The 72089-nt window shown below is 38.5% G+C and overlaps 4 protein-coding genes across 6 annotated transcripts; all 4 read left to right on the forward strand.

The window, feature by feature from the left end:
- The first annotated feature begins 6708 nt into the window (after window positions 1–6708).
- Window positions 6709–9670, forward strand: LOC122749933 (gamma-crystallin B). Its single transcript, XM_043996532.1, has 3 exons — window positions 6709–6810; window positions 6908–7150; window positions 9395–9670. Exons 1-3 carry the CDS (start codon window positions 6802–6804, stop codon window positions 9668–9670), a joined length of 528 nt encoding a protein of 175 aa, XP_043852467.1. The 5' UTR covers window positions 6709–6801.
- Window positions 9671–20061: 10391 nt separating this feature from the next.
- On the forward strand, window positions 20062–21870 carry LOC122749932 (gamma-crystallin D-like). 2 transcript variants are annotated; one of them, XM_043996530.1, is made up of 3 exons: window positions 20062–20085; window positions 20194–20436; window positions 21598–21870. In XM_043996530.1, the coding sequence occupies exons 1-3, from the start codon at window positions 20077–20079 to the stop codon at window positions 21868–21870; spliced, it is 525 nt and encodes a 174-aa protein (XP_043852465.1). In that variant the 5' UTR covers window positions 20062–20076. The 2 variants fall into 2 exon arrangements, with proteins under 2 accessions (XP_043852465.1, XP_043852466.1); XM_043996531.1 differs by having other exon boundaries at window positions 20077–20085; window positions 21595–21870.
- A 12972-nt stretch (window positions 21871–34842) lies between these two features.
- On the forward strand, window positions 34843–36749 carry LOC122749934 (gamma-crystallin D). Of its 2 annotated transcripts, none has more exons than XM_043996534.1 (3): window positions 34843–34851; window positions 34953–35195; window positions 36474–36749. In XM_043996534.1, exons 1-3 carry the CDS (start codon window positions 34843–34845, stop codon window positions 36747–36749), a joined length of 528 nt encoding a protein of 175 aa, XP_043852469.1. The 2 variants fall into 2 exon arrangements, with proteins under 2 accessions (XP_043852469.1, XP_043852470.1); XM_043996535.1 differs by having other exon boundaries at window positions 36477–36749.
- Window positions 36750–48878: 12129 nt separating this feature from the next.
- Window positions 48879–51502, forward strand: LOC122749935 (gamma-crystallin E-like). Its single transcript, XM_043996536.1, has 3 exons — window positions 48879–48887; window positions 48989–49231; window positions 51230–51502. Exons 1-3 carry the CDS (start codon window positions 48879–48881, stop codon window positions 51500–51502), a joined length of 525 nt encoding a protein of 174 aa, XP_043852471.1.
- The last annotated feature ends 20587 nt before the right edge of the window (window positions 51503–72089 follow it).

A 72089-nucleotide genomic window follows, 5' to 3' on the forward strand; every position in this document is an offset into this window, starting at 1 on the left:
TATTCATAGCAGCAATTTTTTGTGAAAATTGGAAACAAAGTAGATGCCAATCAATTGTGAACTGGCTATACAGATAGTGATGTATGAAAGGAATGGTATGTTACTACATCATGAGAAAAAGAAAATATGATGAATCGAAGAAATGAGAAGAATTAGACACACTGATGCAGGATAAAGAAAACAGAACCAGAGAAAGAATATACATAAGTATTGCAACAATGTAAACAGAAAGAACAACAACAAAAGAAAGAAAATGAATCCTGTGCAATTATAATGATTCTTAAGATAAGAATTCCTATACTACTACTAGGTCTATATCCCAAAGAGATTATAAAAAAGGGAAAAGGACCCACATGTACAAAAATATAGCTGCTCTTTTTGTGGTGGCAAAGAATTGGAAATTGAATGGATGCCCATCGATTGGGGAATGGTTAAATAAGTTGTGGCATATGAATGTAATGGAATGCTATTATTCTGTAAGAAATGATGAGCAGGCAGATTTCCAAAAAACCTGGAAAGACTTAAGTTGGACTGATGCTGAGTGAAATGATCAGAACCAAGAGAACATTGTACACAGTATCAACAACACTGTGTAAACAACTGTGACAGACTTAACTCTTCTCAGCAATACAATGATCCAAGACGATGCAAAAGACTTACAGTGGAAAATGTTCTCTACATTTGGAAAAAGAACTATGGAGTATGAATGACGATTGAAGCATACTATTTCCACTTTTGTTGTTGTTTATTCTATCTTGCATTTTTATCCTTTTGTTCTGATTCTTCTCTTACAATATGACTAATGTGGAAATATGTTTAACATGATTGTAATTTATAACCTATACCATGATTGCTTGCTGGCTTCAGGAGGGGGGAAGGAAGAAAGGGTGGGATAAAAATTTGGAACTCAAAAAATATCTTTATATGTAATTGGAATTTTTAAAAAATCAAATCAAATTAAATTTTTTAAAAAGATAAGAATTCCTTTCTTTGTAGAAGTGTGGGGGGGGGGAGTGGGGAGGATCATAAGTCATTTACTCTGTGTCAGACACAGTTTATGCCTCAGTTGTGCTGAACTGCATGCTTCATTTTCTTTCTTTTTAACCTTTATTATAAAGGATGGCTTCCTACAAAGGTGGGTGAAAATATCAATATATTGAGGAATGAAGGTGGGGCAAAACCAAGAGATATCAATAAAAATGACATAATTTTTATAATAACAAAATGTTTATTTATAATTTAGTTTGCACTCCTTAAGTTAGAGTCAAAAGTCCTTCCTGAAAACATGCATAGCTTTGGGCTTCAGGCCATCTGAACATCAGGAATACTTGCAGGTTCTTGTAGCTCTGGCCCTGGAATCACCTTATAGAATGATTCCTGTGATTACTGTCCTCTACAGCCTGCTACTGAACTAATTACCCCCCCCTCCCCCCCCATTTTAGCTGCCATCTATTTCAGAGCCACTCTTTTAGCACTTTTCTTGGTGCAAAAATTCAGAGAGAAAGAGAATACAGTTGGATAGCATTTATGTAAAACCACAGGAAGACTTATGACTGTCCAAAAGAGCCTCAGGATCCCCTAACCTCTGGTGGCAAGAATCCTACCAGCACTTGCACTGATACAGGAACAATCTTCTGGGGAGGAAGGAGTTCAGAAAGTGTTCTCAAAGACATAATGTTTTCTGACTCTAGGGCTAGATGCTATAATTCCCCAAAGGCATATTTAAATGTTGGGTATTGGGGGCAGCTAGGTGGCCCTGGATTCATGAGTACCCGAGTTCAAATCCGGCCTCAGACACTTGACACTTACTAGCTGTGTGACCCTGGGCAAGTTGCTTAACCCCCATTGCCCTCGCAAAAAAAAAAAAAAAATGTTGGGTATTGTTGGAGACAGTTAGGTGGTTCAGTAGATAGAGCACTGGGTCTGCAGACAGGAAGATCTGAGTTTCATTCCAGCCGAAGACCCTTACCAGCTATGGGACCTTGGGCAAGTCAATTAACCTTCATTACCTTAATCCTCTGAAGAAGGAAATGGCAAACCAGTCTAGTATCTTTGCCAAGAAAAACCTATGGCCTCTGACACTTGACACTTACTAGCTGTGTGACCCTGGGCAAGTCACTTAACCCCAATTGCCTCACCAAAAAAAAGAAAGAAAACCCTATGGATAATATGGTCCATGGGGTCATGAAGAGTCAGACACAACTAAAGAACTGAATAACGCAAAAAGCAATGAAATAATTGGAAATTATAAACACATCCACATGGAATGTTCTTTTTTTTTTTTAGTGAGGCAATTGGGGTTAAGTGACTTGCCCAGGGTCACACAGCTAGTAAGTGTTAAGTGTCTGAGACCGGATTTGAACTCAGGTCCTCACTGCGTCACCTAGCTGCCCCCCACAAGGAATATTCTGAGGAATACTAATCACCCTAGTCTTCATCTGTGCTGTCTAAACATGCCCCTAAGTCTCACCTGGCCATTTATATAGTGCTTCAGGTTAGTAAAGTGATTTTTTTCACAACTGGGTGAAGAACACTATTGTGGGGCAGCTAGCTGGCACAGTGGCCCTTGGATTCAGGAGGACCTGAGTTCAAATCCGACCTCAGACACTTGACACTTACTAGCTATGTGACCCTGGGCAAGTCACTTAATCCTCATTGCCCCACAAAAAAAGAAAGAAAGAAAGAAAGTGTCCATTTTACAGATGGGAGAAAAAATTCATAGAGATAAAGTGACCCACTGGTGGTCATATAGCCAGTAACTTGTTTTTTTTTTTTTTTAAACTTGCTAAGCTCTTCATACCCCTTCATATGATGATCCCACACCTAAGTACCCTACAGAAGGGGTGTCAAAGACAGGAAGAAAAGAAACAAACATTTACACAGCACTTACTATTGTGTCAGATACTGTGGTAAGCAGTTTACAAATATCTCATTTGATCCTCACCACAACCTTGGGAGGTAGGTGACATAGGGGCAAAGTGTCATATATCTAACTTAACGAATCCAAAACAAAACTCAGAAACTTCTCTTTTCCCAGCAAAGCTACCCATTTTCCAAATGTCCCTATGTCTGTCAAAGGCACCAGGATCCTCCCACTCTCCCAGATTTGTAACCTTAGCATTATCCTTGACTCCCTATTCTCCCTTACCACACATATCTAATCAGCTGCCAAATCTTGCTATTTCTCCCTCCAAAGATGTGGATGCCAAGAACATACCCCCTGGTCCTTAATGTCAACTCTAATCATGTCTTCCAGATGCTTTGATCATAACCTTGAGAAGATACTCTTTCCTATTTGAATCAAAAGCTCCCTATTGTCACTTCCAGGACTGGATGATTTTTTTAACCCTGAGATAAACTGAGCTGCCTTGGAGCTAAAATATATCCATAACACTGAAAGTTCCCTTTACTAATTCCCTTTGACTCCTCTGACCCTTGACAAATTTGGGGGCTTGAATCATAGTATTTGACTAGGAAATGCTTGTTTTGATTAATGGTTTTTCCCCTTACCTCCTTAATTATGGATTTCTAGCAATCTAAACCCTTCTCTATGCTGACCCAGTTGCCACATTAATTCAGATCCACAATACCTCTTAACTAGATAAGTTAGTTACCTCCAAACTAGTCCCCCTTCCTTAAAGCCTCTCCCCCACCCATTCTATCCTCCACAGTGCTGCCAAAATGACTTTCAAAAGCACAGAACTAACCATATCACTCCCCTACTCAATAAACTTGTTTTACTCTATTTCCTCTAAGATAAAAATATAAATTCCTCTGCTAGCCTTTTAAAGCCCTTCACAACCTGACCCTAGCCTATCAGAAAGATAAGAGGGGGCAGCTAGGTGTGCAGTGAATAAAGCACCAGACCTGGATTCAGGAGGACCTGAGTTCAAATCTGACCTCAGACACTTGAAACTTATTAGCTGTGTGACCCTGGGCAAGTCACTTAACCCTCATTTCCCCGAAGGGGAAAAAAAAGAAAAATAAGAAAGGGCTTATTATACATTACTTTTCTTTCAGATTTCTGTGTTCCATCCTAAATGGCCTTCTCTCTGTGATCCAACCCGACTGACCTTCTTTCCATTCCTCACATGACACTCCATTTCCTATCTCCATACTTTTGCATTGGCTGTCCCCCATGTCTGTGTAACGCCTTTGGTCAATAAATCTCTGTAACCAGAGGGAGTCTACCAGGGCTCAACTGCATTGGCATCCTGGGCAATGTAGTTCAATTTCTCAGAGACAATACGGTCTTACCAACTCAGGAAGAGATGGGCTCTAACATGCACTTTGGACCAGAATAAGTAGGATTATTCTGAACTGGGCAATCAGAAACAATGAGTGAAAAATCAATAGAAGGGAGTGGTCACAGAATACAGCAATGAAAGATGTTGTAAGAGTTGAGCTGGGGAAGTCTTCTTTGCTCCCTGTTTCACTAATCTTAAGAATTTGTCTGGAAAATAACTGTGCCTACCCCAAGACACCCCCCTGCTGGGGACCTGGTGAAGTCACTTTCTGTTTTCCTTCTGCTTTCTTACTTTATGGTCTTAAGTGTTTTCTATCCTTTTAAACTGCTAACTTGCTGTTTTGATAGTGGGTTTTTTGTTTTTGTTTTTGGTGAGGCAATTGGGGTTAAATGACTTGCCCAGGGTCACACAGCTAGTAAGTGTTAAGTGTCTGAGGCCGGATTTGAACTCAAGTCCTTATGAATCCAGGGCCAGTTCTCTATCCACTGCACCACCTAGTTGCCCCAGATAGTGTTTTAAAACATTTTTTTGCTCTAGATAAAGGTAAGATCAAACCTTAACTACACTCTCAATGTGTGTCATCCATAGAAAGCACGGAAGGAGGATGGGGGAACCAGTGACTATTTGAATACCAGAATTTAACAGGTGAGAGACTACATCTGTCCTGGCATCCAGAGGTCACTGCTTTGAGGGCTCTTAACTCTTATGATTTTTACTATTAATCTATATTTTTGCTTTCTAACTTCAGGGTAAAGAATCCATTTAGGTTTGGGTAAAAATTGACCCCTGGGTTTAAAAAGGAAATTACTATTTTTATTTGCAGCAGTCTGGGTCACATTTACTCTGGGCTAGAGCCATTTCAGAGAAGGGAGAGGGGTGGAATGAAAAAGAAGCAGGGATCAAAGGGAAAGCTTTGCCCAAAATTTACCCTGAACAAGGAGATAGGTATAGACTGGCATAGTCTGCTCCCTCAGACAATCTCTCCCTCCACAGTGACACCTGGTGTTTACACCTGGACTACATTAATTTCTCACTTCTGCCTAATAGAATTCCTTTCTTGCTTCAAGATGCAGCTTGCCAACCACTTTCTACATGAATCCTCTCCTGATCCCCACAACCACTGGTGCCCCCTTCTTGTATTTATCTCTATTATCTTTATTTTCTCTTTCTTTCTTTGTTTTTTTTTTTTTAATAAGGGCAACAGGGTTAAGTGACTTGCCCAGGGTCACACAGCTAGTAAGTGTCAAGTGTCTGAGGCCGGATTTGAACTCAGGTACTCCTGAATCCAGGGCCAGTGCTTTATCCACTGCGCCACCTAGCCGCCCCCTATTTATTTTCTTTATAATTATTCCATCAATCATTTGCACCACAGTGTGGATTGTTAGAATGTTTTCATCATCATCAATTTATATATTTGATTACAATAACATTACAATGGGTATTATTATACCCATTTTTCAGATGCAGAAACCGAATCTCACATAGGTGAAGTGACTTGCCAAGGGTCATCCAGTTAAATCATAGAATTATTGATCTGATGCTGAATGAGACTTTAGGCATCATCTAGTCCGACAGAATCATTCTATTGATGGAGAAACTGAGGCCCAGAGATGATTTGTCCAAATTCACATAGAGAATAAGTAGCAGAGCTATGGCTCAAAGCCAGGTCCTTTGATTCTAAATCTAGTAGTCTTTCCCCTATGCCACGCTGCCTTTCAGTGCCTTAGCTGGTTCTAATATCTAGCTAACAGCATCATCAAATTGGAAATTTCATTGTGAAAAATGCAAAGAAGAAGGAGAGAGAAAGAATTTTGTAGCACAGTTTCTTTCACTTTAAGTAAGGTATGAACAGAATTCCAAAAAGGTTTCGGGCTGTCAAAGGGCAGTATGGAACTAGGTGGAAGTCAGAAAGTGAGAGGCAGATGCAGAAAAAAGGGTTTCGAAAGAATCTAAAGATAAACCTCACCAACTTGACAAATTTTCTTAAATGAGTTCTGATAGTAAACATCATTGTCATAGCAACAATAATAACAATAATTTGAATTTATAGAATCTCAGATTGTTCAAACCCAGGATCTTATTCGATCCCTCTCCTACAGGATGCTATTTTTGTGCCTATTTAAAGATTATGATTTTTTAAAACTCCGTACTACAGGGAAAATAATCTGCTTAGTTCAGTCACAGTTAGAAACTCAGCCCGACAGAATATTCCATAGAGGGAGGTCATGAGGACAGAACTATCTCATTCTTTCTCTTCTCCTAAATATAATTATTCTGAGAGAGTGGAAACCCTCCTAGCTTCAAAAGCAACAACAGTGTGAGCGAATTAGGACAATTCGAACTCGCCAGAAAGAGTGAAAGGGAAACATTCAATGATTCCCCCTGACCACGATCATAGAAAAGAAAAGAAAGAACACGGAAAATCCCCTTACTCACCAAAATGGGCTCCGTCTGTGTTATTCCTGCGGTGGCAGCAGGCAGGGCTGCTATATATACAGTGGCTTCCACCACAGCGGCAAACAGCACTGAGTGAACGTCTCCATCTCTTTCCAAAATGGGCAAGGTAAGACCACAGGAAAGCGTCACTGAGACAGGGCAAATAGAGGGTATGTATACAGTAGGGTGGCTCCCTCAACCTTTCCCAATATTTCACTCTCCAGATCATCTTCTACGAGGACCGGGGCTTCCAGGGCCGATCCTATGAATGCAACAGCGACTACCCCAACCTGCAGGCCTACTTCAACCGCTGCAACTCCATCCGGGTAGAAAGTGGCTGCTGGATGGTTTATGAGCGCCCCAATTACTTGGGTCATCAGTATTACCTACGGAGGGGCGAGTATCCAGACTACCAGCAGTGGATGGGGTTCAATGACTCTATCAGGTCCTGCCGCATCATTCCCCAAGTGAGTATGGTTCTGTTTGAAGCCTTTTGGTAAAGTCAAGGGCTTTAAAATGCTCTTCTCTCTCTCTCTCTCTCTCTCTCTCTCTCTCTCTCTCTCTCTCTCTCTCTCTCTGGTAAGGCAATTGGGGTTAAGTGACTTGCCCAGGGTCACACAGCTAGTTAAGAGTTAAGTGTCTGAGGATGGAGTTGAACTCAGGTCCTCTTGACTCCAGGGCCAGTGCTCTATCCACTGCGCCACCTAGCTGCCCAAAATGCTCTTTTCTCAAACCAAATCTAGCTAGCTAGTGAATGGTTGCAGCCTAGCCTCAAGAAAACAAGATGTCTCTCTTAAGAGTCTGATGATGGCTGGTGAAATCTCTCAAGCTATCAATTTTTCATTGGTCCATTTCTATTGCCTCTTAACTATGAGGATCCAGGGCCCAGATTTTAAATGGAATAAAGGAATTAAGAAGGCTCAAATATTCTTGAGCTAATGACCAACCTGGAGTCAGAGGAATTATAAACTTCGAAGCCTTATCAAAGAATAGCTGCTCTGGTTTATGTTAAAATAATAGAGTCAGTATATTAAACGTTCATAAATATAATCTGGAAATTCTGATTGTATTAAAACATTTTGTGTTTGTTTGATCAATTTGCTTTCCCACTATTCAATCACTTATTCCATTGATTTAATACCACTTAGCCCTGATAGAATGAAGAAAAAAATGGGTAGTAGTGGGAGGTATGGTGGTATGGTAGGACACTGAAGGTCATATTCAGAAAGTTGCTTGGTATATTCTGTGACTGTGTGAAAATCATTTGGGAGTCATTGAATATTTATGGAAAGATACTGTGATTAGAATAATGCTTAAAGAATATCCCTCAGGGCAGCTAGGTGGCACAGTGGATAGAGCACCGGGGCTGGAGTCAGGAGGACCTGAGCTCAAATCTGGCCCCAGACACTTGACACTTACTAGCTGTGTGACCCTGGGCAAATCACTTAACCCCAATTGCCTCCAAAAAAACCCCACAACACAAAGAATATCCATTGCTGTTGAGGATGGAATAAAATGGAGGTGAGCAGAGCCTAGAGACAAAGTCCAGTTGGTGTAGTCGATGGGTTTGGAGTCAGAGGGCCCAAATTCAAATCATAACTCTTTTATTTACTATCAATGTGACCTTGCACAAATTATGTCCTCTCTCTGGGCCTCAGTTTTCTCATCTGTGAATTGTACAAGTTGAATGAGATGATCTCTAACTCCCTTTCCAGATGAAATCATAGAATTTTAGAAATGGGACCAATAGAACAGCTTGGGTTCAAGGTAGTTTGGGTCTGAACAAGGCCATGAAAATGGAGAGAAAAGGGCATATCTTAAAAGCCTTGTGTGTGTAAAGGATTAAGGATTCCAGGATTGGTGGTATTTATAAAAACTAGCCTTAGAGGAAATAATTTAAAGATGATTCCTCTTCAAATGAAAATGTATCATGTTTAGCTTTCCAGTTCATACTTTCCCTCATCAGTATTTATGTAGCATTTTTTTTTTTAGAATTATGACTGCTTTTATTTTATTTATTTATTTATTTGGTGAGGCAATTGGGGTTGTGACTTGCCCAGGGTCACACAGCTAGTAAGTGTTAAATATCTGAGGCCGGATTTGAACTCAGGTCCTCCTGAATCCAGGGCCAGTGCTCTATCCACTGCGCCACCTAGCTGCCCCCTTTATGTAGCATTTTAAGGTTTGCAAAGCACTTTACATACGTTAACTCATTTATAGGAATTTCCTTTACTAAGAAAGATGAAAACGATATGGCAAATCTTACTTTAAGAAAGCTATTTCATAAAGACAAAGTGATGAAGAATACCCTGGGTTGCTGGGCTCTATTCCTAGCCATGCCTAGGAATCATTATGCAAATGGAAATTTATTCTTATTGTTCAGTCATTTTTTTCAGTCATGTCTGACTCTTGGTGACCCCATTGGGATTTTTTTGGCAAAGATACTGGAGTGGTTTACCACTTCCTTCTCCAGAACATTTTACAGATGAGAAAACTGAGGAAAACAAGGTTAAGTGACTTAGACAGCTAGTAAGTGTCTGTGGCTAGATTCGAACTCAGGTCTTCCTTATTCCAAGCCCAGAAAGTTGGGCATACAAATTAACTCTCCACATGTTCATAATAACAGTAAAATTGGAATCAAGAAGATTTTTGGTAGGAAAATTTTGATGACTCTCTGTTTCATCACTGATTTCTTATTTCCATTATCACAGCATTCTGGCTCCTACAGATTGAGATTCTATGACAGAGATGACTTCAAAGGCCAAATGATGGAACTCATGGATGATTGTCACTCTATTCAAGACCGCTTCCATATGAATGAAATACGCTCTCTCAATGTGCTCGAGGGCTCCTGGATCCTGTATGAGATGCCCAGCTATAGAGGAAGACAGTACCTTCTGAGACCTGGGGAGTACAGGAGATACCTGGATTGGGGGGCCATGAATGCTAAAGTTGGTTCTTTTAGACGGGTCATGGATTTTTACTGAGATATGGTTACTCTCAGTTTTTTTCATTTTAAAATCTAATAAAATATTTAGCTTGTGTTTCCAGCACTAAATGGTTCCTGTCTTTTCTTCCAATCTTATTAAGCATTCATTTGTAATAATAACATCTGTTTAAACATAAAAATATGCACTCATAATAGGAATGAATATTTGAGTAGGAAGAATGGTATAGGGGACAAAGTTTCCAGCACTGTTTTAATAACTAAAACATATCCAACCAAAGAAATGTTTAATTTAAGTTTAGTTACTGAGGCCATATAATTGTTTTCCTATATTTTAAAAAATCTTTCTCTTCATCCCAACCCTGGCCCTAATATTTGGGGATTTCAATAAATATACTAACATCCCACTTGAATACCTTGACCTCCCAATACTTCAACATCCTAATTTCTTTGACCTCTATCTCAACCACACACAGTCACAGTCATGTACTTGCCCTGATGATCCCCTATAAATGTTCTACCTCTATGCTCCAGAGCTCTGATGTTCCTTTCTCTGACCACAACCTCATCTCCTTGTTTTTGTCTTCATGATGAGTTCTGGTCTGCCAGCTTGGTTCTCCTGGCCCTTTCTCAGACTTTGACTTCATTTCCCTCCCTTCACAGATTTGGATCTATTAGCGACTGACCAACCTAGTCAACTAGATACTATCAGTTATTCTTGAATTCCTTGTTTCTTTGTCCTATGGCTAATTATGCCTTGCCAGATCAAATTCTGGATTATCCCCACAATCCACCATCTCTACTATTATTTCTATGTTCCTCAATGCTGCTTGAGAAAATCAATGGCATCCCAATTAATTACCACAAGTTATTTTATTGAACTAGAAAAAAACAATAACAAAATTCATTTGGAAGAACAAAAAGTCAAGATTATAAAAGGAAATAATGAAAAATGTAAAGGATAGAGGTTCAGCAGTAGCAGATCTTAAACTATATTATAAAGCTATACATATCAAAACTATCTTACACTGGCTAAGAAACAGGAAATTAGATCAGTGAAATAGAGTAGACATATAATTCACAGCAGCAAATAAGTACAGTAACCATGTGTTTGCCAAGTATGAAGACAACTTTGGGGTATAAGAATTCATTATCTGGTAAAAAAAAATGTTGGGAAAACTGGAAAGCAGTCTGGCAGAAATTGAGCATAGACCAATATCTTACAACATTTCCAAGATAAGATCAAAATGATAAATGATCTAGCTATAAAGAGAGATATCACAAGAAAATCTGACGAATATGGAATATATTACCTCTCAGACTGATAGGTGAACAATTTATGAATAAACAAGAGATAGAGAGGAGTGTGAGGTGTAAAATGGATTAATTTCAATTTCATTAAATTAAAAAGGGGGTATACAAATATAACAAATGTAGCCGGGGGCAGCTAGATGGTACAGTGGATAGAGCACCGGCCCTGGAGTCAGGAGTACCTGAGTTCAAATGCGTCCTCAGACACTTAACACTTACTAGCTGTGTGACCCTGGGCAAGTCACTTAACCCCAATTGCCTTACTAAAAAAAAAACAAAAAACAAAAAAAAGCAAATGTAGCCAAGATCAGAAGGAAAGCAGAAAATTGGGGGGAGGGGAGAAATTTTATCAACAGATTATCAGAGAAAGGTCTCATATCTCAAATATATAAACAACTTTGTCAAATTTATAAGAATACAAGTTATTCCCCAATTGATAAATGGTCAAGGGATATGAAAGGCAGTTTTCTGATGAAGAAGTCAAAACAATTTATAATCATAAAAATGCTTTTAACCATTATTGATGAGAGAAATGCAAATTAAACCAACTTTGAAATACCATTTTATACCTATCAAATTGGCTAAAATAACTGAAGGGGAGAGCAACAAATGTTGGAGGGGGTGTGGAAAAATTGGGACACTAACTGTTGGTGGAACTGTGAACTGATTCAATGATTTTGGAGAGCAATATGGAATTATGCTCAAAGAATTTGTAAACTGCCTCTTCCCTTTGTCCCAGCAATACTAGTACTAGATCTGTTTCCCAAGATGATTAGGGAAGAAGGAAAAGAACCCACTTGTTCTAAAATATTTAGAGCAGCTCTCTTTGTGGTGGCAAAGAACTAGAAATTGCAGGAATGCCCATCAATTGGGGAATGGCTGAATAAGTTGTGGTATATAGTTGTGTTGGAATATTACTGTGTTATAAGAAATGATGATATTAGAGACATGGGTATTCCTCATTGAGAAATGGTCAAAGGATATGAACAGGCAGTCTTTCAATGAAGAAATTAAAGCTATCTACAGCCATATGAAAAAATGCTCTCAATCATTACTGATTAGAGAAACGCAAATTAAAACAACTGTGAGGTACAACCTCATACCTATTCAATTGGCTAATATGACAAAAAAAAAAAAGGAAAATGATAAATGTTGGAGTGTCGGAGAAGATGTGGGGAAATTGGAACATTAATCCATTGTTGGTGGAGTTGTGAACTGATTCAGCCATTCTGGAGAGCAATTTAGAACCATGCCCAAAAGACTATAAAACTGAGCGTACCCTTTGACCCAGCAATACCAATACTAGGTCTATATCCCAAAGAGATCATAAAAAGGGAAAAGGACCCACATGTACATGCACACACATATACATATACATATACATATATATGTTCTTTTTGTAGTGGCAATGAATTGGAAACTGAGGGGATGCCCATCAATTGTGGAATGGTTGAACAAATTCTGGTATGAATGTAATGGAATAATATTGTGCTGTAAGAAATGATGAGCAGGAGGATTTCAGAAAAACCTGGAAATACTAACATGAACTGATGCTGAGTAAAATGAGCAGAACCAAGAGAACACTGTATGCAGTATCAACAACATTGTGTGATGATCAACTGTGATAGACTTAGCTCTTCTCAGCAATACAATGATCCATGACAATGCCAAAAGACTCATGATGGAAAATGCTTTCCACATCCAGAAAAAGAACTATGGAGTCTGAATTGCAGCATACTATTGAAGCATCCTATTTTCACTTTTGTTGTTGTTTTTTGTTGTTTCTTCTTTCTTGTGTTTTATTCCTCTTGTTCTGATTCTTCTCTCACAACATGACTAATGTGGAAATATGTTTAACATGATTGTAATGTATAACCTATATCAGATTGCTTTCTGGATTTGAGAGGGGGGAAAGAAGGGAGAGAAGGAGAAAAATTTGGAACTCACAATCTAACAAAAAAGAATGTTGAGAACTATCTTTATATATCATTGGAAAAATAAAATACTATTAAATAGGAAAAAATAAACATTGATAGACTTACACGAAATAATGAAGAGTGAAATGAGCAGATCCAAGAGAACATTGTATATAGTAACAACAATATTGTGGGGGGTTTGGGGGGTTTTTGGGTTTTTTGGGCAGCACAATGAGGGTTAAGTGACTTGCCCAGGGTCACACAGCCAGTAAGTATCAAGAGTCTGAGGCCAGATTTGAACTCAGGTCCTCCTGAATCCAGGGCCAATGTTTTATCCACTGTGCCACCTAGCTGCCCCCAACAATATTGTTTTAAGAACAACTTTGAGTGACTCAGTAATTTTTTTTTTGCAGGGCAATGAGGGTTAAGTGACTTGCCCAGGGTCACACGGCTAGTAAGTGTCAAGTGTCTGAGGCTGGATTTGAATTCAGGTCTTCCTGACTCCAGGGCCAGTGCTCTATCCACTGTGCCACCTAGCTTCCCCGACTCAGTAATTTTGACTATTATAAATACCCAAATTAACTGCAAAGGACTTATGAAGACAGGTGCTATCTGCATTCAGAGAAAGAACTGATAAAGAGAAGTATGTATAGAATACACACACATGTATTTGTAGATGTGTCTAGGGTATGGGGTGGGGAGAAAAAGTAAAAAAGAGAAAAAGTTACATGATAACTTTATTATATATTTAAAAGGCATAGCAAGTTATATATAATAGATTTGCAGTTTCATGTAGAATCATCTTTTTTCTATTTTATTATGTTATGGAAATGCTTGTTGTATTTCTTAAATTCAGAATAAAATTAAGTCATATAGTTTTGCCAACTGGCTCACTACAAATTTATTTTATTTAATCTCAGTTGAGCCCCCACTGCTGCATAATAATCTCTTTATTCTGTCTTCCCTTATTGACTCTCTATCAAACTCTCCATAGCAGTTATTCCAATCTTTCTCTTTGCTCAAACTTCTACACCATATCATCTTCTTTCCTTCCTTCTCATTCAAGAATATTAGCTACTACTTTACAGAGGAAAAAATGGAGGTCATCCATCACAAATTCTCTTCTCTCTTACTCCACATTTCAAAATCCCTCAACGTCATTCCCCATTTTTCTTCATTGCCCAAATTTCTGATGAAGTGGTCCTATTTCTTGCCCAAACCAAGGTCTCTTCCTGAGCTCTAAATTCCCTCCCCTCATGTTCCATCCAGGAACTCTTCCCTTCCATTAAAACCTTTCTTGGGGGGTGGGGGTGGTAGAAAATCAAGATGTGGAGTGAGAGTCAGCATTTTCATTTATCTCTCACAACACACTTCCTCCATGATGACCCAGAAAATGTTCTAGATCAAAATCATTAGGATAGCTAAGAAAAAGTCATAATGAGCCATTTTCATGTCTAGTGCAGCTTGGGAAGACTTTTAGAGAGATCTGCAGACACTAGGGTAGAGGCTGACCAGGAAGAGCACAGTCCAATGCTAGCTCAGCAGCAGTTAGAGGAGGAACACACCAGTGCCCAAGGGCAGAAAGGGAATTAAAATAAAGCACCAGGGCAGAAAGGGATCTGAGAGGTCTCCTGAACTAATGCTGGGAGTGGAAATGTTTGGGTACCATCTGGCAGCTCTGTCACCCATTTACCCAATTCTGGGTCACTGATCCAAGGCATAGAGGAGTGACTATAACTTTTTTGCAATCTTTTTGGTAACCTTTTTTTCTTTGGGGGGGATGGGGGTGGAGCAGGGTGACTAGCTAAGTATAGGGCACAAAACAAATTCCAGAAACTGAGTTGTATGACTCTGAGCCCAAGAGCAGAGAAGTGACTCAGTTCTAATGTTAAGCCTAGCACGTAAGTATACAATGGAAAAACCAGTGAGGAAGACTGAGACTAAATGGGGATCAGCGGTTCGGTCTTTCAACATTCAGAATCTCCCAAAAAGCTAACAGTGATTAAATCCAACAGCATTCTACTGAAATTCAACTACACACAACCCAATAAACCCGAACCTGGATAAGTAATTTGTTGAGCTTAGACAAAGAGGTTTGTGAATAGACCTCTATCAGGGTAACACCATTTTGGAAACACTCAAGATTTTGAGGCCTCCAGACTGAACTGTGAAAGTGCCTTATGTTCAGGCCAAACATCTTTCCCAGAAGTTAGCAGAGGCCAAAATTAACATAAAATCCAAAGCCAATAAGTAGGCTAGAAGAATGAGCAAACCAAAAAAAGAGAACCCAACCATAAAGAGTTACTTTGGTGACAAGGAAGCTCAAGATACAAACACAGGAGAAAATGACTTGAAAATATCTATAAGCAACACCTCAAAGACAAATGAAGATTGGACATAAGTTCAACAAGAATTTCTAGAAGAATTAAAGCAAGAACTAAAGAAAGAGATAAAAGACAAAAATATGTGTGTATTATATATACATATATATATACATGTATATATAAATTCATATACCATTTAATTACTCCACTAAAAGAAGAAATAGAACTCTGATTTTCTTCACATAAACCAATCATTCTTCATGTTAAAGTTTTAGATGTTTTCTATTATGAGTTGAATAAAAAAAATTTTGGAAACTACATATATTTATATCAAATTGATATATATAAACAAAATATCATATTTTATTTATATAAAAGGTTATATGTAAAACATTAATTGTTAAGTTGTATCTCTTATCTTTGATTCCACTGCTAGAAAAATGTTTGGCCATGTCTGAATGCTAACTTATCTCTTTTGTAAGTAGTATATATTTAATAAATATGCACAAACACCCCTCTTTTCAAGGAAAGAACTTTTCAAGTGTGGGGTTTTAGATTTTTAAAATCTGCCAAGACTAAATACCCTAAACTCTAAAGATTTTTGGAACATGTATAAACAAAACGTTAAAAAGGTGGTGTCCTGAAGAAGGGCAGAACCTTGGTAGGAAGGTGACACCATTGTCTTTACTGTTACCAACCCTTGCAGCTCATTGCTGCTTGTCTTTTGCATCAGGGAACCCCAGAATCTGTGTCAGTGGCTCCCCTTTTGGTTCTGTAATGCTCTCATTTCTCCTTTACCTGAGTTTCCTAATACCCAGTTCATATTCAAGACCTCCAGACTGAACTGTGAAAGTGGCATGTTCAGGCCAGACATCTTGAATTTATATTTTATTCATAATCTTTGCCTTATATTATATTCATATTCCTTGCCTTTCCAACCTCCTTTCCTGTTGCTTCTCAAAGCAAGACACAACTCTCCCAGGTGCTTACAAAAAGATGTATTATGGAGTATGACAGGGAAACATAAATGGGGGCACTGAGAGTGATGAGAGGAAGGAGGGATACATGCACAAATAGAAAGAGGAAAAGTTTACAATTTACAAAGCTTTTTAATTTGGGTCCCTCACATCTACTAAAATGAATAATGTCTCACTTTTTTTGTACCTCCCTTTCTTTTCCTACTGAAAGGTCTCATGCTGGATGTAAAAAATAAAATAAAATTGACATCTTCAGAATCTGCCTCTCCAACCTGCTGCTGTTCTAGCTGTAGAGACCTAGAGTTTGAGCTAGACACCTCCATCCCATGTTTACTACTGTTATATCACCCTACCACCAGGGTCAGCATGTGTTCTCCTTGGGGCTGGGGGTGGGGCAGGAGAACCAGAGGAAGATCCCTTCTTGGAAATGAAAGGGTAAGATATGAATTAGCAGCCAAGCTAGAGCAAAACAAAAGGCTGGGCCAGTCAGGAGCCACAGTCTCTATGGAGTGCAGACAGAGTGTGTACATGAGGTTGAGGCAGAGCAAAATGCTGAGTACCCAAAGCAAGCATCGAAACTGAGAGGGAAGAATGCAATCAAGAGGCAGAATTTTCAGCAAGCTTCCCAAAATTTTAGTCCTTTCTCATTGTCACCTGGGTTTCCAGAGTATTATGTGTCAGGTTAGTTTTACAATACCTGCTTCTGACTCAGTCACTCTGCTGGATTACAGGGAACTCACAGCAGACATCTCCCTCACCTTGGGTTCCATAGCTAAGCTGTGGTTCAGTCGGCCATTCCCCAGAGAGGAGATTTCTATAGTAATGACTACCAGATGCTTATTTCCAGTCCTGGATCTCTCCCAAGCTCCAGTCCCACACCACCAATGGCCTACCTACTGAATGTCCTATAGCCATCTCAAAACAGAACTCATCTTTCCCCCAAATCCCATCCATTGTCTAGACTTTCCTATTACTCATGAGAATACCACCATTCTTCTAGTCACCAATGGTTGAAATCTTGGTGTCAACTTCAACTCCCAACTCTCCCAACTCTCCCTCACCCCATATAGCTATTCAATTGCCAAATCTATCTCCCCAATATTATTCTTATACATACCCTCCTCTCCACTCACATAATCACCACCCTATTTTAGGCTATAATCACCTCTAGCCTGGCCTAATAACCTCCTAGGTGGTCTCCTTGCCTCAAATCTCTCCCCACTCCAATTTATCTTCCACACAATGACCAAAGTAATTTTCCTAAAGCCCAGGTCTGTTCATGTCACCTCGCGCACTGCTTCAGTAAACTCCAAAGTTTTCTATTGTTTGAAGGATCAAATATAATCTCCTCTATTTGGTGTTTAAAACTATTCACAGAGGCAGCTAGGTGGCACAGTGGATAAAGCACTGGCCCTGGATTTAGGAGGACCTGAGTTCAAATCCAGACTCAGACATTTGACACTTACTAGCTGTGTGACCCTGGGCAAGTCACTTAACCCTCATTGTCCCGAGGAAAAAAAAACAGCAACAAACAACAAAAAACTATTCACAACATAGTCCTGTCTTACCTCTCCAGTTTTGTTTTGTTTTTAATGCATCACTTTCCTCCTTATATTCCTCAATCTAGTCATACTGTCTTACTCACTAGTCCGCATACAAAACACGCCATCTCCTATCTCCATGCCTTTGCATTAGCTATTCCCATGACTGGTACACACTCTCCCCTTGCTTGAACTCCCTATCATAATCACCTTTTAGTCATTTTTATATTATGTATTAATGTTATCACTCTAATTGGAATGTAAACTTCCTGAAGTCAGGGACTGTTTCATTTTTATCTTTTTGTTTATAACACCTAGTACAGTACATGGCACATAGCAAGTGCTCAGTAAATGTGTGTTAATTGATTAATCATTTGATTTCAGGTTTCATAAAAATAAAAAATGAAGTTAGATCCCACAATACATAGCACATAGCATACACATACTGTTCATCAGAACAGGTCATAATATCACAAAGGAGTTGTGGGCATATTTCAGATCCAATGGGGTAAGGGAAAAGCAAGAAACCTCTGGCAGCTAGGTGGAGAAATTGAGGGAACATAAGACCTCAAGTCAGGAAGACCCGAATTCAAATCCCACTTAGCTGTATGACTCTAAACAAGTTACTTAATCCCTCTCTTTTAGTATTCTTATCTGTAAAACAGAGCTAATAACAGCACCTCAGTGATATAGTAGGGTCACGTGAGACAATATACACAAAATGCTTTGTAAAACTTAAAATGATATAGAAATGCTAGCTATTGTAATTGTTATTACTTTCTCTGGGGATCTTGGCAGAAAGAAACTGGAAAATAGGGTGGTTGTAATGATAAAAGAAAAGGAGGATGGGATAAGCAGCTTGGCTCAAAGAAATGTGTCCAGTGGTTTCATACTATTTGTACCTCTCTCCCTCCCCCACTTGCCACCATAGAAGCTTATTAGCTAATTTTTTTAGGTACCTAGAACCTCATTCCCTTTAAAAGACTTAAAAGCAGAAATCAAAACCTGAAGTGAGCTCCAGTATTGAACTCATAGACTCACAGATTCAGAGCTGGAAGGAACTTCAGAGGTCATGTTATAGATGAAGGAACTGAGTTTCAAAGAAGGAAGGTAATAACGATAATAATAAATAGCCTTTTTTTTTTTTTACATTTGCAGTTGGAAGAACACAACCATTGGGGCAAAGACTTATTAACCAACTTTGATTTTGTTATCCTTCTTGTGTGTGTGTGAGTCAGTTGGGGTTAAGTGACTTGCCCAGGCTCACACAGCTAGTAAGTGTCAACTGTCTGAGGCTGGATTTGAACTCGGGTCCTCCTGAATCCAGGGCCAGTACTCTATCCACTGTGCCGCCTAGCTGCCCCCTGTTATCCTTCTTTTTACAGATGAGGAAACTGAAGCAAAGCATGAATTGCTAGTGAATCACACAGCTTTAACTGTCTGTGGTCAAATTCCAACTCAGCTCTTGCTGACTCCAGGTCCAGTGTTCAATATTTTGCCACCTAGAGTCCAAGGTCACAGAGATAGTAATAAGTGACTGACCTGGGATTTGAACAGAAGTTCTCTGATTCCAAACCCAACACTCTTTCCAATGTAACAGGCAGTAGGTATAGAGAATAACTCAGAGGATAGGGCAGCTATAATCATTTGGCAGCTGCCATCCTATGAAATACGGCCAACCTCTCTGGGAAGCTCTGTGATATTTTCACATAAGCTTAAAACAAAGTTTGTTTGCCTTTTGATCTAATGTAACAACAACAACAACTAGCATTTATATAGAATAAAACACTTTGCAAATATTATCTCATTTGATTCTCACAGCAATCCTGGAAAATAGGTCTTATTATCTTTGTTTCACAGATGGGGAAAATGAGGCAGAGATAGGTTAAGTGACTTGCCCCAGGTTACACAGCTAGGAGCCAGGATTTTAACTCAGGTCTTTGTGACTTCAAGTCCAACACTCAAACCATGTCCACTTTTCTGAGAAAACTTCCAGAAGACACATAGCACGTATTGTGTCTGAGCATAGAGGAAAAACAAGAAATGAGAATTTACTATCCTATGGGGCAGAACTGCGTGCTTCCGAACAAAGAAGAACCCAAACAAAGTCAGTTAACAATAAACTGTCTTTGTCCTAATGGTTATGTTCCTCCCCCAATAGCAAGTATAGAACGGGACTAGAATGTACCAGAGAGAAAACAGAGCAAAGCACACTCCTCACTGAAGGCAGAATAAAAAAGCAAACCACAAAATCCCCTTACGCACCACACTGGGCCCCTTTTTTGTTGTTCTTGCCAATGCAGCAGCAGAAATGCTCTATATATACGAGCGGCCGTTGCCGCTGTCACTAGGACACTGCATCCATCGCCAACCAGACATGGGAAAGGTGAGTAGCGCTATCTGGGATGGGGGAAGGGTCCCAAAGAGAAAGATGCCATTACTTTTGGGGCAGGATGAGAGGAAACAAGACCCTTGAATTCTTCTCCCTTTGCAGATCACCTTCTACGAGGACCGGGGCTTCCAGGGCCGCTGCTATGAATGTAGCAGTGACTACCCCAACCTGCAGGCCTACTTCAATCGCTGCAACTCCATTCGTGTGGACAGTGGCTGCTGGATGATTTACGAGCATCCTAATTACTCAGGACATCAGTATTACCTGAGAAGGGGAGAATATCCTGACTACCAGCAATGGATGGGCTTTAACGACACAATTCGATCCTGTTGTCTGATACCTCAAGTGAGTTCTGCCTGGTTGAAGTTATATTCATGGTGTATTCTCCACGAGCTAAAAACTAGGGGCTAGAAAGTTTTTTCAAGCAAAAAAAGAAAAGAAGACAAAGGTGTAGGGAGTTTCAAGTTGTGGTCCAAATACAGATAAATACATCAGAAATGCTCAAGAAGATGCTGAGAAATTCATTCTAGGGAGGAATTTATGACAATAGAAAATAATCAGTTGCTTTTGTTACATCTGCCACCATTATTTTGTGATCCAGAAATAATTTCAAAAGTCCATTTTTAGAAGTTGTTCAGAAATGAAAAGAAAAAAAATTATCCAGCAATATATAGGCTAATTGTGGCCCTATGATACAGAAATTCAGAAAGTAAAAAGTAGGCAAATTTTTCTACAGATCATTTGGAGATAGGGAGAAAGGGAAGGGAAGGAAATCAACATTTATACAGTGTGCCCACTATGTTTCACATGCAAATATTATCTCATTTGATCCTCACAACAAGCCCAAGAGATAGGCACTGTTATTATCTCCATTTCACAGATGAGGAAATTGAGCCAAAGGAGAGTTAAGTGACTTGCCTAGTATCTCACAGCTAGTAAGGTTTGTCTGAGGTCAGATTTTAATTCAGGTCCTCCTGACTCCATGCCCAGTGCTTTGTTGACTGTGCATTCTTATTGGAGTTAAGAATGACAACATTTAATAGCAATGTCAAGAAGGATGTATTCTTATCTGCTTCTGTATTATAGTATGACCAAAATCAAGCTTCTTTATCCCATACAATAAATAGAAGAAAGTCATAAGAAGGCATATTTAATTATTTGGCATCTATTGATTAAAGGAATATCAGAAATACATTTAGAATAATTTCAGAATTTCTATTTTTTTCAATCTTAATAGTATTTTATTTTTTCCAGTTACATGTAAAGATAGTTTTCAGCATTTGTTTTTTTAAGCATCAGCATTTGTTTTTATAAGATTTTCAGTTTCACATTTTTTTCCTTCCTTCCCTTCCCCCTCCCCAAAATGACAAGCAATAAGAATTTCTATTTTAACTTTCATCCAATGAAAATATATTAACATGCTAAACTATCAATGAGCTGAATTTTTAAATGGCTCAATTTGTTGGGTTTTTTTTTTCCCTCCCCTTCCATTTGTTACCCAAGCAGACTGGCTCCCATAGGATGAGGCTGTACGAGAGAGAAGAATACAAAGGTCTAATGTCCGAGCTCACCGATGACTGCCCTTGTATCCACGACCGTTTCCGACTGAATGAAATCCACTCCTTCAATGTCCTAGAAGGCTGCTGGGTCCTCTATGAGATGCCCAACTATAGAGGAAGGCAGTTCCTGCTGAGACCCGGCGAGTACAGGAGATACCTGGACTGGGGAGCCATGAACGCCAAGGCAGGCTCTTTAAGGCGGGTTATGGATTTATACTAAAACATGCCTATGCTACCATCTTCTCATTTTGGAACCTAATAAAGTACTTAGTTTGTATTATTGGCACTTAAGGTCTCCGGTGTTTATTTTACATTATAGTGAACAAATACAATTCTAAATGCTTTAGTATTAAAAGGCTATGGGAATTGCACATGATAACCTATATCTCATTGCTTACCACCTGAGGGAGCAGGGAGGGGTGGAATTTGGAACTCAAAACTTGAAATAAAAATGTTTATTATTATTACTTTTTATAAAAGAATAAAAAAGGTTAATAAAAGGCTATGGGGTGAATGAGGGTAACTTGCTTTCTGGAGAATTCATCAAGGAAGGTTTTAAAGAGAAGGTAAATCTTGGGCAAAGTTTAGAAGGAAGAAAGGATGGGGAGAGAAAAAGCTTCCCTGGACCTCAGGAGCAAAAAGCAGGTGGCTGAAATCATCGAACCTTGAGCATAAGATAGAAAGGAGGTTTGTCTTGCTAAGTCAAAAAGTAGGAATACAAATGAATTAGATGATGCTGAAAGAATGAGAAGCAGATGGGTAACCATGAAACATGTGCTGGGAAATTTAATTTTGATATTAGAAGTATTTGGGAGACAAGGTGCCCACCTTTTAATAAAATCCTGGTAATTTAGAATACAGGATGCAGAGAGAAGTTCAACATATAGATTATTTTACTGATAATAATAACAGTAATGATAATAATAAATAGCACTTTTGTAGTCACTTCAGGGTTTACTTTATAAATATTTTATCCTCACAACAACCCTGGGAGGTTGGTGCTACATTTTACATTTTACACATGAGAAAACTGAGTCAAATATAAACTAAGTGACTTGCCCAGCATTACAGAGCTGAACTTAGGTCTTTCTGACTCCGAGTCTAGTGCTGTATTTACAAGTATTGAGAATAGGGATTGAACCTATGATTTTATTTATGTGAGGAATACCCAATAAGGAAACTTCTACCAATGCAGATTAACATCTTCTCTACAATTTATGTTGTTGTTGAGTCATTTCAAGTCATCTCTGTGACCCTATTTGGGGTTTTCTTGGCAAAGATACTGAAGTGGTTTTCCATTTCTGTCTCCACCTCATTTTACCGATGAGGAAACTGAGACAGAGTGCAATGACTTGCCCAAGATCACACAGCTAGTAAGTTTCTGAGGGCACATTTGAACTCAGGAAGATGAGTCTCCCTGACTCTAGGCCCAGCATTCTATCCACTGTAGCACCTGACTGCAACTTCTAGTCTTAGAGAATTGCCATGAAAACTGAAAGTTTGAATAAGTTGCCCAGAGCCATAGAAAAAGTATATACATCAGAGACAGCTCAAATCCAGTTTGTCCTGACTTTGAGTCTGGCTCTCTATGCTCGACACCATGGCACCTCTCACTTTGAAGCACAGTATAATACAAACTATGTCAAAGATTTGGGATTTTCTAGGTATGCAGCCTCCCTCTAACACTGCAGAGTGCAACTCATCTCTAATTTATTAGATGCCCAATGACCTAACCCAATTCAATAAGCATTTGTGGTGTGTAAGGCACTTGGCCAAGCATCGAAGATGAGGGGGAAAAATGAAAAAGAGTTCCTGTAATTAAGGACCTTATAGGAGACGATCAGCAAACAGATCAATATAGATGTGATGAATGGAGAAAGTGATGACTGAGCTCTAACAACCAAAAGGATCAGAAAGGTTTCCTGTAGGAGATATCTTAGAGAGTAACCAGAAGCTTAGAGAAGTTAAATTAATCACTCATACGTGGGCAGTTAGTAAATGAATGGAAACTTCAAAATCAAATATAAGCTCCTTGAAGGCAGGGCTTGCTTTCATTTTTGCCTTGTGCACCTATCTGGCACACAGTAGGCTCTTAATAAATTCTTGTTGAAATAAATTGTGAACATGTGAGAGGCAGATTTGGAAACCCAGTCTTTCTGACTCCAAATCCAGGGCTCTATCTATTACATAATACTCTCCCACTTGATGTTAGAAAACATAAATAGGCAATAAAATGAGAAAAGTTCATGAAAAAGCTACAGTCCTCTGCATGACGTAGTGATACGTTATAGATACAGAAATGCCTTTACAAAGAAGAATGAAGGACGAGGCCTAAAACTAGAGACCTTTGTTGTTGTTGTAGTTGTTGTTGTTGTTGTTGTTGTTGTTGTTGTTTGTGGGGCAATGAGGGTTAATTGACTTGCCCAGGGTCAAGTGTCTGAGACTGGATTTGAACTCAAGTACTCCTGAATCCAGAGCCGGTGCTTTATCCACTGCACCACCTAGCTGTCCCTAAACTAGAGACCTTTGAAAAGAATCTTTCACTGTTCTTTAGTGCTTTTTGGAAAAGTGACTGGTTTTAGATTAGATTTTTCTCGTTCACAAGTAGTGTTCTGGAAAGCCAAAGAAGAATAAATCTATCAATTTGTATTTATTAAACATCTACTAAATGGTCAGATACCGTGCTACACATTGGGGATACAGGTACAAAGAATGGAGCAATCTATTTGTCAATGAGCTTATATTGTAAGAAGAAGAAACCAATATGAATGTTTTAGTTTAAAAGAATGCATACTGCATGTGAGGTATTGTAGAGTCAAAATTGGTGGTCTAAGAGTAAGACTTTATTAGAAGGGAGACTTTAGGACCAAAGGTAACTCTTTTTCACCAGGACCAGCTGACATTGTTGAAATAACAGTTGATCACAATCACTTAGAAAGACAAGCTAGATAGGTGCACAAAAGATCTTTTTAGATCACTTGAGTATCTTCTTCAAGGACCAACCCTTCTCTTGGTAGACAGGTGGGGATTATAAGAGCAGCCTGGTGCATACAATGCCAATGATTACTTTTATCAACTGTTTTTTCTTAACTTTTTTTCTTTATTTTAAGGGAAAATTCAATTTGTGGGAGAGGTGGTATATCCATAAACAGTTGTAATATAAGACAAAAGGTATCAATAAAACTTATTTTCATAAATCTAAAAAATGAGGAACTTGGACTAAATAGACTAAGCTATCTTCTAGCTCTGGGTCATATGATTGAAAGTATTGAAACTATTTACATTTATTGAGTACTTTGAAATTATAATTCTTAGTTGTGCCTTAGAGGAAGCTTGTATGAATCATATTGTTATCCTAATATTTATTTTGCAGACTTCCTCTGGCCTATGTTTTTTCCTCATTTTCCATTTTGAGAAGAAAAATTTTTACATATATTTCCCTAAATAATCATCTTCTCTCTCTCTCTCTCTCTCTCTCTCTCTCTCTCTCTCTCTCACACACACACACACACACACACACACACACACACACACACACACTCTAATTCTAGCCATCCTCTATTTAAAAATTATCCCCCTGTTAGGGAAGAGAAATATAGTTTATCCTCACCAAGGATTGTAGATTTAGAGTTGGAAGAAATCTTAAAAGTCATGGAATCCAATCTCTTCAATTTATTAATGAGGAAACTGAGGCATAGAGCATCCAGAGCCACCCAGTTAGCAAGTGTCTGAAGCAGGATGCAAACCCAGGTGGTCCTGACTTCACATCCAGCTCTCTGTCCACTACAGCATGCAAACAGTGGATGACGACCATCAACTGTCTCCTTGCCCTGAGCTGGAATTGAGGAAAATGAGAACTTATCACTTTTCCAAGATCATCACCCCATCGCCTTTCACCTTTCCTTGATCTTATCTATGTTCCTAAATTCAGCTTCTTCTTATCTTTCCTTCCCCCCTTTAATCCCCATCTTCTGCTGGACTCTCTACTATACCTCCAGCCCTGTGGAGTGATGGTCCATAGTTGTGGTTCCCTAGTTCTTCTTTCCCTAGACCAAAAATTGCATGCCTAGAACTCATAAGGAATTCTAAATATAAATGATGCCTTTCAAGCACTCTGCAAAGGACCCCTTTCTATTTCTCTCACAAACACAAAAACGGTATTTAAAACATAACTATCACTATTAGGAAAACACTTTACAATTTAGACTCCTACTGCTCATTTAATTGACTCCTCTGGGTAATACTAATGATGGGTCAAAGTCCTTTAGTCAATGGTGTTGGGAATTCTACACATCAATTAAAGTGGTTAAGTGTGGTGGGAGGACACAATGACTCAATTACCCTTCTATTTTAGGATGAAAATGATGAGTTAGAGATAACTGCAAGAGAGGGGATATCCAACAAGCAGATGGTGTGTGTTTGAGTTTTCAGAAACAGATTGGAGCTATATAGATATATTGGGAGTCATCTGCTTAGAGATAATACCTGAGTCTCCAGCCACTCTCTTGGAAAGTCATGAGAGAGAAGAGAGGGAAGTAATAGAAGAGAAGGGGGTTCTGGAAAGAGCCCTGAGAAATACCCAAGAAGGATGCAGGAGTTGGGGAATCTCCATATCCATCTCTATCAAAGGAGGAGTGGGTGTGGTCACACAAGTAGACCAATAACCTGAAGAGTATCACAGAAGGCCAGGGAGGAAAAAATGGGGGGGTTACCAGCAGCATCAAAATTTTCAGGAAGGACAAATATGGATAAAGACTAAGAAAGAGGCTAATATGACAAAAAAGGAAATGATAAATGTTAGAGAAGATATGGGAAAATTGGAACACTAATGCACTGTTGATGGAGTTGTGAACTGATCCAACCATTCTGGATGGCAATTTGGAACCATGCCCAAATGGCTATAAAACTGCATACCCTTTGACCCAGCAATACCACTACTAAATCTATATCCCAAAGAGATCATAAGAAGGGAGAAGGATCCACATGTACAAAAATATTTATAGCTGTTCCTTTTGTGGTGGCAAAGAATTAGAAATTGAGGGGATGCCCATTTATTGGGAATGGCTGAACAAGTTGTAGTATAGGAATGTAATGGAATACTATTGTACTGTAAGAAATGATGAGCAGATGGATTTCAGAAAAACCTGGAAAGACTTACATGAACTGATGCTGAATGAAATGAACAGAACCAAGAAAACATTGTACACAGTAATAACAACATTGTGTAATGATCAACTGTGATAGATTTAGCTCTTCTCAACAATACAATGATCCAAGACAATGCCAAAAGACTCATGATGAAAAATGCTCTCCACATCCAGAAAAAGGACTATGGAGTCTGAATGAAGATTGAAGCATGCTATTTTCACCTTTTTATTGTGTTTTTTTTGTTTCTTCTTTCTTGTGTTTTTTCCCCTTTTGTTCTGATTCTTTTCTTACAACACAACTAATGTGGAAATGTGTTTAACATGATTATAATGTATAACCTATATCAGATTGCTTGCTGGCTTCAGGAGGGGGGAGAAGGAAGAGAGGGAGTAAAATTTGGAACTCAAAATCTTACAAAAATGAATGTTGAAAACTATTTTACATGTAATTGGAAAAAATAAAATAAAATAGTATTTTTTAAAAGACTGAGAAAAAGCCATCAGATTTAGCAACTGAAAGATCATTTTCATGTGTTGCACATATATAACATATTAAATTGCTTGAGTTCTTGAGGAGAGGTAGGGAGGGAGGAAGAGAATTTGGAACACAAAGTTTTAAAAAATTGATGTGAAAATTTGTTTTTACATGTAACGGGGAAAATTCTAAACAAACTTATAAAAGGTTAAAAAAGATCATTTTCAAGCATGTGATGGGAAAGCAATATGGATTTCAAGAAGATGGAAGGTAAGAGGATGTGAAAACACCAACCTGGCAGCAGCAAAGGTAAATTCTTTTCAGAAGTTTGGCAAAGAAAGGGAAAGACACAAAACAATAGTTCAAAGGGATAGCTGGGTCAAGTGATGCTTGGTTTATGTTCATTTTTAAGTTTGGGAATACCTAAGTTTTTAGGCAGCAAGGGGAAAACCAGTAGATAAGGCAAGATAGAAGATGGCATACAGAGGAGATAATTAATGGAGCAAGTTCCTGGAAGAGTCAAGAAAATATGAGATTGAGGAAACAGGTAAAGGTTAGAGAGAGAGAGACCTTAGAGAGAGAAAAGAGACAACTCCTCTTCAAAGGCAAGTTATTGTTGGTTGCCCTTCTTTCTAATGGGGGACACTATCTGCATAGAAGAGTGATAGCCAAGGAGGGATATTTCCTTACAAGGATAGTAAGGTGGGCAGCCACAGAGGAGTAGATTGACATACTATAGAAATGTGAAAATGGGGGAAGGGAATAAACATTTATATAGCACCTACTATGAGCTAGGCACTGTGCTAAGTGCTTACAACAACACTATTGCAGATGACAAACATGAGATTAAGTGACTTGGCCAAGGTCACATGGCTATTAATGTCTGAAATCAAATTTGAACTCAAGTCTTCCTGACTGCAGGCCCAGTGTTCTTTCTACTGAGCCACCCTGCTGCCTAACTGAAGGTACACACATGGCATCAAGGCTGCTATTGAGGCTGGTGAGACAGCCCACAAGTGAAGTAAATATGACTGGGACCTATTTGAAATAGGAGGCCAGATGAGCAAGTCGCCAATCAAGACAGCAAGACCCCAGACAGAAGTTGTGGAGATGACAGGGTTAAAATTTTCAGGGTGTGGTTTGTGGCCCAGGTAGCATTTATCTTGTGTGAGGCTATTAACTCATTAGGGTCAGGGACTTTTTCTTTTGCCTTTCTTTGTATCGGCAGAGCTTAGCACTGTGTCTGGCAAATAGTAGGCACTTAATAAGTGCTGGTTGACTGACTGCAGTGACATTTTAGTCATTCCCGAATTCTTTTTCATACGCTACCTCGAATCCCTGTCTCAACAGCTAAGACTTCCATGAAGAGACAAAAGATTCCACACTCAACTTATCCTTTATTTCTAGAGCTTTCTCCTACTTGAGGAGATTAGCTACCCAAAGGCCAACAGCCCAAACCAATCAGGCCTTCAGTAGATTGTCATAGGCATAAACTTTGGTGTTTTTATCCTCTCTGCTTCCAATGTAGTATGAGAGGGAAAAAAGCAAGAAAAGAATCATAAAAACATTTAAAGGTATAAAAATATTTAAAGAGCCTAGAGGAAATGATACTGTTTCACTCCCAGAACAAAACTTCTGGTTGACTTAGCAACATTATTTGAATGTGTGAAGAATGTAGACAAAAGATGACAGCCAGCAATTATCCATTTCCCCTGAAGCCTAAACAGGAGTAAATGTGCTTAGGTTGCAATGAGAAGAATTTGGGTTATAAATAAGGACACATTTCCTTATGTTGTGAGCTTTTATATACTGGAAAATTATAGCAGGATAGGTTTAGACAACTGCTTTCAGAAGACCTTTAAAAACCCGGACAGATTCTTATCTGTCTAGACTGGTTATTATTCTTATGTAAAGAGAGAAAAAAAGATGATCAATGGCGATCAAGCTTGTTCCGTCCCCTTCAAAAAAGCCAACGCCCCCTAACTTTCTCTACCTGCTCCCACTTGAAACTGAAACAAACCTCACCAGAGCAATCAGGAAGGTGAATACTAATTTTGTTGTTCAATCATTTTTTCAGTTGCGTCCAACTTTTCATGACCCCATTTCGGTGGTTTTTTGGTTGTTTGGGGTTTTTGTTTGTTTGTTTGTTTGTTTTTGGCAAAGATACTGGAGTGGTTTGCCATTTCCTTCTCCAGAGTACTGATTTGACTAACAATGAAAACATGTGAAGGCAAATTAATTCATCTGTATGGCCCAGTGTTAAGTTGCCCCTTTTGCTGTCACTTCTGTCAGCAGAGGATGTGAGATGGTCACCTTTCTAGGTTGAATCCTTCATGCTAAAGCCCTTGCCATTCTGAGCACCCAACAGAGCCAAGCATTTTTAGTACCTGTCCCCAGTGCCTGAAATGTTCTCCCTTCTCCTCTCTCTCTCTCTCTTATCTCTTTATTTCCCTGTCTTCCTTCAAGCACCAGCTAAAAATCACATCTACTACAGGAAGCCTTCCCAATCCCTTTTAATTCTAAAACCTTTCCTCTCTCCATTATTCCCTATTTATCCCATAAATAGCTAGTTAACATATGGTGATGGAGAAATCAGGGTAGAGATGACTGGGAAGTGGTATAGAGGCCTGGTTCCAGATGAGATAAAGCAAAAGCTCACTTATCAAAGACCAGGATCCTCAGGAGCAAAGTCCAAGTTTTCTGTGGTGGGAGGATGGAGATGGATGCTTATTCACTGACTAAATGACTGATTGCACTACTTGCTCAAGCTAGCCTGAGAGTGACTGAGTTTCCTCTGTACCATTTATGGAAAGTCAAACTCCAGTCACTGCAGACATGTGAGTGAAACCCTTTTTAAACTCAGATCTGCTCTCTTATCCTGCGACCAAGGAGAGAGGAAAAGGCAAATTTGGAGATGGTAAATCAGTGATACATCCAGCCCAAAGAGAATGAGGTGAGGGAGCAGAGTATTTCTAAGCAGGATTGGGACTGGATCCATAAGAAATCTGATTAGATTCCACATGAAACTCTTTAAGCTAATAAGACTGAGACAAGCATTGCCATCTACAAAGGGAGGAAGCTCAGGCGAGAAGAGCAAACTCTCTGAGTGTAGAAAAGCTTGATAGTCACGCCACAACATCATCTGGTATCTGGGGAGACAGACAACTGTGGTGAGCAATAGCTTGACCCCACTTGTTCCTTATTTTTTGAATAATGTCACTCCCTTCATTCAAGACTCACCTCAAATCCTACCTTTGAGGGGCCTTTTCCCAACCCCTCTAATACTAGTGCTTTTCCTTCCATTATTATTTCCTATTTGATATATAGAGGCTGTCCCTAAAATCTTAGTGCAGTTGTAAGCTCAGTGCAGTTTTTAATAGCTTACAACTGCAATAAGACTTTGGGGACAACCTATATATACATACACACATACTGTATATACATGTACATGTATACTGCATATACATATACATGTATACTGCATATACACATACTACAAATAGTGTGAGCTATGTGTCGTATGTACATGTATGTGTATATATAATGTGCACATACTATATGTAGTACATGTGTATATACTTATTTATATGTACTTATATAGAGATAGATGCATATGTCCCCCAAAGTCTTAAATGTACTCTCTCTCTCTATATATATATATGTATGTGTGTACACATACATGCATACATACATACATGCATATCTACCTATTGTCTCTCCCATTCCTTGAGGGCAGAGACCTACTTTTCCCTTTCTATCACCAATGCTTAGCACACTTCTTAACACACAGTAAGTGCTTAATACATCCTTACTCACTGACTACTAGTGGCTCCAAAACACCACCTTGAGTATGACTCAGGTACACAATATAGTCACAGAGTTCAACTTTGTCCAACTTAACTGTGGCTTAGAGATTTCTCAGTACCAGATTCCTCTGCTCAATTGCCTGTATTCTCTGAGGAGTTTAATTTCTTTTCCTAGGTTCCATGATGGTCCCACTTCGAACTTTAGCCTGAGCCCTGCCAACAAACTCCTAGGGTCCCTAAGGAAGCAAAGTCCTACCTTTGCAACTCTACAGGATTTATCCTCAGATTCAGGATAAGTTGATTCCCAAGCTGTTTGTTAATTGAGCTACATGAAAGGGTTTCCTCTGCCAATCCCTGGAGCATTTCCACCAGCCCCATGATCATTGAGAAATTCTGCCCACTCTGTCTCTGATTTGAATACACTTGCTTCTTAATCCTTTTCTCTAGTTATTATTCATCATTCTCTTCTCCCCTTCCCCCATACCTGGGCTCAAATCTGTCTTTTATCCATTGTTCAGTTTTATTCCAAGGAGTCAGCTGACTCTTGATTCAACCATTGCAAATTAACATTTATACCACATCCTTACTTAGAATACACAAACAGTGATCTCCTGTCTACAGAATATCTAAGAACATATACACTGAGAGATTTTTTTTTCACAGCTATTTGTCACAGAGACAGAAACAAAAGAAATTAACATTGTAAACAGTAGGTATTTAATGAACATCCATCTAATTGAATCATATATTAATATGATATATCTTATATGATCTTATATATCTCAATATGATAATATATTATATATTAATATGATAAGAGACTAGATACAAACAAACTGAAAGCTTCCATGGACTCCAAAATGATCCATGCTTTGAAAATTACTAAATGGCAGAATATCAAGAATGCTGGGCCCAGAGTCAGGAAGTCCTGAGTTTAAATCCATTCTCCAACAGCTATGCAATCTTGGGGCAAATCGTTTAACCTCTCTCTGCCTCAGTTTCCTCAACTGTAAAATGGGAATAATAATAAGACATACCCACCAGGGTTGATCAAATGAAGTGATATCTGTACAGTGCTTAGCATGTGGTAGGTATTTAATAAATATTCACTCCCTTTCTCCCATCCCTAATCTCCAGTGTTATGATGGAAAGGATAATGTTTTAGAGCTAAAATGGGTCCTAGAGTTTTGATCTAAGTTCTTGACATTTTACACAGGAGGAAAAGACTTAAGAGCACAAGCTATTTTTACCTTATCACACAGCTAGTTGATAACAGAGATAGTATTGGAACACTGATCTGCTGATTCCCAGGCTGGTTTTCTCTCCCCTATCCTTCCTTCTAGCCTAATGACTCTATGATATAATGAGATGGTCAGCTCCTAATTATTGCTTCTTCCCCTTCTTGGCTTCAGCCAACCCCAGTTCCATTTCATTTTCATTCAAAATCCTTGAGGGTTACATAGGATCTAACCAGGCATAAGAGCTATATAATCAACCAGTAACATGTTTCTTATTGGGCTTACTACCCCAAAGTGTTTTGTTTCTGTAACTTGATCAACTTAGAAACCCCATATCTCAATTTCAAATGCATCCCAAACAGTTCATATCCTGTGTTCATACCATATGTATCTCATGATAGAAATAAAGGTCTATGTTTTTTATGACAAAATAGTCATTGTAGCACTATTTCATAGCAGCAAAGAAACCAGAAACAAAATGGGGGGAGCGTTAGTGATTTAAGAACGACTGACAAATTACATGTCTGAGTGAAACAGAATATTTCCATTTTATATAAAAAGAATGTGAGAAACTCAAAGAAACATGGGCAGATAGGTGGCCCAGTGGATAAAGCACTGGACCTAGAGTCAGGAGGACTTGAGTTCAAATCTAACTTCAAATACTTACCAGTTATGTGGACCTGGAAAAATCACTTAACCTATTTGCCTCAGGCTCTTCATCTGTAAAATGAGGATTATAATAGCATCTACATCCCTGCATGGTTGTGAAGATAAAATGAAATAATATTTGTAAAGCACTTTGCAAACACTAAGGTGCTATGTAAATCCTAGCTATTTATTATTACATAAGCATATATGGAATAAATATAAAGGGAATAAACACAGATAAATATAAGGTAGTTTAAGAGGGAGGGCATTAGTAATTGGGGGAATCAGAAGAGATTTCATGTATAAGATGGATGCTTGAATTGAGTTTTGAATAAAGAGGGATTTTCTGAGTTTGAAATGAGCAGGGAGTGCATATCAGCTATGAAAGGTGATCAATGTGAAGGCAAATATGGTAAAATTAAATGAATAAAATCAATATAGTTATTGACTTAACCTACATAGATTGTTGCTCACTCTGGGAAAATAGGTGAACACATCATTTCTGAATTGATTTAAAACCATCTTCGCTTATAATCCTAGGACCAATTTCCTTCCATCCAGTTCTCAATAAGATTGTTCTAAAGTGATCCAGCATCAAGAAGATAGGTAGGTATTTGTTTTACTCTTTTTTTAACATATGTAAATGATCATTTGGTTTTGTTTTGGTTTGGGGGGGGCGGGGCAATAGGGGTTAAGTGACTCACCCAGGGTCACACAGCTAGTAAGTATCAAGTGTCCAAGGCTGGATTTGAACTCAGTTCCTCCTGAATCTAGGGCCAGTGCTTTCCACTGTGCCACCTAGCTGCCCATTTTTTTTTTGTTGTTTTTAAGCAAAGTAAGTTTTAAGTTAAAAAAAAAAAAGGAAAAACAAATCTAAATGCTGAGCAAGTTGGTTACTTAAACATAGAGATAACCTACTGACGCCTGTTTCTTACTTCTTGTTCCTTACCAAAGAATGCCTTAGTGGTGATTAATATGGTGAAACATTCAACAGACACTCATTAAACTCAAAAATACGGTCCTTGACTTCAAGGAGCTAACCTTCTGATGGTTGAGACAACATATTGATAACGACAAACATACAAGTATGTATAGTGTAAATGGAAGGTAGTCTCAGAGAAAGCCCTCTCACAAAATGTATAAACTTGAATATCATGAATAACCAAGGAGTTTGTGTGTTTTTCATGGAAAAGAACCAAGCAAAGCTATAGTCCATCAAACTAAATTACTACAACTCAAATCAAGTAACATATTTGTTCGACTCTTTAGCCTTTTTAAAGGAGGAAATTCTACAGACTTCTTTGGCAATCCATTCCAGTATCTTATACAGCTTTACTTCAGGAAGCTCTTTCTAATGGCTAACCTAAATTCCTCAGTATGTGGAAATTACATTTTCTCCTTAGGAATTCACTATGAAAATATTAATGCATGGAGGTAGTTGGATTATTTTCCCTGGTTAGTCCATATTTTCCATGTTATATGACTTTTTATACTCTTTTCCCCATTGCACATTTTCCATTCTTCCTATCCTATATAACATGATTGACACTTGAGGCCATTTTCCAAAGGCAGAGACTATATGAAATAGCTGAAGCTCTACCTCTATTATTAAATAGACAATGTCCCAAATTATAGTCCCTGTGATGACCAAGGACAACAACTCGAATGTACGAGAGAGAATGAGAGCAAAACATACAATGAACCCCTACGGACGATGATACAGAGTAGAAAAAAAGAGAACGTGAAAATCCCCTTACTAACCACGCTGGGCCTCTTTTGTGTTGTTCTTGCCGATGCAGCAGCAAACCTGCTATATATATAGGGGCTGTCGCTGCTGTTGCCCATAGCACAGGACTCAGCATCAGCCATCACACAGACATGGGAAAGGTGAGGAAAGCATGAAGATTCCACAGAGTGTCTTGGGGGACTTGGCCTACCTGTAGTTTGGGAGGAATCAGGCCCGTGATCCTTTTTTTCTTCTATTTCAGATCACCTTCTACGAAGACCGTGGCTTCCAGGGCCGTTACTATGAGTGCAGCAGTGACCACTCCAACCTTCAGTCCTACTTCAGCCGCTGCAACTCTGTGAGGGTCGATAGTGGCAACTGGATGATCTATGAACAGCCCAATTATTCAGGCTGCCAGTACTATCTGAGGAGGGGCGAATATCCTGACTACCAGGAGTGGATGGGCTTCAATGACTCCATCAGATCCTGCCGCATCATCCCTCATGTGAGTTCAGACTTGTGGATTTGGACTCAAAGGTCCAAATCACAGACCTGCCATTTATTCACTTTTTAATCTTGGGAAATTCATCTAACCACCACAGTCCCCAGTGTTTTCATTTGAAATATGAGATTCAGTGGCCTCAAAGGTCCCTTTCAGTTCTAAACCTATGATGCCATGATACTAAGAAAAGGCCAATGGACTTCATATTGAAATTTTCAAGCAATGGGAAAATGGAAGGGGATTTGACAAGAAAATATTCAGAATAGTTGGCAGAGTTCAGACAAAATTAAGAAAGAAGGGACCTTTTATTCAAATTTAATAAAGGTTCGCCAGTAAATTCAGTCAATATATTAACAAGTATTGATCAAACACATAGTATGTGCCCCATACACCATAGGTGCTAGAGGAGATACAAAGTGTATGATGTGATCCTTACTCTCAAGGAATTTACAAGGCACTCAATAGGCAAGACTAAGGTACCTGAAACAGAACAAGAAAAATTATGCTAAAGGTAGTCACCATAAGAATAACAGAAAATTAGAAGGGAGAAATCAAATATACGTGGTTTTTCCTTAAGCTAATCTATCCTCTTTCCTAGAGGTAATGTGTACATTAAGATACATTGCATCTATACCTTGGTGTTCTTGAAAATTTATATTTAAACTCAAGGAGATGTGTGTTTGGGGTCTGAGATGTTCTGAGGATACGTGAAAAAGTACTAATTTGGAATCACAACTTAGACATACACTGCCATACACTGATCTCTTGGAAAATGTAAATGTTCTAAACCTTTTTTTAAGATTTAAGTTTCAAATCAATATTGAGTCATTCATTTTCTAGATGGACTTAATAGGTTGAACTTACTTTTACTTGGGGGAAAACAACAACTTTTCTTCCAAACTAAGCAAGGGACCAAAAATATCAGTAAACTAACACATTAAGAAGGCAATAGTCCTTTCTACTATGTGACTAACAGACTGAAGACCACATGGCAATCAAGAAATTATGTCATTCTCAGAGGCTTTCTGACCCTGTTAAACAATTGAGTACCCCTCTTGGTTCTTCTGAGGACAAATTACATCATGTGGAGAAGGTTACTATTTCTGTGCCCCTCCAACTCTCCATCAATGAAACAAGTATTTTATAGTTCAACCTTGTACAGTGAAGTTTATTGAATGGTCTTTTGAAAGTGGAAACCAACTCAGCTAGTCTGTGACTACTAGTTAAATGTGGATACACTCACTTTTCATTTTTCTCTGCCTTTTCTCTTGATGGGATCAGCAGACTGGATCCCACAGAATCAGAATCTATGAGAGGGAAGACTACCGGGGCCAGATGGTAGAGCTCAGTGAAGACTGTTCTTCCCTCCAAGATCGCCTCCATTTCCATGAGATTTACTCCCTCAATGTGTTAGAGGGTTGCTGGATTCTTTATGAGATGCCCAACTACAGAGGAAGACAATATCTGCTGAGACCCGGAGAATACAGGAGATTCCAAGATTGGGGGGCTATGAATGCCAAAGTAGGCTCTTTGAGGAGGGTCATGGATTTGTACTAAAATATGTTTACCCTCATCGTTTCTCAATTTGGAAATTAATAAAATATTTTCTGTGTGTTCCTGGCATTAACTGATTCCTGTGTTTTATTTGACTCTTCTGATGTAAGCAGGGCCTCTTTAGGGATGGTCAGAGGCTTTGGGTTTGAATTGGAATGAAATGAGACACTCAAAGATCAGAACAGTTAACAAAAAGGAGGTTTATTTAGTCATAGTAGGGAAAAGGAAATTTAGCAAAGATAAAGCAGTGATTCAGTTGGGCATATTCGGTTCTCTGTCCCTAAGGGAGGAGTTCCTGACTCCTTATATTCCTTAAAAGAGTATTGAATTTGTAGAATGAGATAGATTCCACTAATCTTATCTAATTTCGATCCCACTCTCGTGAGGTATTTTTGTAAGAACAAAATAACAAAAATACAGGATGGAAGGCTTGTAAAAAGGCTGGTTCCATTTAGAAAAATTCTCCAACAATGGACCATGGGTTGTTATCCCAAGCCTTGAGCTAGGAAGCTTCCTAGTCAATTTCCTTTTGTGTGGTTAAAGCCACGAGAGTTGTCCTAAATGAGTGGACACAAAGAAATACCAAACTGGGTGGACACAGATATTTATGAGAAGTAAAACTGGGTCACAAAAAAAACACCAACCTGGCAGAATAAGGGAATAATTCCAGAAATAGACACCAGTTTCAGCCAGTTGAAATAAGGAAAAGGGAGAGGGACAAGGGATTCCTCCACATTCTTCTCCCCATCAAAGTTCCAAACACATGGACAAGCTTCAGTGATGAGATTTACAGTTTCACTGGCAATCAACTTTTTTAAAATTATATTATGTTATGGAAATGGGTGTTTTATTCCATAAATTATAAATAAAATAAATTTTTAAAATTAAAAAAGCATAATATTTATGCTTGTCTAACCATCCCCAATGTGTTCAGTTCTTCTCCTTGTGATCCTGGGAGGAGAAACCACATCTCACTCTCTGCCCTTGCCATTGTTTACTGTTGAGACCACTCCCTGACAGTTTCTTCATCCTTTCTGCTGTTGGGAAAAGTAAAAGGAGGTGACCTAAAAGCACCTCCCTATTCCTTTTACCAGCTCCCTCTCCTCTTTTCTTGGGCTCAATTCAATTCCCAACCTATTGTTTATATCATTGGATAATTCCTTGACTAGGAAAGAGATAAGCAAAACCTCACAATTCCAGAGGTCTCTGATGGATCAGACCATTCCTAGTCCTGAGGAGAAGAATCTGTCTCTTTCTTCCAGAAGGTTATTATTCTGTTATTACATAAATAAAGGAGTCATATCTGTGATACATACACACACACCTTCCAAGTTACTTTCAAGTCCATGGTCTGATTAAACTATTACCCAACCCCTCCTTCAATCTCTTTGTACATTTTTCCAGACCTGGGATTTTGTTAGTGCAGAGATCTCCCAGGTGCTAAAACTCCATCTGTCTTATCAGAGGGTCCACAAAGGTTTATCTGTGTTTAAGAGTATATCATAACACACAAGCACTTATTTTATTATTGAAAAATAACTTGTATGGATAGAGCACTGGCCCTGGATTTAGGAGAACCTGAATTCAAATCCTGCCTCAGACACTTGACACTTACTAGCCGTGTGACTGGGCAAGTCACTTAACCCTCATTGCTCCACAAAAAAAGAAAAGAGAAGAGAAGAGAAGAGAAGAGAAGAGAAGAGAAGAGGGGGGAAAGGAGAAAAAAAGAAAAGAAAAATAACTTGTATTGGAATTCAAAGATTTTACAAAAATAAATGTTGAAAACCATCTTCACATGTAATTGAGAAAAAATAAAATTCTATTAAGGGAAAAAGATATTAGCAAATTAGAAAATGAAGCCTATGCCTGACAGTTAAAAAAAGGAAAAAGAAAAACAACTTGTAGAAAAATAAATTACTCAAAACAGCTCACTCACAAAATGGAATCAGTTATACTAAGTTCACAAATATTCTTACTATCTTATTAAGATAATAAAACTTATTCTCAGTACACCCTTCCATTCAATTTTTTAATCTGATAAAGTTATACTCTCCCTCGAAAAGAAAGGTACAAAAACAAACTGCTAAACAGCCTCCGTGAGGATGAAAAATAACACCTCATACTAGTCAATAATAGGTCCTAGAATGAGGCACTGAGGTACTTCAACACTGAAGGACCTATAACTATCATATCAAATGTAAATCTACTTTATAACAAGCTTTTCCTTTGCAACTGGACCCATCAAGCATTGTATTCTGCACCACTGGTTATTGGTTGGACAACCAATGCCCCTCTTCCCATTCTACCGCTTCTCACCTGTCACTTTAACCCTTCTCCTTCCCTTCTTTGCTCCTCTCTCTTCCCCTCCCTCCAAAGTCCACCAGCTGGTGATTCTTGGGCCATTTAAAGGATTATAGGATCGCAGATTTAGAAGTGAAAGGGACTTTAGAGGTCATCTAGTTCAATCCCCTCATTTTACAGATGAGGAAAATGAGGTCCAAAAAGGTCATACAGATAGTAAGTGGATTTGAACCTGTCTTCTTATTCCAAATCTAGTGCTACTGACAACTAACTATAAACACATAATCAACAATTTGACAAAATCTAAAAATTGCTGTTTTACAGGTAAATAGACATACAATTTCCTCAGAGTCCTATGAATTCTATGAAAGTTCTCTCTCTCCCTCCCTCCCTTTCCTTCTCCCTCTCCCCCCGCCCCTCTGTGTTTCTCTGTCTTTTTATCTCTGTCCCTGTGTGTGTGTCTCTCTCCCTCTGTTCCTCCCTCCCCTCTTTTTTTGGTATCTTGGGCTCTTTCTGTCTCTGTTTATGTCTCTCTGGCTCTGGCTCTCCTATTTAGGCAATGTGGGGCATTGGAGTTAGAATAAGAAATCTTCGTGTTTTAGTTTATTAGATAAGTGACTTTGGACAGGTGATTTAACTTGGTGTCCAGAACCTGGCTGCCTTTCATAGTGGTCATTGCTGAGGGTGTGAGGGGGGAAAGGTACAATTAACCTGACGACAGCACCAGAGCTACAGAAGCCAAGCTTTGTCTGTTCATGGAGCCATGATGGAAAACAGCCCAAGATCAATGAGCACCCATAGGGGCAGGAGAGAGGCAGAATAGAGAGTGTAATCCCTAGGAAACTAGCAACACCTGAAAAGACATTAGGTAAGGGCAGCTAGGTGGCGCAGTAGATAAAGCACTGGCCCCTGATTCAGGAGGATCTGAGTTCAAATCTGACCTCAGACACTTGACACTTACTAGCTGTGTGACTCTGGGCAAGTCACTTAACCGTCATTGCCCCACAAAAAAAAAAAAAGACTTTATAGTGACTGCCATAGATAAATAGATGATAGATTAGATAGATTAGATAGATAGATTAGAAAGACAGACAGACAGACTAATTCAGTGGACTGGCCATCAAACTACATGTCACAATATGGACAATAGGGTTTTTTTTTGTCTGCTTAACTTTTTTCTGCATAGATTGTTAAGCTAATTTCCTCTGAGTAATCATGAACTTCAATGAGCAGGCTCTGCAATGTTTTGGAGATTGATGCAATCACTAAAAAATAAGAACATTTGTAAGATCACATTATCTATTTGGAATCCCTTTTCCATTTGAATCCTCATCTTCAATAACAGAGGGGGCAGCTAGCTGGTACAGTGGATAGAGCACTGGGCTTGGAATCAGGAAGACTCATCCTCATGAGTTCAAATCTGGCCTCAGACACTTACTAGCTATTACCCTGGACAAGTTATTTGACCTTTTTAGCCTCAGTCCTTATCTATAAAATGAACAGAAGGAAATGGCAAACCACTCCAGTATCTTTGCCAAGAAAAGCCCAAACGGTGTCACAAAGAGCCAGACATACCTTGAATGACTCAACAACAACAACAACAAAACCTCAAGCATGTCTTTCTGTTTAATACCTTGTTAGCAGTAATAATCAGCGTTATCTTTGCTGTTGCATTTATCAAGTAATCATATAAAATGATCCCTCAACTTCAAGATTATGTCACCTCCAGTGTAGACTTCCTCATTGAACTTAGTTGGATCCTGCTAGTCTTCCTGGCTTTGCATTTTCAAGGTTGAGACACTTATACCTACAGGATCCTGGGTGGTTCAGTGGATAGAACCCTAGGCCTGGAATCAGAAAAATGAGTTAAAATCTAGCCTCAGAAACTATCAACCAATCAACCAATCAGATGTATTGAGTACATACTATGTGTCTGGGCACTGTGCAAAATACTAGTTGTGTGACTTTCCCTGGGCAAGTCACTTAATCTCTGTTTGCCTCAGTTTTCTACCCTGTAAAAATGAAGATAATAATTATGCCTGTCTCCCTGAATTGTCAGGATAAAATGAGATAATATTTGTAAAGTACTCTGAAAACTTTAAAATGAGATCCAAATACTAGCTGTTGTTATTGACCAAAAAAATATTCAGGAATGAGTTACTAGACTTCAGGAAATTACTGGGTATGGACACCAAGGGAGAGAGAAGAGTCAAAGATTACTCCAACTTTCTGAGATTTCCTAAATAAGATCCCTTTTATGAAAGCAAGTTTTGCCTAGGGAAGGGAGAGAAAGCACAAGGGTGAGGGATAGAGAGAAGGAAAAGTATATGGAAAATATAAGTATTCTTACTTCTTTGCCAGGGGAAAAAAAGAACTCTGGTGCTCCTCAGAGCTACTTCTTCAGACAAGAATGGACTAGAACAAGTCTGGAATAACAGGTTTTTGTTTGGTTGGTTTTGATTTTGCTTTTTATCATAGGTGACATTTTTTTGTTAGCAGATTAGTTCCAACCAATTCCTCAGTTCCCTTCTATTCCCTCCTGACAAATAGACTAATAAGTCTTTCTTGCAGTATCTCTGTTCTTCCAGGAGCAAACAGACAGCACTCACTTTCCAAACCCAAACTGAAATAAGCAGTCTTGAAGGGAGATATGCTAATAAGTACATAAATGAACAAGAGGCTAGTAGTCCAATGTTGCAGAAGCATCTTCAGTTCACATGGTCCTACGAGTTTTTCAGCTACGGAGGAGGGTATATCAGATTTCTAGTTTTTTAGGTACAAAGGATCCCCAGGAGGTACTAGAAAGTACAAGCAAGCATAAGTAATAGCTAGCACAGGTCCAGAAACCACTGAGCAAGCAAAACCCAATACAACTTGATTGCAAGCTCCACTGAACCCTGCTCTGACATCTGGGAATTCTCTTTGTGTACCAGATGCAGCTTTGTCTGTTGCTGCTGATCATGCTGTCCTCTTCCTATCTCGATCCCCAAAACAGCAGACCGGCCCTGATTTTCATTCTTGTTCATCATCCCTGTTCCTTCCTGTGAGTGACCCAGGACTACTCTGGGGCCTTGTTTAAAGCTTTCTTTATACAGTCATAGGCTTAGGCCCGCAACATATTTAATTCAACGATAACTTACCCAGCTAAAGTAGAGATGAGTGACCCAACCAGATCACCAGCCCCAGAACATTCCTGATGTTGGGTCTTATCAATTCCATAATATCCTAAGAAGCATCAGCTGAGAAATCACCTTCCCCAGTTCCAAGACTACTGATGCCTCCCCTTTTCCTGATTATGCCCATTCATTAACTTCTCTTTCCTGCTATTTTGACAGTTGTCTCTACTGGAAATACTTGAGTAAAAGGAGTGGCTTTTATTGAGCACTCCCCATTGTTTTTATTACTTGTAAAATGCTTCACACCTGTAGCTGGGCCCCTACACTTGCTTAAGATGAAACCAGGGGTATGCTATTAAAAGTTTAACAAGTGGGGGAAGCTAGGTGGTGCAGTGGATAGAGCACCAGCCCTGGATTCAGGAGGACCTGAGTTCAAATCCGGCTTCAGATACAACACTTACTAGCTGTTTGACCCTGGGCAAGTCACTTAACCCTAATTGCCTCACCAAACAAAACAAATCTGAACACAGACAGTTGACACTTACTAGTTGTGTGACCCTGGATGAGTCACTTAACCCTCATTGCCCTACCCCCCCCCCAAAAAAAAAAGTTTAACAAGCTACTATCTGAAAAAAAAACCAAACTATAGGCAAGACACACCTTTAAGTTTAATCTACATTAATATTTTCCCCATCACTTCCTTAAGTCTAAACAATCAACAAAATAATAAATTAAGCCCTGATTTGTAGTAATTATTTATTTCCAAGAAGTCAGTGCTCAAACTGAACAATTGGCTCTCACAAGCTGATACAAGCTAACTCCAACACACCACTAGGTAAAAGGTAACATGGTGTTACTATTGTCCTATGCTGTCCCCATAGGCACCCAAGTCCAGTCATCACTGTCCTTTTCCACCTCCAATGGGATTTCTCTTTTAATTGTTTTATTCTAAACTTAAAAACACTCAAAAATTAATATTTCCATGTGTATTATGGAACAGAAGAGGATTGTACATGAAACTATGAATCTCCATGATGTAGAGCTTGCCTTTCTTCTTAAAGTAAATAATAAATTCAACATGTAATTTTTAAAGCTCTCTTTGCTGGTTTCTGATCCCTTCTGACCTTCCCTTTTTTTCTCAACATTTCAGTGGGGGAGGGGCAAAACCCCATCAAAACCCTCCTGCTCCCTCCCACTTTTGCCCCATTAAAAAAAGGAAAGGAAAAACAAGAACCTTGTAACAAATATACATAAATTAAATATACCTAAATTTAAAATGAAATAAAAATTAAAAACAAATATACATAATCAAGGCAAACACATGTCCAAAAATAAGCCTCATTCTGTATCTTAATTCCATTGCCTCTTGATGTTTCATCATGAGTACTCTGAAATTATGACTGTTCATTTCATTGATTGGAGTTCTTATGTCTCTCAGAGTTGTTTTTCTTTACAATGCTGTTGTAATTGTATAAATTGTTCTGTAGGTCCTACTCCATTGCATCAGTTCATACAAGTTTTCAAGTTTTCTCTAAAGTGGTCCATTTTGTTCTTGAGCACAATAACATTCCCTTATATTCATACACTATAATTTGTTCAACCACTCCCCAATTGATGGGCACCCCCTTAGCTTCCAGTTCTTTGTCATTACAAAAGAAAAACTACTATAAATGTTTTTGTGCATATGGTTCTTTTTCACTTTCTTTGATCTCTTTGGAGTATGGACCTCTTTGGGGTATCACTAGATCAAAGGGATACCTAGTTTAGTAACTTTGGAGGCATAGTTCCAAACTGGTAAGCTGCTGGTAGTCCAACTCAGAGATCATTTTTGCAGATATAAGGTTTTTTGAACATGCCTATAGAGCCATGGGAAGAAAGGAAGGGTAAAGTGAAAAGAAGTGGCAGCATGTGATAGTGGAAAGAGACCTGGGTTCTACTCTTCCCTCATATACTTACAAGTTATATAACCAAAGAAGTCACTTAACCTCATTGGAGGGGGCAGCTAGGTGCTGCAGTGGATAAAACACCAGCCCTGGATTCAGGAGTACCTGAGTTCAAATCTGGCCTCAGAAACTTGACACTTACTAGCTCTGTGACCCTGGGCAAGTCACTTAACCCTCATTGTTCCACAAAAATACAAAACAAAAAACTTAACCTCATTGGGCCTTTGTTCCCTTCTTTGTAAAATGGGGATAAAAATACCTTAGTATGTCTCTCACAGAGCTGTAGTAAGGATAAAATAAGACAATATAAGTAAAATATTTGCAAACCTTAATATACCATATGTTCCACTTATTAATATTAACAAACACTGATATCACAGGCTTAGTAGATGACGAAGCACTGGAAAGACCACCCAGTCCATAAACACTAACCAGCTTACCTACAAGGGTATGAAAATCAATTAGAGAGTAATTAATGAAAATCAGAAATCAGGCTTAATACCAATTTAAAATCCATCATCATGACTTTCTAGTCTGATATTTTTTGATTTTCACAGAATATTGCATATAAATAAATTCAGTCTTTGCTATTGGTAGATTTTTGCAATTTTTAATTCCAATGTGATGGTGTCAGGAAAAGGGGAACATTAATAGTAGAGACCAATGTGGGTGAAGTTTGTGGACATTTGCAGGGATAGGTAGGATTTTCATGAATCAAATAATATTGGAAGTCTGAATGCAAAGGTATTCTGCTTGGCATATGTAGAGATTTGCTCTCCTAGGGTAATAGGAAATTATTTCCACTCGGTGATTCTTCCCAACATTCTGCAAAATTTCTTCCAGCAAATTCTCCCTAACCTAAGTTCCTCATGCTATAGTTCATTTTGTCCTCAGGGTTCTTCTAAAACAGATAGCTATCATCACAGGTGCTGATAAATGTTTAATAACAGGACACACTTTAAAGTTTAATCTGCATTATTAACATTTTCTCCATCACTTTCTTAAATCCAGACAATCAACATAACAACAAATTCAGCTCTGATATAATGGCATTTGTGGATTTCTGAGGTGTGAATGCTTTTCATAAAAATTTAACAATTAGCCCTCTAACACGCCAATGGGTAATCTAATCTATAGAACAATCTTTCCTTCAAGAAAAAGAGAGCTAACTTTTTTTGGTGACAAAGAATTGGAAATTGAGGGGATGTCCATCAATTGGGGAATGGTTGAGTAAGTTGTGATAAATGAATGTAATGGGATTCTATTGTGCTATAAAAAATGATGAGAAGAAAAAAATGATGGGAAGGCAGATTAAAAAAACAAACAAATCTGGAAATATTTACATGAATTGGTGCAAAGCGAAGTGAGCAGAACCAGGAGAACATTGTACACAGTAACAGCAATATTGTGTGATGATCAACTATGAATGACTTAGCTCTTCTCAGCAATACAATGATACAAGACAATTACAAAGGACTCATTATAGAAAATGCTATCCACTTCCAGAGAAAGAATTGATGGAGTCTGAATGCAAAACATTAACATATTAGAGAGAAGGGAGGGAGAAAATTTGGAATTCAAAAAAATTTTAAATGAATGTTAAAAATTGCCTTTATATGTAATTAGAAAAAATAAAATACTATTAAGAAATTCAAAAAAGAAAAGAAAAAGAAAACTAAGTTTGAATTTATATTAAGGTTCTTTGATTTAAGCAGTGTGGTGACCACCCTCTGCTGCTAGACACTTTTTCATCACTGTTTTTGTGACACTGCTTTGACATCATTCCCCTACTCATCTGACTAACTTTTGTTGTGTCCTTTACACAATGATCAAATGAGCCCTGCCCCCATGTGTGTGTGTACCACAAAACTATCCCGGGGCCTCACCTCTCCTCTCTTTACATATTTTTTCATTAACCAGAACAACATTGTACACAGTAACAGCAAAATTGTGTGAACAACTGTGATAGACTTGGCTCTTCTCAGCAGTGCAACAATCCAAAACAATTTCCAAGAACTCATGATAGAAAATGTTCTCAACGTTCAGAAAAAAGAACTGTGGATTATGAATGCAGATTGACCCATACTGTTTCTACTTTGGGGCTGGTTTTTTCTTCTTTTTTGAGGTTCTTCCCTTGCTCTGATTCTTCTTTCACAATATGACTAATGCATAAATATGTTTAATGTGATTGTACATATATAACCTATATTAGATTGCTTTCCATCTTGGGGAGGAGGGAGGGTGGGAGAAAAATTTGGAACTAAAAATCTTATGAAACAAGTGTTGAAAACTATCCTTACATGTAACTGGAAAATAATAAAATACTTTTATTAAAAATACATACACATATATATATTTTCTCATTAATGGTCTTATTAGCTCCAATGGATTCAAAGATCATCTCTATACAGATGATTCCCATATCTCCTGAGTGCTAGTCCTTCATTTCCAACTGCCCATTAGGCCTCTTTACCTGGATGTTCAGGATATGTTCTCAAATTCACCATGTCCAAAATAGATTGTGTCCCCTAAACCTACCCCATGACCTCTCTGTTTTTGTTAAGGGCTCCACCATTCTTCCAGTGAGCCAAGTTCCTCCCCAAGGACTAAACTTCAAATTTTCAAATCTACCTGCTTCCAATCAATTACAGGGTTTGTTGATTACTTCTCAATACCTCTCACATTCATCTTTCCTTCACACTCATCTTGGTTCAAATTGTCATCATCTCTCTTCTGGATTATTTCAATGCCTCCTAATTGGTTTCCCAGCATCCAGTCTCACCCTTCTCTAATCTGACCTTCACATAGCTGACAAATTGGTTTTCCCAAAGTGCACATCTGGCCACATCACTCCTTTGTTCAAGAAGTTCCCCATTGTCTTTAAGTTAAAGTACAAACTCCTCTTGTTTGGTACTTGAAGCCCTTTACAATTATTCTCTAGCCTAACTCTCCAAACTGATTACGTATCACTCTCCTTCATAAATTCTATAATCTAGCCAAAATGGCTAACTCTCACCTCCATGCCTTTGTATAATCTAAACCACATGTCTGGTATGCTCTCCCCCCTTACTTGTGCTTCTTTGAATCTTTCAAAATTCAATTCAGGGGGCAGCTAGGTGGAGCAATGGATAAAGCACCAACCTTGGATTCTGGAGGACCTGAGTTCAAATCTGACCTCAGACACTTGACACTTGCTAGCTGTGTGACCCTGGGCAAATCACTTAACCCCCATTGCCTCCCTCCCCCAAAAAAATTCAATTCAAATGCCACCTCCATCAAGAGGCCTTTCATTATACCCTGAGTGGTTAGGCCCTTCCCCCAATCATTGTGTGTGGGTTTTGTATCTATTCTGTATGTACTTATCTATGCACACATTTTACTTCCCTAGTGGACTGTAAGGCCACTGAGAGACTTTCACATTTATCCTCATATTCCCAGAACCTAGCACAATGCTTGGCACATAGTACTTCCTTTAAAAATGTTTGCTTCTTAAATAGAATCTTATTGTGTCTTTTGCTTTTACATAGTCTAGACATCCCCTTGAGACCCCACCTCTCCATTTTCTCCCTCCCAGAGAGCTATCCTTTATAACAAAGAAGTTTGGGTTTTGTTTTTTTTTAATTAGAAGTAGAGGGAAAAAATCAGTTAAACCTATCCAAAAAATCTGGCATGATGTGCAATGTTTCACACGCAAGGACCCTCTCATATACACCACCTCTGCAGAGTAATGGAGGGGATGTGTATTCTCATATCTCTTCTTGGTAACCAACCTTATTCTTTGTAATTTTATAACCTTGAATTTTAAAATATGTTTTTATTGATATATTTTGGGGTTTTTTTTACATCATCATAGTTTCCCTGAGTATTCCTCCTCTTCTCTCTCCTACAGAAGCATCCTATATAACACATATTATTCATTAAAGATATAAAGGAAAGAAAAAGAAGAAAAAACATCAGCACAATCATTCGAAACATTGGAAAAAGTCCGAAAATGTATAATACCTGTGGACCTCCTACCTCTCTGAAGAAGTGGATTGGTACCATCCTCTCCTAGCTCATCTTTAGAGCCTTGCTCATTCTTTGCAACATTGATTTTTTTTTTTTATAGTGAGGCAATTGGGGTTAAGTGACCTGCCCAGGGTCACACAGCTAGTAAGTGTTAAGTATCTGAGTCCAGGGCCAGTGCTCTATCCACTGCGCAACCTAGCTGCCCCTGCAACATTGATTTTTAACTGTTTTGTGATTGCTGTTCTTTCCAGCTACATCCTTGTATTGGGTAGAGTGCTTTCCTGCCTCTGCTTGCTTCACTTTGCATCAGTTCATGTAAAAAAAATGCACGTTGATACTGATTGATTCACCCCAGGTGTTGCTGATTCCAAGCTTAGCACTCTCCCAACTTCACCATGCTGTGTTTTCAAATTTTAATTTAAAATTAAGGAAGATAAATATATTCAGTGACAACATTTAACTAGGTTGTATTCAATGCTTGTGCCCCAAATCATACTTATTTTAAAGTCTTCATTAGAAGCCAACCACAGCATTAGGCAGGAGCAGCAATTCGAAGGCTCTGGAGAGAACGAGAGCAAAGCATACAATGAACCCTCATGATCATGATATATAAAGAAAAAAAGTGACAATCCCCTCCCTAGGCCCACTGGGCCCCTTTTGTGTTATTTTTGTCAATGCAGCAGCAGACCTGCTATATATATGGGAGCTGCCGCAGCTGTAGCCCATAACACTGAACTCCCAGTACCATCCTCCATTGATCAACCATGGGGAAGGTAAGCCAAGCAGGGACATTTCCTAGAGTGTCTTTGGGGTAAATGGATTCCTTGTGGTTGGGGCAAGATCAGGCCTTTGAATCTTCTTTCTCCCATTTCAGATCACTTTTTACGAGGACCGGAACTTTCAGGGCCGATATTATGAGTGCAGCAGTGACCACTCCAACCTTCAGTCCTACTTCAGCCGCTGCAACTCTGTGAGGGTTGATAGTGGCAACTGGATGCTCTATGAACACCCCAATTATTCAGGCTGCCAGTACTATCTGCGAAGGGGTGATTATCGTGACTACCAGGAGTGGATGGGCTTCAATGACTCCATCAGATCCTGCCGCATCATCCCTCATGTGAGTTCAGTCTTATCTTCAGCTCACCATATGGAGAAGTTAGGTCAATAGTGGACCAAGTAACTACTTTATCAACAAAAGTTCAATATTAATCCCAACAGGTGTTTAATTGTGAGCCTAGCTGAGATTACACCCTCTTCTTCTCCATCAAGTAGAAGTTATTGAAAATGAATGAACCTCTGACTGATGGGCATACACAGTGCCTTCTGGCCAGATGGCCCCACTGATAAAGAATAAATAATCATGTTAACATTAGTGACTTCCAGCATCTATAATAAGAATTCATAGAGTAGTCAGTCAGCTGTTTATGTGGTATAGTCGTAGTGGTGAAGGTCTCCCATTCCCAAAATGCCTCATCTGCCAGCCTACTGATATGTGAAAATCAACAACTGGAGACTGACTCCTTTGACTTCATCTTTTGGAAGCTACATGTATTTGTTAAAGGCATTTATTAAAATGTATATCCCCCTTGAAGGAGTGACATTGAGGCTTTATCAGTCATTTACGCCTCAGTGTGAATCCATTAGCAGATCTTTTCCTGAGAACAGGTTTTGATAGGGGGAAAAAGGGAGATGAAACCATGGAAAGAATGTTGGGGCTAGGGAGTGTAAAGGGGGGTAATTTTCAGCAGCAGAAAACTACAGAAATAGCTAGGAAAATTCAAAAACCAAACAGCCCTCTGCCCCAACCCCAGGAACCCCTCCTTCCTCCATTTGATTCTGGTACACTCCCTCAGCACTAGCCTGAGGGCTGAGCTTCTATTTTTGCTCAACCTTTAGAAGAGATTTGCAGGAATGTGCACTGAAGCAAGAAATGAAATGGGAACTGTTGCAAGATGACTTGCTTTGGGGCAACAGAGTGTAGGATTTGAAACAGCAGAAAGGAGATTGAATGGACCAACCTATCCTTCAGATGCCTTTAGTTATTCGTGGCCTGGCAATGGAGAAATAACTAGCCTTGCTCTCCCCCAGCTTCATTTAATAGAATAGAAAATCAAAGAAGAGGGAAATTAGAATGCTTCTTCTCTAGAGTCCAATCTCATACAATGAAAACCTTGGAATCCTAGGATTTACAGCTAGAAAGGGCCTTAGAGATCATCTAGCCCAACTCTTATTTTACAAGTGAGGAAACTGAGGCCCAGAGAGATAAACTATTGTGACCAGGGTCACACAGATAGACCACTATAGACATGTGAGATTTCAAAATACAAAAAAAAACATTATTATTTAGACCTATTAAATGACTTTTGCTTTTAATTTGGCTTCCTTAAATATGAAAAAGACAAAGAAGAGTTGGGTGCTTGTGATTACTCCTTATAGTTGGGGTCTGGGCTTCCAATCTCTCTCCCTACTTCTATATTTCACTCCCATCTTCCAACTGCCTGTCAACACCCTCTTCCTAAAGCCCAGTCTTTCTGTGTCGCTCCCTTGTTCAAGAGCTTTCTATGCCTACCTTTTGCCCCTAGAACAATATACATACCCCTCCATTTTTCATTTAAAGCCCTTTGCTACCTATCTGGCTGTAGCCAGATAGCCAGCTTTATTTCACATTTCTCTTCTTCATGAACTTTGTTTTCCAGTCACATTAGCTTACATCCTTTTCCCAGAACTTGTCATTCCATCTCCATCTCTGTGCTCTTACCCAGGCTGTGTGTCCCCCATTCCTTCATCACCTCTGACTCTTAGAATCCCTCAAGGCTCAACTCATGCTACCTCGTATGAAGTTTCTTCTAATCTTCCCTCCCCCTTTTTGAAGCAGTTGTCAGTATTTTCTTGCCAATCAAATGAAAGTGCATCTACTGTTGACCCTTGAAGTGGAAAATGTGCTCCTTGATCATAGGTACCAGTTTTCCTTTTTGTTGGTATTCCCAGCATCTAGCCTGGCATTATTCAGGTATTAGACCCTTAACTAATGGTCATTGGATTGGTTTTTTATTGGATCATTTACCAAAACAGGCAACTCTCTTATGACTTTCCACCTTCTGCCCTGGTTCAACAGACCCGCTCCCATCGACTTCGGATCTACGAGAGAGAAGACTACAGAGGCCAGATGGTAGAGCTCACTGATGACTGCTCTTCTCTCCAAGATCGATTCCACTTCCAGGAAATGCATTCCTTCAATGTCCTGGAGGGCTGCTGGATCCTCTATGAGCTGCCCAACTACCGAGGAAGGCAGTATCTTCTGAGGCCGGGGGAGTACAGGAGATACCTGGACTGGGGAGCCATGAACACCAAAGTGGGCTCTGTGAGGAGAGTGATGGACTATTTCTAAAATATGTTTACTCTCTGCCTATCTCAATTTGGAGATTAATAAAATACTTCCTGTGTGTTCCCTGCAATTAGGTGCTCTCGTGTGGTTTATTTTTTTTCTTCTTTTCTTTCTTTCTTTCCCATGGTAAAGGCTTAGCTGGAACAAGGCAAGGCTAAAAGTATGTTTTTCTATGTCAACTGAGATGGGAAAGGTTATTGGATTTTCTCTGAGTCCCTCAGAACCTCTGAACCAAATGTCTTACCACAGAGGCCTGTATTTTTTTTAATGTGAACTCTTTAGTAATTCCTAGGAAGCTTATCTTTTAAAACTTACCTAGATACTCTAAAGAATGAAAGCACTGAATTACCTGTCCCTGACTGGTTCTAACAACACAGGGCTGGATATTCTGAATAACCATTATGCAATGTGGAATGGACTGGATTGGGGATCTCAAATCCTGACCCTAGTCACTGTGGACAGCACTTTCCCCCTTTCTCTCCCCCCATCATTCAGGGAAGTAAGAGTTTGGACAAGAGAAGCAAATCTCTTCAAATCCAGTCTCAGACACTTGACTAGCTTTGTGAACCTGGGCAAGTCACTTAACCCTGATTGCCTTGCCAAAATAAAAAAGAGAGAGAGAGAGAGAGAAGCAAAACTCTAGGTAATAGTTGAGCAAGTAGATGATGGAGGGACAGTGCTCCTGACCTATGATTTCATTGCTGTGGGGAACACTAGGTGCAGAAACTTCTTCTACTGATGCAAATCATCAATTTATCTGTAGCTCATAATCTTAGAGATTTGCCTTAGGCACTGAAAGATGAAGTAGCCTGTCTGTAGTCAGGCAGAAAGAACATGTTAGCACTCAGATCTTCCTGGACACTAAGACTGGGCCTTCACCCACTGTTCCCTGCTGCTTCTCAAATAAACTATGGATACAAAATTAAACTGAATATGCGATGCAGATTTGAGACCACAGTAAGAGGTGGTCTGTAAGGTCCCTTCCATAATAATGAACTCTTGGCACAACAAAACAGGTTTCCCCTCCCCCTTGTCCTCAGTCAGCAGGACTGTTTTGGCATCCAAGGAATGTTAAAAGATTGTCAAGAAGAGTTCCAACACATTGGGTAGATCCTCAATGATACATTTATGGAAGAACATGAGTAAGAGACCCACTGGTCAAAATTGCGGTAATGCTCCATAATGTGGGCCCTTGGAGGAAGTACCCATATCAATGTGATTATGGGTCATAGGATTATGGATTTAGAGCTAGAAGGGACCTTACAAACTATCAAGTCAAGCTTTTCCAGATGAATGAAATCATTACATTTTACAGATGAGGAAACTGAGGCACAAAGAAGTTAAGTGACTTGCACAGAATCATATCGATAGTAGATGTTTGAGGCAGGATATGAACCCAGTTCTTCCTGACTTCAAGTTGGAATCAAATGAGATATATTTATAAAGCACTTAGCACAATGTTGGGTTCATATTATATGCTTAATAAATGCTTGTTCTCACCTTCCCCATCCCCATGTCCAACACTCTATCCACTAACAGCCATGCTGCCTCTGTGTTCAAAGTTTTGAAATGTTAAGTATTCTGATCAAACTAAATAATATTTCCACTGTAGTCTACATGGGGGCAGCGAGGTGATGCAGTGGATAAGGTGCTAGGCTTGGAGTCAGGAAGACTCATCTTCCTGAGTTCAAATCTGGCCTCAAAACACTTATTAGCTGTGTGACCCTGGGCAAGTCACTTAACTATGTTTTCCTCAGTTTCCTCATCTATAAAATGAGCTGGAGAAGGAAATGGCAAACCACTCCAGTATCTTTGCCAAGAAAACCCCAAATGGGGTCATGAAGAGTCAGACATGGCTAAAAACAACTGAATAACAACTCAACATGGATCAGATCACATCTGGTATTGTCTTCAATTTGAGGCACTAAATTTAAAAAGAGTATTGACAAAACAAAGTGTGTAGAGGAGGGAAATCAGGGAGTGAGGAGTCAAGAAACTATTAGTAGTTATTAATAATTCACAACAATATGGTGCTTTTTCATATCAACTTTGTTCAAATATTACACAGAGAAAAGGGAATAGATGTGTTCGATATTGCTACTGAGAAAACAAGGAGAATTTCTGGGGGAAAAGTTACAAAGCTTTGTTAAGCACAAAAATTAATTTTCCTGCAACCTAAATTTTTCAGCAAATAGAATAGACTACTTCGGAAGTAATGGGCTCCTTCACATGGAGAAGGGAGTAATTATCTGTCATTCATTCATTTATTTAAAAAAGAATTTATTAAGGACCCTTTATTTCCCAGTAACTATGCTACATGCTGGGAATACAAAGATAGGACCAAAACCAATTTCTGGTCTCAAGAAACTTGTACTGTAGTAGGGAAAAGCAATGTGTCCAAAGATAAATAAATACAAAATATATCAGAAAGACCTAGTATAGGAGATGGCACTTGAGTAGAAATTAGCCTTGACTGGTCTCTTAATCCATGATGGTTTGGGTCTAATGAAAGCATATGGGAAGGAATCAAAACCAGCCTGCTCTCCCAGTTCAAGAGGTGGTGTTCCTTTCCGTAATGATTTAGGAGAGTGAGTGCTACATTCCTCCTTCTTTTGCTCTTCAAGTCTCCCTCTTCCCATTATATCTTGTGCCTTCTTGGGTGGAGAATACTGTCAAAGAGATTCTTGTTTGGATCAGAGCCTTCCAACTCTGAGCCGAGGGATGACTTTGATCACAGACAAAATGTCTCTGCACTAGATTGTTCTGGGAAAAGAATTTCTTCTCTGGGTCTGTTCACCTGCAAATAATATTTTTTTCACTTCTTCTCCACTTGCCATCTTAGGATATTAGAAGAATTGATGATTAGAATTGCCCATGTGCTCTAGAATAACTCCCACTAGGAATGACAACCTCAAAAAATAGGAACAAGTCAGATTCAATTTTGGGCAAATGAGCCACTGACTAAAATGGTTAATTCACTATAAGCCTTATTTTAGGTTAATTAGTAATCCTCCAATTTTACCCTACAGGATACCTTGTTTCTTAAATGGACTATACAATTTATTTTAAAGAATCAGCTTTGTGTATACACTTCTTTCCCTCTAATCTTCCTGGAAGGAAGGAAGGAAGGAAGGAAGGAAGGGAGGGAGGGAGGGAGGAAGGAAGGAAGGAAGGAAGGAAGGAAGGAAGGAAGGAAGGAAGGAAGGAAGGAAGGAAGGAAGGAAGGAAGGAAGGAAGGAAGGAAGGAAACTGTGAAAAAAATAATGGGATTTGGCAGATACTCAAAGGCCCACCTGGAGATTAATCTAAACTGATTGAATTAAATGAGAGTGATTGACTTTGCTGATTAGTCTACTTAAAGTTAATTAGATTATAACCACACCTGGCTGGCCTTTAAGGTATTGTTCTCAGAAGCTAAGGACTTTGAACTCAGCATAAGACCACCTTCAAGTCTGGTGAACCAATGGATTTGGATGATGCTAACCAATCAGCTTGAAGCAGTGTGTAAGGACCACCTCTTCTCCAGACCTATAAAAAGCTTCCACACTCAGTTTTCTGGGCAGTTTGTGGTTGAAGCAGGCTCATGGTGGAGGACTTGAGGAAGAACCAGATCAAGCTGGAACTCTAGGCTAGATAGACCTTTTCTTAACTTTCTGAACTCCACGTGTTTTCCTTTTAACTAATACCTTGTATGCTTTAATAAATGCTTAATGCCCAAAGACTGGTGCTAAAGCTTCTAATTTAAGGTGATCACACATTTATATTTTAAACATCACAAAGGGAAGGAAGGGAAGGAAGGGAAGAAGGAAGGAAGGAAGGAAGGAAGGAAGGAAGGAAGGAAGGAAGGAAGGAAGGAAGGAAGGAAGGAAGGAAGGAAGGAAGGAAGGAAGGAAGGAAGGAAGGAAGGAAGGAAGGAAGGAAGGAAGGAAGGAAGGAAAAACTTTCCATAATGAGATAGGGGAAATACCCATTGATTTAGTTATATGACCTGGTTTTGAATCCTATCCAGTTCTGAAATTGCAATCATTTCATCTCTCTAATATTCAGCTTCCCTTCTTGTTTCTGCTTCTAGCTCTGGAAACAATATTCAATTAGCACTTCTATTCCTGGCAAGGATGAAACAATTAATTAGCTAATCACTTTATTCACCAAACTTATGACTTTCCTATCCAAAACATTCTTCTTTCACTACCATTCCACTATCTATGTTGCCTTCCCCTATTAGGGTTCAGGGCAGAGCTTGTCTTCTTTTTAAAAAAATGTATACTTATCAGTCCCTAAAAAATGGTAATCACTTAATAGATATGTATTCATTCATCTTGACATATGAACTTTATCTGACATTATAATGGGCCTGGTATACAGTAGTGCTTAATAAATGCTCCCTGAATGAATGACAATTATATGATTAATTATAATAATCACAATTATCAGATTTTTCTAAATCTAATTATTTTAGATTCCATTCAGTAAAATTTGTTGAGGGCTAAAGTTTATTTTTGCTTGCCCTTTCTACAAATATCCCCATTGAGGTCTATTCTCATAGGACCAAAGATTTAAAGCTGAAAAGGACCTTAGAGATCATCCAGTCCAATCTTCTAATTTTACTGATGAGGAAACCGAGGCCTAGAGAGGTTAAATGATTTGCCCAAGGTCACGCAGCCAGTAAGAGGCTGAGGCGGGATTCGAACTCAGGTCTTTCCAACTCCAAATCCAGCATGCTATTTGCTATCCTACATGTCTTTGGGGATGTTGGATTGAGACCATGACTTCTGAACCATGCAGGATGCTTAAGGTCAGACAGGCAAAAATTCTAAATAAAGCTGGTGGATATAGTAGATAATTATATATCTATCATCAATGTCGTCTTTCATCCTCCTTCTACCTGCACTGTGGTTTTAGCACCTTGTTCTCTGGGAAGCCATGTTTGTGAACGAAGAAATGAGTATTTTAATTCCAAGTCACTGCTCACTTCCTTGTGATTAAATTCAGGGCTCCAGCAACACCAGTCTTTCAAAGTTCAAAGTTCATGGATTTCTAGCCATGTTGAGAATGGGTCCTAGGGGCAGCTAGGTGGCACAGTGGATAAAGCACCAGCCCTGGATTCAGAAGGACCTGAGTTCAAATTTGACCTCAGATACTTGACACTTACTAGCTGTGTGACCCTGGGCAAGTCACTTAACTCTCATTGCCCTACCAAAAAAAAAAAGAAAAAAAAAGAGAGTGGGTCCTGGACTTCTTGATTCCCATGGCCATGTCTCATTTATGTTAACCCTCTCTCAGTTGCTCTGGCTCCAACAATGACCCTGATAAGAACTGTTCTTTAAGAGAAAGGTAAAATCAGAACTCTCACCTAGTTAAAATCCTCTGATCCATTTGATTGGGCTTGTTACTAGACCTTGTGTACTTACATGATTTGTCTTTTAGAGAGAGATAAACAGACAAACACAGGCAGACATACACAGAAAGACAGATACAGAAATAGAGACAAAGAGAAGAAGAATGAGACAGAGACTGAGACAGAATACTGAGCTGCAAGACCTTTGAATGGAACTGTCCACAGAAGCAGATTTTTCTCTTACGACATTTTAATTTTCTTTGTAGTAATTGAACTACAAACACAGAATGCAGAAATTCATAGGTCAGGCTAAAATTGGACTACTGAAAAGGATGACGATTTAATGCAGGTCTGTCCAAATTTTCCTCAATTATGGGCCATATAACTGGAGATTTATATATGTGTAGCCTATGGGAACTATTGTATTCATCACTGGGAAGTATAGGCTGCTAGCCATTCAAGCTTATGGGTTGTTAGCAGTAAGAGAAGCATAGTCTTAAAAAATAGATTTAATTAAATTTGCTTTTACAAAAATGCACAGAGACTCAAGGCTAACTGTTGTTTAATTTTTATGAATTTGTTCAGAATTGTTGTTCAGTCATTTTTCTGTCATGTCCAACTCTTCATGACCCATTTGGGGTTTTCATGGCAAAGATATCACAGTACTTTACCATTTCCTTCTTCAGTTTATTTTATAGATGAGGAAACTGAGACTAACTGAGGCAAAGTGACCTAACCAGGATCACACAGCTAGTACGTGTCTGAGGCTGGATTTGAATTCAGGTTCTCCTGACCCCAGGGTCACCACACTATCCACTGACCCACCTAGTTGCCCTCTATGATTCAGAACACTGGGATTTAACAAAATGAACTTTGCATAAGAATAATAATAATCAACAATCAATAACTATTTATTAAATGCTTACTATGTGCTAGGTATTGTAAAAGGCACTGGGAATACAGATAAATAAATGAAACAATTCCTAGCCACAAGAAGCTTACATTTTAACAGGGGACAATTATGTAATGGGGCAGCTAGGTGATATGGTGGATAGAGTGCTGGCCCTGGCGTCAGGAAGATTCATCTTACTGAGTTCAAATCTTACCTCAGATACCCTATTAGCCATGTGACTCTGCATAAGTCCCTTAACCCTATTTGCCTCAGTTTCTTCATCTATAAAATGAGCTGGAGGAGGAAATGGAAAACTCCTCCAGTATTTTGCCAAGAAAGACCCAAATGGGGGCAGCTAGGTGGCGCAGTGGATAAAGCACTGGCCTTGCATTCAGGGGACCTGAGTTCAAATCCAGCCTCAGACATTTGACACTAGCTGTGTGACCCTGGGCAAGTCACTTAACCCTCATTGCCCCACAAAAAAAAAAAGAAAAGAAAAAAAAGACCCAAATGGGATCACAAAGAGTTGGCTATGACTGAGCAACAAAAACAACTTTGCAACATTGTAATCAATGAAGTGCTTCTTTCATAATAATTTTGGAAAGCATATGGTACAAGTTTTATAATCCCTATTTTCTAGATAATAAACCCCAAGCCAAGGACCAGATCCATTCATTGACTTACCCAGACCACATAGCCAAGTAAATTGTAGAGTCCAGGTGCAAACTTAAATCTCCTGACCCCAAGTCCAAAGCTCTTTGTACTATAACAAGCTTGCCACTTTACAAAGGATATCAAGTGAAAGTACATCTAAATTCTAACTCTAGATTTATATCAATTTCAGTGATTTCTTAAGCGAATTCTTTAAAGATAAGTTTTTTCATCATTTGAGACAGGCCCAAACATTACCTAGAAATTTCAGTTGATTAGTCCCAACTGACATTGGTTCACAGGTGCTAATTGGTTGCTTTTTTTTTAAGTTGACAAAACATTTGAAGTTTTCTGTGGGGGTCTCGTTGGCCCAAGTGCCACATTTTGGAAGCATGGGATTTAGTGGTTAAACCTAGATTAAGTGGGTTCTTGTCCTGGACAATACCTTGGATATAAGGTCACAGTAACTATGAATTTCATGGGACTCTGGAGTTTTTGATAACTGCTATCCTATTCAGTGATCCTGAGAATCCCCAAAAGCTCCATCAATGTTCTCTGGTTACTCTGTGGTGATGTGCTGTGAGTTAAACTGCTATTCATTTACTACTTAAAAGTAGATGACTTTTCCCCCTTGGAAACTAAAGTATATAGGAAAATTGAGTGCAGCAATAGCCAATGGTAAGAACATCTTTGTATTTTGTACTGTCTTCTATGTTGAACCATCATATTTTAAAATGATGCTTTCTCTATTTGTGGAAGTCTTTAAAAGCACCTGTGTCATCTTTTAAATATAACTTAAAAAGCAGAAATTGTTTCTGTTATAGCTCAGCTAACAACAAACCCTGTTCTCCTTGTTTTGTTTTGTTTTTTCTTTTTCTTTTTCTTTTTCAGGTCTTTTTGCCTCAATCACACAAAGATTGTTCAGTCTAGTCTCCTATATTATAACTAGAATTCTATAAGAACAATGTTTACTCGGTGACCCAGGGTTTTATCATTTCACTCAAATGACCTTTGTACCAAACATTCTCTCTTGCCCACTTTGGAGACTCTGGGTGGTTCATGGGAAGGTTAACAGTGAAGAAGATTGATTTAGTTGATTTCAGCAATGATAATGGCTCTGTGCTTGTCTGGGATAGTTTGAGTATATTCTGCTGGGAGTTTGATATATGGGCAATAGTTCATGACACAGAGTGAGATAACCCTGAACAACAATAAATGAATGCTTTGTGCATGCTACAAAAAATAACACTTGAGAAATGATATCATGCCTGTGTATAGCACTTTAAACTTTCCAGATCAATTTCACATACCAATGGTGTTTCTCATTACGGTTTAAACAAATAAAAGTGAACTCTTTTCTTGGAAGAATCCTTTTATTATCACAGTGTCTTTCACCTAGCCAACATATAAGAAGTATTGAATGAATGAATTAATAAAATATAAAATACAAGGACCTTGATATATCAGGGGAAAAAAGATATTCACATTAAATCCAACTAAGTACATTCTCTATTAGTCATTAAGTGACTGACCACAGTTAGTTGAGGTCCTATTGGTAAATACAACCTCTCTACTTTTTCCCATTATACTTCACCCTGAATTACTACCAAGACTAGTTAATTCATTCAAAATCATTTCTTTGCTTGACACTGTGATAGTTATTGGGCATACAAAGACAAAAATGAAATAGTTCTTGATCTCAAAGAAGACTTTTACTTAGAGAAAACAACATGTATACAAACAGGTTAATATAAAATGTATTCAAGTTGATCTGGGAGCTCATCAATTTTGATATTCCCTGCAGTGATACAAATCACAACCAATCTATTTCTACCCATATAATACAATTTTTGTCTATTGCAACCCATAAATTCAACACCCAATACACTGGGAACTTTCCTTGATTTCCCCTCAAAGATACCACAGACATATACAAGCTGTCCATTCCTCACTCTCCCCTATCTTACCTATGTGACTTCCCTATCTTTAAAATTTTTTTACATTTTTTAATATATTTTATTCAAGTTCTCCTTTATAATCCCTGGTTTGGGATGCATTGTAGCTTCCTTACACTAACTATATGCCTTTCCATTGCCTGTTGGGTAATAATAATTTTCAATTCTTCAGAGATTATAGTGTTCTACGACATTCAGTCCATAACAATATAGGTAGAACATTAGTATTAAAATGGGCCTTTGATTCAAGAAGAAGAGACTAAGTGTAATTTAATAATCAGAATTCTATCAAACTATGGCTTTTTAAGCGCATCTGACAACGCAGGTACTCATGTAGTTAGACATCCTTTGTTTAGTATTTAAATAAAGTCCTTTACAATCTTATAGCCCCTTTCCAGACTAACTACACATTGGAGGGAGAAGATGGAAGATGGAATTTTTATATGGAGAACTTGAAGTTGGCTAGCTTGGCTAGATCCTAGAGTATGTGGGATGGAGGGGAGAGTAATTTGGAATCAGTATGGGAAGAGATTGGAAGATTGTGAAGGACTTTAAATGCCAAACAGAGTTCAAACTACAGAAGTGCCGATTACCAGATATTCTAGGGGGAAAAAACATAGATTAATTGAATTCTGATGACAATTATATTTAGCCTCCAGGAGGCTCATTTTCTTCACCTATAAGATAGGGGGTGGCAGAGAGCAGATTGGCCTCAGTGACATTTGTGGTCCCTTCCACCTTAATTCTATGACCTTTTTCTCATTCTAGATTGTACAGGAGAACATGATAATGATGAGTCACTTCCATACAATGAGACTCTCTGAAACTTTTTATATCGTTTTGCTTACAAGCACCAAATTACAGATATTTTTATGTAAATGCAAAAATTACCCAAGGGAACTAGTACATATTAAGTTCCTTTTGTTTTTAACACGTTTCTTCCAATATCACTGATTTTCAGTTCTCTGTAGAACTGAGAGAACATGAGAAGCTGCTGTAGGCAAGTTCCCTCTTTATCCATATGCCTTCATCTACATCAGCAAGATTGTGCAGTGACCTGAAGTCAGGAAAAATTGAGTACAAATCTGGCCTCAGATGCTTACTATGTGACACTGGGCAAATCACTTAACCGTTTTCTGCCTCAGTTTTCTCATATGTAAAATGGGGATAATAATAAAACCTACTTCACAGGTTCTTGTGAGGATCAAATGTGATAATATTTACAAGGTACTGTGCAAATCCTAAAGTGCTATATAAATGCTAGCTATTATTATTTCCCCTCTTTCTACAGTTTTATGACTTGCCAAAAAGTAGGGAGGGTGGAAAAGAAATTATGCCATGATGCTATTTTGATAGCACCATATCCCATCTGCTTATAATTTTAAGAGTACTGAAAACCACTTGACTATGAAGATTCTAAATGATTCCCTTACCTACAATAGATTCTACATTATCTTCTTTGTTTAAAAAATCCCTCAAACAGGTCTATTATTTTTGTATATGAATTTACAATTGTTAGCAATATTATTTCTAATCATGGAATAACTATTTCTACCATACAGTTGAAGTATACATGGAATTTTCCCATAAGCTAGTGGGACCATCAAAGAGTTCAAAAATCTATACGCTTGCTTTTCAAAGTGTTCTTTACTAGACCACAAGAGGGCGATCATAGACAAACATATTACAGCCCTTTCTGTTAGCTAGTTAGTGAAAACTGGAGTCTCAAAGCCATATCCTTTGCATGTCCACAGAGAGCATGTATTGCTGGGAGGTAGGTTCCAGGCACAGAATAATTCTTTGGTGGCAGAGAGGAGGCAAATAATTCACCTCAGTAATAAAGTCAAGTCTAAGACCCAGACTATGTATTCGTCTGAGAGGACAAAGAGCTGAGCTTGGTGTAAGGACAAACAGCGTTCAAATCTTGCACTTCTGATACTTACTAACTGTGTGACTATGAGTAAATCATTTAATCTCTCTGTGCCTCAGTCTTATCATCTGTAAAATGGGAATGATGCCAAAACCATCTTGTAAAGTTGAGATAATTTATGTAAAGATCTATATAAATATCCACTACGGTTATCAAATATGCTCTACAAGAATACTAAAAACAAGGTAATGTTTGAGTATCATTTGATTTATCTAATGACTAAAAAAAGAATTTTACTTATGAAAAGAGTTTCAAGTAAAATTCCTATTTATTACTTTTTATTTATTAAGTGCTAATGATAGTGAGATGAGAATTTGAGATCAAAGGATCATAGCTCTAGAACTGGAAGGTACCTGAGAAGCTATCTAGTCAAACCCACCACCTGCCATTTTTTGGATAAAGAAACTGAGAGCCAGGGCATTTAAGTGATTTGTCTAAGGTGACACAAGCATTAAGCAGAAGAGGTAAGATTTGCACCCAGGTACTCTGAGTACCCAGAGCCAGTGCTCTTTCAACTGCCATCTTAGATGATCTGCAAACATTGATTTAATCATTTGTTTTCTTGGCTTGTCTAAGAATCAGTGAATTCACATGCTACAAAAGAAACTGAAATACAACCCTATTAGCAATATTGTCATAAATAAAAGCAAAAACAAATTGCATTTGTGTTATAAATAAAAAATATAATTGCATCCAGATGGAAGGATGGTTCACAGACTATCCTAAGGAATGGAAAAAGAGTTGGCAGAGTTGTTTTTGCTGTGCAATAAAAATGACAGACAATAGGGAATCTAATTTCATGGAATATTTGTTCTCCAGATAACTCAACCAAGGCTAGAAGCCATAAAGAGATTAAATAAGTGGTTGGATTCAGTTGTATCTACCTCCAGTCATTTGTCACAATTTCAATCAAGTTCTTTCATTAAAAACTTATATATTGAGGCATAAAATCATAATCTTTAATATTAATTCTTCCAGAATTGTTTTTACCCCAATGCTAACCTCAACAAATTTGTATATGTGGCTAGAAATAGGAATGCTTCCAATGTTTTCAAAATGTTTAGGATTAGGAAAGTTGCTAATTGGTCTATCATTGCCATAGTCAATTGAGACATAAGGGTGAAAGATGTGTCCTGCCCCAATACAACAAAGTGGTGTACAAATAAAATAAATATAGCCAAGATCAGAAGGAAAGCAGAAAACTGGGAGGGGAAGGGAGAGGAGGAATATATTCACAGTTTCTCAGATAAAGGTCTCATATCTAAAATATATAAAGAACTTTGTCAAATCTATAAGAATATGAGTCATTTCCCAATTGAAAAATGGTCAAAGGATATTAGCAGGCAGTTTTCCAATGAAGAAATCAAAACAATTTATAGTCATATGAAAAAATGCTCAAGGGGCAGCTAGGTGGCTCAGTGGATAGAGTACTGGCCCTGGAGTCAGGAGTACCTCAGTTCAAATCCGGCCTCAGACACTTAACACTTACTAGCTGTGTGACCCTGGGCAAGTCACTTAACCCCAATTGCCTCACCAAAAAAAAAAATGCTCTAAATCATTATTGATTAGAGAAATGCAAATTAAACCAAACTTGAGACATCATTTTACATCTACCAGATTGGCTAAAATGATAGAAGGGGAAAGTTAACAAATGTTGGAGATATGAGGTAACAAACATGAGCATGGAAAGACTTCAGGAGATAATGGAGGACAGAAGAGCCTGGAGTGCACAAGATCATGAAGAATCAGAAACAACTGAATGATTGAACAACAATAAGGAAATCATTTACTATTAAATCATTTATGGATTGTTTACATGATGGTAGGTCCAGGAGGCCCCAAAACCATTTTTAAAAATAACCATCCCACCCATTTCTACCATTGATACTCATCTAGAGAGATTTCTTTTTCATAGAGAGGGCAAGGTCGGGGCAGTTACGTGGCACAGTGGATAGAGCACTGGCCCTGGATTCAGGAGGACCTGAGCTCAAATCTGGCCTCAGACACTTGATACTTCTAGCTGTGTGACCCTTGGCAAGTCACTTAACCCCAATTGTGTCACAAAAAAAAATAAAGAGGGCAAGGTAAGGATGGGATTATGCTCGGTTTGTATATGCTTCAGGTATAGACACCACTTTGTTCTTTTTTCATGTTGTAGCCTATTTTCTGATATTTGTAGACTGATAGAATTGAAAGCTGATCCCCAAAGGCCTAACAAAAGCTCCCTTACCTGTCAGAGTGACAGCACCATACTGGAGAGGACCCAACAAGTCAAGTTATTTGGTGTTATTTCTGGGATTTATATCTCCTTTAATACGCCCCCCAAATTGAATACTTTCTATTAAATCCTGGAAGGTGGTATCATCCATGATGGGTAGAAAAAGAATTTTAATTTTGTCTGCAATTGGAAGGTCTCTGCACTAGTAGGGAGGGGCCCACACTGTGGGATGGCAAAGCAGAGATGGTGTAGTAAGCCAGAGAGCCAGGGACTGAGTAGGCTTCTCTCCACTCCCACAGTCATAACCCTAGGTCAGACCCTCATGCTCTCTTGCCAAATCTTTTGCAATAACCTTCCAAGTAATCTATCTGACTCAGCCCTTGCTCACAGCAATCCTGGTGACTGTCTAAAGCAGAGGTCAGACCATGTCATCACCCTGTCTAATGAGCTCTAGCAGCTCCCTATTACCTCCTAGACTATATAGAAAGTCCTTTCTTTGTCACTGAAAGCTCCTTCCAACTTGACCCTTTCCTACTTTTCTAGGTAACTTCACTTTTCACTATCCTTCTCCACCTGCTTTATGATATTGCTGTATTGGCTTACTTGCACAAGACACTCCATCTCCTGTCTCCATGTCTTGGCCTAAGTTGCTTCCTAAGTCTTAAATGTTCTTTGTCCTCATCTCTCATTTCTTCACTTCAGCACTTAGGACAGATCTTACCTTCTGCAGGAAGCCTATACTGGTCCTCCCAGTAGCTAATGTCTCCTCCCTTAGATTGTCTTCCATCCATTCTCTATATAGTGGCCTAGGCAATGGATTGAAAAATTCAATATTCAGATAACAACAAGAATTCAACTTGATGCAGTCAGCTTTCTTATGGATATATGCATCCATATTCTTATGTTTGGCTGTATGTGGCCCTCCTCATCTCCCAGTTTCTTCTAGTTACAGCTGGATCTCTCTCACCCACATTATTTTCCAGAGAAATGACCATCTCTACATGTCAGTGGAAAATATGGTGTCTCATACATTACCTCATTCACTTCCCACAACCAAAGCAAGTGGTGCAAATATCATGATCCCCATTTTTAAAGAGGACACAGTGTCAGAGGTTAAACAACTTTCTTAAGGTAGCATAGCTAGTAGACCATTTCACAAATATATAACATGAATCACAAGAACACAGAGTGAAGCAAATATTGGTTCAAGATGGTTCAAAGATGGTTCAAATCTCACTATATGTCTAGACAATGAACACAGAGTTTCAAGCCAACTTTCTTTCTGGCCTGTGCATTGCTAATTATGTTCTCTCTACCTAGAATGTCCTTCCCTCTCTTCTCCACTTATATCCATCCTAGCTTTCTTTAAGTGCTCAGATTGAGTTTTTCCCCCTCATTGATGATTTTCCTAAAGACTCCAGCAATTAAAATCCTTAATTACCACACAATTTTGGCACTTAATTATATACTATTTTGTATTATTTGCTAATTGTTTCATGTATGTATCATTTTCCTAGTTCAATTATAAGCTCCTTGAGGGCAAGGACTATTTAATTCACCTCAACAAACGTTTGTTATGCATGTTCTATATGCAAGACATGGTGCCAATTCTAGTGGATAAAGGCAAAAGTGAAGCAAGAAGCTGCCTATCCTCAATGAGCTTACATAACACTATACCAAACACTTCTTTATCTCTCACAAAGTTAGGAAGTATTGATTACTTTAGGTACTCAAGAAATACTTGCTGATTTATTGGTGTATCAATAATGTAATATTTATATACAAAGAATAAAACATTTTTACTACTACTGACGATCTAGGTAATATTCAAGGAACTATAGTAACTAAACATGTAAGCTATAGCCCCCATCAATGGTGCTATGATCTTAATCACTCAAGAGGAAAAGTAGGAAATGACTAGGGAACATTATATGAAAGACTCAGTTCTTTTAAGCCAAACAAAATCTGCTCTACATATTATTTCTTCACATTAGTAAATATCATGAGATATCACCTGACCAAATCCATGAGAAAGATGGTACCAGAGATGATCTTTTAATTTATTAGAACTCATAGAGGGCAGCTAGGTGGTGCAGTGGATAAAGCACAGGCCTTGGATTCAGGAGGACCTGAGTTCAAATCCAGCCTCAGAAACTTGACACTTAACTAGCTGTGTCACCTTGGGCAAGTCACTTAACCCTCATTGCCCTGCAAAAACAAAAACAAAAAACAGAACTCATACTGATGGTACAATTAACAGCATGAAAAGTTTTGAGAAACTTTAGCCACATTTTCTGTGGGAGTTGTTGCAAGAGCCCAGATGGAAGTCAGGAATAGCTTGAGTTCCAGATACAAGGTCAGGGGACCATGCTATTTAAGAAGAGGAGGAAGAGGACAATTTCCTCATCCTTTCCTGGGTGCCTAGCCCTAGGCTTTGTTCTCCGAAGCTGCTTCACTTTCACAACTTCTCTTTCCCTTCCTCTAATTTTGAACCTACAGAATCTCTAAAGATCCAAGATTTTTATTTGTTTGTTTTATTAGTGCCTACCCAACCCACAACATCACCACCATGTCCTCAAGGCACAAGGTTCATCAATAAATAATGCTATCATATATCCATTCCTTTTGGCCTCACTAACTAACAATTCCTGTTCAAGACTCATGTAACTGGTAAAATAACCTGTCCATGCAACTGTGTGTTGTGATCTGTACAATGTATATTTTTATCTACTTGGCAAGATCAAATGTTTGCTGGTGGAGGATGTTTTTGTCTCCTTGTTGTGTCCATTTCATAATGGCTAATTTTCTGTAAGAAACTATGATAATCAGAATTTTTTTATTTTCTATTCAGGTTTTTTTTAATTTCCTATTCTTAAGAGTATTTTTTTTAAGTTTTAATTAGAAGCGTTGTAGTTTGATGTAAAGTCTCCTTATCTTTAAACTTTCTTCTAATTTGTTGTTAAATTTCACCTTTCTCTGAATGATAATCTTGCTGAATAGGGGCAACTGGTTGATTCTGAAATGACACCCACATTGGTAATTAGTGTACCTACTTACTATTGGATAAAATATAGTAAGCTTCAGGGAATGGAGGCAAGATAGCAAATGAGAGGCTTCAACCCAGTCAAACTCTCCCAACATTCCCCTCCAAACAACTTTAAAATAATACCTCAAATCAAATTTTGGAGTGGCAGAGCCAACAAAAGATCAGAGTTAGACATTTTCCAGTCTAAGACAACTCATGATATTAACAGAAGTCTATGACACCTGGGTAGGGGCTGGCCCAGAGTGCATGTGGCACAGCAACAGCAATGGACCTTGAAGACAGCTGTGATAGCAGTAGCAACAGCAGCTTTGGGAGCTCTCAGCACAGAAATGGTAAAAGGGTCAGATAATGTATCAGAAAGAGATTACAAGGGTTCCTTTGCTAAGACTATGTGCAGCCAGTGCTGATTGGCAACTCTATTGCCCATAAAAATTCTAGGTCATAGTTGCAGGGTGGAAAGGAGCACTAACTCTTGTGGCTGCAGGAGAGCAGTGAATGTGGTCACAGTTGCAGAACCAAGAGGAGTGCTAGCATTTTCAAGGGCCCTCTCTGGCAAAGACCAGAGCAGAGGTTATTCCTCTCCCTGGATTATACCTCCTTAAAACCACCACAACTTTGCAGACCTTCAGAACTAGCTCAACACAAAAAAGTCTGAAGCTTGAAACCCTCAGGTGAGGTGAACTCAATTTAACATAAAGTTTAAAGTTAAGTAATAGGCTGAAAAAATGAGCAGACAATAACAACAACAACAAAAACCTTGACCATAAAAAGTTATAACAATGGCAGGAAAGAACAAAACACAAACTCAAAAAACAACAATATGAAAACCCCTATAACCAAAGCCTTGAAGAAAAGTGCTAAATGGACAGGAGCCCAACAAAAATTCCAAGAAGCATTAAGGAAAGAGATGAGTGGTAAGGGAAAAATTGAGGAACAAAATGAGAGTGATGCAGGAAAATTATGAAAAGAGAATTAACAGCTTGGTAAAAAAAAAAAGGCACAAAAATTGCTGAAGAAAATAACACCTTAAAAAACAGAATAGGTCAGGGGCAGCTAGGTGACACAGTGGATAGAGCACTGGCCCTGGAGTCAGGAGTACCTGAGTTCAAATCTGGCCTCAGACACTTAACACTTACTAGCTGTGTGACCCTGGGCAAGTCACTTAACCCCAATTACCTCACTAAAAAAATTTAAAAAACAAAAACAAAAAAAAAGAACAGGTCAAATGAAAAAGGAGATTTAAAAAATCACTGAAGAAAGGAACTCCTTAAAAAGAAGAATTGTCCAAATAAAAAAGCGGTACAAAAGCTCACTAAAAAAAAAAATTCCTTAAAAACTAGAATTGGGCAAGTAGAAGCTAATATACTGCATGAGACATCAAGAAACAATAAAACAAAGTCAAAAGAATGAAAAATAGAAGAAAATGTGAAATATCTCTTTGGAAAAATGACTGATGTAGAAGATAGATCAAGAAGACATAATTTAAGAATTATTCTACTACCTGGAAACCAAAATTAAAAAATTAACCCAGACATTATACTTCAAGAAATTATAAAGGAAAACTGCCCCCAATATCTTAGATCCAGAGGGCAAAATAGAAATTTAAAGAATCCACCAATCACCTACTGAAAAAGATCCCAAAATGAAAACTCCCAGGATTATTGTAGCCAAATTCCAGAGCTCCCATGTCAAGGAGAAAATGTTGCAAGTGGTGAGAAAGAACCAATTCAAATATTGTGGAGTAACAGTCATGACCACATAGTATTTGACAACATCCATGTTAAAGGAGGAGAGAGACCTTGGAGGGAAATGCACAGTTAGTTGTCATAACTGTGAATGTGAATGTGAATGAGATAAGCTCACTTATAAAATAAAAGCAAATAGCAGAATAGATTAGAACCAAATCCAACAATATGCTAATGAAATAATAGTGGAGTTATAAACTGGTTAAACCATTTTGGAACTATGCTCAAAGGACTATAAAATTGTGACCCTTTGGCCACTACTAAGTCTGTACCCCAAAGAGATCAAAGAAAAAGTAAAAGGACCTATATGTAAAAAAATTATCACAATTCTTTTTTGTGGTGGCAAAGAGTTAGAAAATTAGGGGGGTGCCCATCAATTGAGAAATGACTGAACAAGTTGTGGCACATGAGTCTGATGGAGTAGTAGTATGCTTGAAGAAAATGATTTCAGAAAAACATGGGAAGACATATAAACTCATGTAAAGTGAAGTGAGCAAAACTAGGAGATCATTATACACAGTAACAGAAATATTGTAATGATGTGATGTTTGCAAGAGACACACTTGAAACAGAAAGACACAGACAAAGCAAAAATAGACCTAATTAAAAGAGATAATCAGGGAAACTACATTTTGATAAAGGTACCATAGACGATGAAGTAATATAAAAAAAATTACAAGAAGTTTCTTTGGGGCAGCTAGGTCGCGCAGTGGGTAGAGCACCAGCCCTGGAGTCAGGAGTACCTGAGTTCAAATCCAGCATCAGACACTTAACACTCACTGGCTGTGTGACCCTGGGCAAGTCACTTAACCCCAATTGCTTCACAAAAAAAAAACCAAAAACAAACAAACAAACAAAAGTTTCTTTGATAAAGGCCTTTTCTCAAATATACTGAATCTTGAAAGGAGTGTGGGATTCCATGAGTCAGATGTGAGAGAAGAGAACAACCCAAGTACAGGGGACAGGTTGTAGAAAGGTACAGAGGCTTAAAAAGGAATGTATTATTCAATAGCAAGTAGGTTGATTTGTTTGGAAATTTATGAAGAAGGAATGTGAAACCTGATTTAAAAAGTAGATTGGAACCAATTGGTAAAGAACTTTAACCATATTTTCTAAGATCTCATTTTTTTTTAAACCATTTTCCTTTATTCTGACTTTCCCATGGAAGTCACATAGTATCCAAATATATGTTGCCATTGTCAAGTTCTTCACAGATATTTTTTTCTGCTTCTTCACCTTCTGAACAGATAAGATGTAACTACCTTCATGACAGATTTTTTACATATGCTACTGATGATAGTGAGTTGAACAAATATTCCATGAAATAATGTCTCTTGTTGCCCTTGGACATTTGATGAAACCAACTGCACCTATTCTTTTATTCACTGTCCTAATAAGAACCTGTGAACCATCCTTCAGGAACCAGTTACAATCTAATTTAGACCTGGCTTATGAGTCTGAAATAGGACAAACTCAATAAATCCATCCCAGAAAGTAAATTGTGGCTCTAGAATCTCCTCTATTTAAGGAAACCAAGGAAAGTTTGTTGGCTGGGGTCATTCTGGAGAGTTCAATCAATTTAACAAGCATTTATACAGTAAGGATCTACTATGTGCAAGATACTATGTTAGATGCAAGGGATGTAAAGACAAAAATTAAATAGTCCCTGACCACAAAGAAGGTATTCACATCCTTCCGGGGGAGGAATGAGAGTCTCCAGAAAGGTCACACCAGAATTAATAACTAAACCCAGCTTAGAATAGATCCAAACCCTTTGGGAATACTTTCTTTCTTTCTTTCTTTCTTTCTTTCTTTCTTTCTTTCTTTCTTTCTTTCTTTCTTTCTTTCTTTCTTTCTTTCTTTCTTTCTTTCTTTCTTTCTTTCTTTCTTTCTTTCTTTCTTACTGGGCAATTGGGGTTAAGTGACTTGCCCAGGGTCACACAGCTAGTAAGTGTTAAGTGTCTGAGGCCGGATTTGAACTCAGGTCCTCCTGACTCCAGGGCCAGTGCTCTATCTACTGCTCCACCTAGCTGCCCCGGGAATACTTTCAAATGACCTTGTTTAAAAAGGCCTTTTTGGACTAGAGGATCCAGGGTTACTCTAGACATCCCTACCTCTAGTCCTAACCTTAATTTAGTACTAGAAGAGACATCTGAATCCCTCCAATAACATACCACACCTAAAAATTTAGCATAATCAGATTTGCTTTAAGGATAAAGAGCAGGGAGGGCAGCTAGGTGGCGCAGTGGATAAAGCACCAGCCCTGGATTCAGGAGGACTTGAGTTCAAATCTGACCTCAGACCCTTGACACTTACTAGCTGTGTGACCCTGGGCAAGTCACTTAACCCCAATTGCCTCACAAAAAAAAAAAAAAAGAATAAAGAGCAGATCTAAATCATTATTAGAGAAATGCAAATTAAAACAACTTTGAAGTAACACCTCACATCTATCAGATTGGCTAATAGGACAGAAAAGGAAAATGATAAATGTTGGAGGGGACATGGGAAAAATTGGGACACTAATGCACAGTTGGTGTTGTTGGGAACTGATCAAAACATTATAGAGGGCAATTTAGAACTATGCCCAAAGGTAATGAATGTCCTTTGACACAGCAAAACCACTATTAAGTCTGTATTCCGAAGAGATTTTTTTTTTAAAAGGGAAAAGTCCTATTTGTACAAAAGTATTTATAGCAGCTTTTTTTGTGGTGGCAAAGGACTGGAAATTGAAGGGATGCCCATAAATTAGGGAATGGCTCGACAAGTTGTAGCATATGATTGTAACAGAATACTATTGTACTATAAAAAATGATGA

This window comes from Dromiciops gliroides, chromosome 3, assembly GCF_019393635.1.
Source record: "Dromiciops gliroides isolate mDroGli1 chromosome 3, mDroGli1.pri, whole genome shotgun sequence".
In the NCBI taxonomy this organism is placed as follows: Eukaryota; Metazoa; Chordata; class Mammalia; order Microbiotheria; family Microbiotheriidae; genus Dromiciops; species Dromiciops gliroides.

What these genes read in the sequence shown, in the direction of transcription:
- LOC122749933 (XM_043996532.1), top strand. An exon ending in CCTGCCGCATCATTCCCCAA is followed by an intron (nt 7,151 to 9,394) that starts GTGAGTATGGTT and finishes CCATTATCACAG; the next exon opens with CATTCTGGCTCCTACAGATT.
- LOC122749935 (XM_043996536.1), top strand. An exon ending in CCTGCCGCATCATCCCTCAT is followed by an intron (nt 49,232 to 51,229) that starts GTGAGTTCAGTC and finishes CTGGTTCAACAG; the next exon opens with ACCCGCTCCCATCGACTTCG.
- LOC122749932 (XM_043996531.1), top strand. An exon ending in CCTGTTGTCTGATACCTCAA is followed by an intron (nt 20,437 to 21,594) that starts GTGAGTTCTGCC and finishes TTGTTACCCAAG; the next exon opens with CAGACTGGCTCCCATAGGAT.
- LOC122749934 (XM_043996534.1), top strand. An exon ending in CCTGCCGCATCATCCCTCAT is followed by an intron (nt 35,196 to 36,473) that starts GTGAGTTCAGAC and finishes TGATGGGATCAG; the next exon opens with CAGACTGGATCCCACAGAAT.